Source organism: Mesoplodon densirostris, chromosome 3 (genome assembly GCF_025265405.1).
Source record: "Mesoplodon densirostris isolate mMesDen1 chromosome 3, mMesDen1 primary haplotype, whole genome shotgun sequence".
Classification (NCBI taxonomy): Eukaryota; Metazoa; Chordata; class Mammalia; order Artiodactyla; family Ziphiidae; genus Mesoplodon; species Mesoplodon densirostris.
Window position 1 is genome coordinate 72747041 of NC_082663.1, and position 72089 is coordinate 72819129.

Genomic DNA, 72089 nt, shown 5'->3' on the forward strand with positions numbered 1-72089 from the left:
TGAAAACAGTAATGCTGCTAGTTTTGAAACAATAAGATTCAACTTTTTTCCTCTTCTTCCTGGATCAAAGTCTCTATCTGCTGATCTCTTACTGTTTATTTTGCAGTAAGCCTATAGTTTTGTGCTGAAATTGAACTGAGTGAGTTTTAAAACATACTGGAGTGGCATGCATACATTTAGATGTAATTTGTGAGTTACCACAATTTATAAGTATTGTTGATTTGAAAACAGTAATGCTGCTAGTTTTGAAACAATAAGATTCAACTTTTTTCCTCTTCTTCCTGGGTCAAAGTCTCTATCTGCTGATTTCTTACTGTTTATTTTGCCTAGGTGCCATGTTTTAGTCTTTAAGTGTATATTCTGTAGTATGTCTTTCTCTAGTCCTTCATGGGAAAATCTGATCTATGTTGTAAATTTCTTGAGGAAAGAGACAATGACTGCCCTGTGTTGCTTGGATACCCTTTAATACTTGATATATTACAACACACATAGTAGACACTAGTTAAATGAATTAATTAAATTATTCCATAGTTCTAAGGCTTTACATATTTTTTAAAATTTAAGTATAGTTGATTTATAATGTTATATTAGTTTCAAATGTACAACATAGTGATTTGATATTTTTACAGCTTATAATCCATTTAAAGTTATTATAAAATATGAGTTATATTCCTTGTGCTATACATTGCATCCTTGTATCTTATTTATTTTATACCTAGTAGTTTGTACCCCTCAGTCCACTTCCCCTTTCTCCTCCTCCTACCCCTCTCCCAACTGGTATAAGGTTTTACATATTAATGACTGTGCACATAATTTTAGAATTTAGCTATTCTTGATATTAGAATTCTTACACATTCTAATATTACCATCTGTCTCTTTAGTGCATTATTACAGAAAAATACGTTGTCTGGAATGGTTGTGCTATGCATTATACTGTTTAATCAAGCATTCTGACTAATAATTATTTATTCTGAATATTATTCATGGATTAATAATTTTCAAGAAATTTTCCTGCTATGACATGTGTTTTTTTTCTTTTATTTTTTAGCATCTTTATTAGAGTATAATTGCTTTACAATGGTGTGTTAGTTTCTGCTGTATAACAAAGTGAATCAGCTATATGTATACATATATCCCCATATCGCCTCCCTCTTGCGTCTCCCTCCCACCCTCCCTATCCCACCCCTCTAGGTGGTCACAAAGCACGGAGCTGATCTCCCTGTGCTGTGCGGCTGCTTCCCACTAGCTATCTTACATTTGGTAGTGTATATATGTCCATGCCACTCTCTCACTTCGTCCTAGCTTACCCTTCCCCCTCCCTGTGTCCTCAAGTCCATTCTCTACATCTGCGTCTTTGTTCCTGTCCTACCTCTAGGTTCTTCAGAACCATTTTTTCTTTTTTTTTTTTTTTGGATTCCATATATATGTGTTAGCATACGGTATTTGTTTTTCTCTTTCTGACTTACTTCACTCTGTATGACAGACTCTAGGTCCATCCACCTCACTACAAATAACTCAATTTCCTTTTTTATGGCTGAGTAATATTCCATTGTATGTATGTGCCACATCTTCTTTATCCATGCATCTGTCGATGGACACTTAGGCTGCTTCTATGTATGACATGTATTTTAATGCTAAACCTAAATTAAACTAAGTAAAACCTTAGTGGTTCAAGAGATACGTCTTAGATCTAGGTCTACCAAACTAGAGAAAGCAAGAAATATCTGCTGATGGAAAGTTCTGGTTTGTAGAATAACAGGTAAATAAGCTTCTAATTGTATGACTTTATTAAAAAAGCTAAGATATCTAGAAGAGAAAACGTCTAAAGGAATATGGTCATATTTGTGTTTATAGATGAATTTATTCTGGAAAATATTCTCAAGGCCAAGAATCTCAAACTGATCATCATTTTATTTTTTATTTTTTATTTTTTTATTTTTTTAATTTTTTTTTTGCTGTACGCGGGCCTCTCACTGTTGTGGCCTCTCCCGTTGCGGAGCACAGGCTCCGGACACGCAGGCTCAGCGGCCATGGCTCACGGGCCTAGCCGCTCCGCGGCATGTGGGATCTTCCCGGAACGGGGCACGAACCCGTGTCCCCTGCATCGGCAGGCGGACTCTCAACCACTGCGCCACCAGGGAAGCCCACGATCATCATTTTAAATATTGTTCTAGAGTAAACAAGTAGCCAAAACAAAATCTAGGAGTTGCCGATCCTATTGTGGAAGATAAATCTTCATATATATTTTTTTTAGTTTCTCCTCATGTCTCCCTCTATTTTACACAGCACATCACTCACCTATAATGTCTGCTTCATGCTTAATTTAAGAAGAGAAGGCAAGGGGTGGAAAAATATCATCTAGTAACTTAGTTCCCAGGGACAGTCAGTAAGTCACTTTCTCCTCAAGTCTAGAAAGAGCCTTTCTCTGAATGTAGACATTCCCATTGAACCTGACCTTCTGTAAAATAGTTCAGCCTCTGGGAAAAGAGGCTCCTGGGTCCTCTGCACATTCACTCTCCATCCACATTCCAACTGTCCTGAGTCTCCTGACTGACAAGGGAGAAGCAAACTGACTTGAGAAGTTGTCCAAAAGGGATAAAAATTATCGTAAATATCTTTTCCTGACCATCCACCTTACTCCTATGGGAACCTTTTGTGAATGAAATTATCCCTGGAATTACTATCTCTGAAAGTGGATATAGCACGAGGGGTATTACAATGCAGACACACGCAGATTATTATCTATAACATTGGCAGGCTAAGTCAAGGTTTTCTTCCTTTAAAGCATAGAGGGGGGTGGATGTGTAATCTCATTCTGTCAAAAAGGCTGAAAATTTTCATGCATCACTGTGTTTCAAAATAAATTACGTGCATAGTAGTGCTACATTAAACCAACTTCCAGCACTGAAATGTTTCTTCACCGAGTTATGATGCTTTTTTATCTCTTGAAATAAGAAACATATTTAACTTGGTTTCTCTGATCATCCTGAAAATAATGCTCTCTTGTTTGGGAATAAAGTAGAAACATACATTTTAAATCAAGAAGTATGCTTTTCATTGAGAGAGGGGGAAGCCGGCACCTCGTGCTGACTTTAAAGCGGTTTTGTAGAGTTGCGGAGGGCGGACATGGCCCACTTCATCCACAGCTCAGCATGCTCACTACTGACAATCAGGGCTGGTTCAGACGAATATTATGGAGTGAGGTTTCACTCACTTCTGTCAAGCCTCCTCTCCCATCTCAGGATGAAAAAGAGAAGTGGCATTTCTTTTAAGCTTGGATGCCATATTCAGACTTATCCCACAGGCTTTATTTTTGACTTTTACCTCCTTCACTGCTAGTGGGAAATTGCCAAGAGTGTGTTGACTCTCTCTCCTACCCCATCAAATTTTCTTTTTTAGCTAAATATGTACAAAAAGTTTTGTTGAAATGTGCCACACCTCAGCTCGGTATTCCCTGATACTACACAAAGTGAGTTGCAATACATTCTACACTGAAAATCTGAAATTAGTTTATGCACCCATTTCTGTAGTTAAGTACCATGGAAGTCATAAGGGAATTTACAGTATGCTTTATAGGAGGTGGGGGACACCTCCTCTCAGTCTAATAAAATTTGGTAGTTCAGGGTTACTTCCTAATAGGTGCTATTTCCTCTATTTTAATAAAGGTATTTTAACACCTGAATTCTATGCCAGATACCATTGTCATTTTTTCCACTGACTGGCTCAACTAAATGCTGGTGGGGGCCAGACGCTCTTCAAACACTGCTGCTGAATGCCAAACACAACTAACATGCATATGGAAGAAGCCAGGGAAAGCAGCACCCCCCTAATTATAGCCAGAGGCGCGCAGTCCAGAAAGCTCACAGGAACTTCTGGGGTGGATGGGGGTCAGGAAGCTCCTCGACCACGGATCCCTGAATTGGCAGCTCTCCGTTCCCACCCCATCAACACACAGTCATTTTTTGCCTGCCAAATCCTCGTCCAACCCCAATTCAAATCTATTTATACTCGCCTTTCCTATTTCTGGGCTCAGATGCTAGCCCATACGGTGTGTTGACCGGCACTAAATGTTACTGTGAGGGACCAGCGTTTGCCAGCTTCCTTGGTTGCTGACAGCAGGGAGACAAAAGTTCTGAATATCCGAAGGGACCTTAATCTTCCTAGCATAATCCACGCCTCAAAGTGGTGGCAGTGAGGTTCAATTTAAAAGCACCGAGTCTCCTAAAATGGAAGAATTTAACAGGTTAAGATGCCAGCTGGACTTCTTCAGCAACAATGATAAATCCCCAGCAGTGGTTCTCAAACCGTAGTGTGTGCAGGTATCACCTGGGGAACGTGTCAGAGATGCGGGTTTGGGGCCCTGTGTACAAGGATTCTGATTTAGTTGGAGATGGAAGTGCCCAGGAATGTGTTTTCAGTAAACACCGCAGGTGATTGTGATGCAAATATTCTGAGGCCCCTACCTCTTTGAGAAGCAATATCAGGTCTACACTATTCTTCCCAAAACACTAGGCCTTGTTTCAAGAGTAAGGGATCAGCAACCTGATTTGAACACTTCAGTGTTGGAGTGCTGCTTTAAATCAGATTTATTTAAAGCTTTGGAACGCTGAACCTTGTTGTAGAAGCTTTATTTAAAATTCTGAAGTAGAATAACCTTCTTTTCTGAGTTCAATTTTAACAAGGAATGCTATTTGAAGATTGTGGTCCTCGGTTTGTGAGGTCTGAGCATAAAAAGAAAATAAAACCCTACAAGTTGGACCTTCTTATGTAAAACTAGACCTCATTCTTTTTAAGAGGTGTGACCTTGGATCATTAAAATTTTTCTGAAGAGAAGAAATCTGGGATAGATAGCTTTCCTGATAAAATGTGCAGTAGAAATTGTAAGCAGCTTATATGGTGCACTATCCTTTATGCTGTTTTAAGGGAGTACTTAAATGAAAAGGAATGTTTTAAAGTTAACTCAGCTGAATTCTATGTAGAACAAAGTAAGCAGTCCCCAAGGTGCATAGCTTTTGACATGTTCTCTTACTTCACTATTTATGGATAATTTAAGAAAACATTGCCACCTTCCTTTTTTGGGAGAGTGGGGTAGGTGGGCTAGACGATTCTGTGCTGTGCAGTCATGGGACAAAAGACACAGCACATTTAAATAAATATAAAGCAAGTTTTATTCATACAGCAGTGCCAAGGAAAGTGAGTTCAAGTTGTCAGTTTGTGGGTTTGGGTGCTCAGAGTAGAAAAACACAAAAATAAACACTTAAAAAAAAGGAGGTAAATGTTAATTGGATTGAGAGGAAGATGTGTGAGGGTGCAAGCAGGGCAGTAAATAACGAGATACTAAAGAAAATCCTGTGTTTGGATGAATAGTTAAACCTGATGGTTGCTTTAGGAACTTTTGTGATTGTGGAAGACTGAGTAGGATTAAGTAAAATTATTTCTTTCAGAGAAAATAAATGTCGCTATTAGTGGAGATATAAAGTTACATGATGTGAGTCTTCTTTTTCCAATATATGCAAAATGTTAGCTCTTATGCAATTGTGTATTACAGGAAAAAGCGTTTTCAGAATAAACAATACTCAAGTGTCTATACCAATCCTTAACTCTGTGCAATTCCCCCCCTTATTGTTTACAGACTCACTGAGTTTACAAAACAATGGAAAATACCAGTCTGTCAATACGTGTATTACCTTGTGTGATGAAATTTGGTCAGAGACCAAGGGGCATTTGGGTAAAGAAAGCTGTTGGATGAAACAATAATACATTTATTAGCCATAAAAATATTGTGTCTTAGTATGGTTATATCGACTGGAGTTATTAAACTGAGGACTTCTAAATATATTTATTGACAGAAATGCCACCTACTCTCCACCCTGGGGTGTGGAAATAAATGAAAATAAATGACCTCCAGACTTCTTAGTAGTTTCTAAGAAATATTTTTGGATGATATACTGTTATATGTGATAAAATCTTCTTATACTTGACTGTCTAAGAAGGCAATACCAAAGGCAATATACCTATAGCCGTTAACAGGGTTTGTCCACCAGTTTACAGGTGTCAATAAACTTTCCATTTTACAAAGGGAGTTTATGAAGTCGGCAGTTCCTGGTCATTGCTGTGATGTTGTGTGTGGCACCTCGTATGCCATGTGCTTGCAGTAATGAGCCCATTCTGCAACTTACTCTGACAGAACTCTGTTATGGGCTATCACAGATATATCAAATATTTAAAGACACCCATTTCTTCCTCCATTTAGTGTGTATTATAAGATAGTTGGATACTCTACTAAAAGCATATCTCTCTGCTTTCATAAAGAGTTCTGGAAAAAAAGCAAAAGACATTTAAAGCATCAAAGAGGCTGATGAATAGGGATGCCAGGATATTCAAATACATTTAGAGACAGTATTGTCAAGCTTGTTTTCTGAGCCATGATACTAAAGATAGTAGAAGCCAGCAAAGAAAAGAACTCTGTAGAAATGCAAATCTCTTCAATGTTGAATCTATTAATCCATTGCACACTTTCTTCCGAATCATACTTACTCAGATGTACAGGCAACAAAAAAGTATTTAGAATATTTGCATAATTTCAAACACCCAGTTCATAAATTATTTATTGGTTGTGGTCAAATGAATGTTAGCTATTTCATAATTATCTTTTGTGTAAAAGGTTGCATGGTTTACAGAAATATTTCAATGGCAATTGAATATCTGTAGCTTGCTTAAACAGTGCAAAAAATAAATGGTACTTAATTATGTAGCACTGATGTACGTTTTTCTCATGTTCAAAAACGCTAAGAAAAATTACACTTAATTTGTAGATTTATTTTAAATGAACATTGTATATTTACAGTAAAAAAAAAAAAATCATGTGTTACACTCTAGGATTAGGCCAAAGCATTAACAAATAACATGACAGTGTGTTTTATAAACCAAATAATCAGGCAACTGTATGTCCTAGGACTTAAGAGTTATAATGTCATAAAACCTTAAAACAAGAAATGGCTTCAGGAATCACTAGTTCAACATTTCACTTTGACAGTTGAGAAAATCATGGAAAATAGAATTTCATTGCTTTACCCAAGATTGAAGAGACAGGATTCTAACTATGGTGGCTGAGTTCCTAATGCAAACCATTTTCCCCTATACCACATCAGCTCTACCATTTGAACAATCATATTCCTTTTCTTAATAATGATTAAATTCTTAGGAAAATCTTGAAGGCTAAACAGCCGTATTTGAATCTACTAGGTAAATCGCAAAGACCAACATGCTGGAGGAAAAGGTTAGGTGGTAAGGTTTACAGAAAGGTAATGTAAAGTTAGGTTGTATCCCTAGAAGTTTGGTTCAGGAAAAGGCGACAGTTCAAAACCCAAATACAAATTTAAATGAGTCCTTTAAGGGATATAATTTTCATTATATGACTAGTGGGCAGGTACTTTTTCTTTGCATGAGGGATTTTGGAATCTTTTTTTTTTTTTTTTTTTTTTTTTTTTTTTGCTGTACGCGGGCCTCTCACTGCTGTGGCCTCTCCCGTTGCGGAGCACAGGCTCCGGACACACAGGCCCCGCGGCCATGGCTCGCGGGCCCAGCCGCTCCGCGGCATGTGGGATCCTCCGGGATCGGGGCACGAACCCGTGTCCCCTGCATCGGCAGGCGGACTCTCAACCACTGCGCCACCAGGGAGGCCCTGGAATCTTATAAATGTTACTTAAAGATAAGGTACACTTCATGCTGAGAGGAAAGATGGCAAGTTCTTATTTAACAAACTTTGTGTGTGTTAAGTGTCATGCTAGATTATGTGTATTAGTTGACTGGGATTGCCATAACAAAATACCATAGACTAGCTTATACGAAAGAAGTTGTTTTTTTTTTTTTTTTTTTTTTTTTTTTTTGCGGTACGCGGGCCTCTCACTGTTGTGGCCTCTCCCGTTGCGGAGCACAGGCTCCGGACGCGCAGGCTCAGCGGCCATGGCTCACGGGCCCAGCCGCTCTGCGGCATGTGGTATCCTCCCGGACCGGGGCAGGAACCCGTGTCCCCTGCATCGGCAGGTGGACTCTCAACCACTGCGCCACCAGGGAAGCCCCAAAAGAAGGGTTTTTTTTTTTTGGTTTTTTTTTTTTTTTTTTTTTTTTTTTTTTTTCGCAGTTCTAGATCTTGAGGCAAGAAGTTCTACATCAGATACGAGAAAATTCAGTTTCTGGTAAGACCTCTCTTCCTGACTTGCAGACAGCCACCTTCTTGTACCTTAAATTTTAATCCCTAGACAGCTTACTTGTCTTAGTATAGTCCTAGCCCTGGTCTGGAGCCAAAGCTGGAAAGTCAGTAGCTAACCTGTAAAATGTTCTTCTCGTGGCAAAAGTCAGAAGCTGTTATAGGGATGAATATAAATACAGGAGGCCCCTTAAAGCCTATGCTAGAACTAGCACTGTCATCTCTACACACATTAAGTTGGTCCAGCAAGACCATGGTAGACATAGAAATATAAAGATGCAAGACACAGGGCCAAGCTGAAGACTGATGAGGTGGGGAAGCATAGTTCTCTCATGGAGATGGTGCTTCAGTTATCCAGTGGTGTATAACAAACCATGGTGACTTATTGCTTACAATCCTGTGTTGACTGGGCTCACTTGGGTAGTTTTGCTGCTCCATGTTGTATAGCTGCAATCATGTATATGGCTACATTCAGCTGTGAGCTCACTAGGACTAAATCGTCTAAGATGGTCTCTCATCTTAACAGAACCTCTCACCACATGGTTCTCATATTTATGGTTCTCATAATTGAGCCTGAACTTCTTCCAAGAGGAAGTGTTCTAAAGTCACAAGCAGCGAAGTATAAGTGCCTATCAAATTTCTGCTTGCATCACACTTGGTAATGTCCCATTGGCCAAAGTAGGTCACATGGCCAAGATGAGGGTCAGTATGGTAGAGGATTTTACAGGTGCATGAAGAAACGGAGAAGAAATGCAGTTGTGGGACCACCAGTGTAATGGTGTACCACAGATTGCCCTCTGGCCCCTAATGATTCACATCCCTTCCACTTGTAAAACTCAATAACTTCTAAGACTCCTAAATCCTAATCCCATTTTGGCATCAAACTCAGGTTTGAACTTCTGAATTTCATTATTTAAATCAGGTACAGGTATAATGAGGTATCTTGCTATGGTTCCTCATATGTAGCTCCTTGGATATTATTCCTCAGGCATGGCTTCTTGGGTAGCAAAGACTTGTAAACTAAGACAGGCTATCTGTTCCACACACACCCAATATTCAACGGTGAAACAGGGACAGGATAAACACAATAGAGGCTCCTATTTAAAAGGGGGAGGAATTGAAAGCACATAATAATTACTGTCCATTTTGTAATCCTTCTGGGCACATGCCCTCAATTCCCCTTGTTCTGGGTTCAGGGATTTTTCCTTGACTAGGGTCCAATTATGCTTCTTGGGATGGGGTCTTCAATCCATGGCTCATATCTGCACACTCTTGACTCTTAGCTTTACCCATTCAGCTCTTGTCTTTGCTCTATGACTCATCCTTCTTTTTCCAAGAAATGGCATATGTTTGCAGCTGAGTAAATTTCCCAGCCTGTTTCCTGCCTACAATGGTGAGGGCCCAGGGACACCTTTTAATTTTGAACTGTTTTTGCCTCAAGTTGATTCAACTCCTTTAAAAAAAGTATGGGTTTTCTATATATCAAACTCTAATTTACTCCATTTAGAAAAAAAAACCACATTCATAAATCTCTTTAAGACCAATTCCTCTCTACTTGAGGCTGCCTGCTGTAGAACAATGCCCTGAGAATTCTTAGAAGTCATTTTTATCTAGCTGATAGGGTCTATAAAGCATTTCCTTAAATCTTTTAAGGTCTTAACAAAGGATATTACACGTTCATCTTTTATTTGATCTTGACCTCAAAGTCATGTTTTGTGGTAGCACTCTGGATTTTATCTTTGCCTTGAGATCATTTCTTACTTGAGAATTTTTTGCTATCTGGAGAGACTGAAACTAAGAAGGAGTTTCATTTTCCCACCCATCAAGTTTGGGGTTGGAAATATCCTTTCTAAATTCTGCTTGGAAATTGACCAATTCTATCTATAGTTCATCTCTCTCTTGCACTACTTTATCAGGAGAGTCAACTGACATGTTCAACATTCTATGAAGAAATAGCCTCAAGTTATTTAAGTACATTTTTTGTCTTCAAAGTTATCACAGGCAACAATTTCATTTACCTTTCCAACAATAAAAGGTACCCCTTTATCCAGCCTTCAATGGCAATTTTCTTAGTGCTTTTCAAGCTTCCACTAACGGTCTCTTTGCCATCCTTCAGGCCTCTGCTCACTTCCTATCCCCAAGGTCAATGCTATGTATTTTAGGTGTTTGTTATGTAGAATTCTGTGTCTGGCACCAATTTCTGTGTCTGGCACCAATTTCCGTGTCAGCTATATATTGATACAAAAAAACTACCTGAATTTAGTAGCTTAAACAACTATGCTTTATTATTTCTCATGATCTTATGGATAGTTCTACTTCACATGGTATAACTGAATTACTTAAATGTCTGTTTTAAGAGGAGACTTCAGTTAGTGCCAGAAAATCTAAGATAGCTTCTTTTCCTCCAGGGTTTTACATTTAGTAGTTTTGTCTGAATTTCTTTGTGGCATGGTGTATGGTGGCTGCCTTTCATGGGATAGAATTCTAAAAGAATATGCCCCAATGTGCAAATGTTTATCAAGCTTTTGCTTGAATCATGGTTGGTAATGTCCTTGGCCAAAGCAAGTTGCAGAGCCATTACACAGGAGTATTGAACATCTGAAAGTATGATTCATTACAGGCTACTGATATAACAGTCTACGATAGGTGTGGAGAGAGAAGGGAGTAATTGCCAATCAATAATCTCATCTGTCACAATTTACAAGCTATCTTGGATTTTTTTCTAATTTCTCTTTGCTGTGTACATTTTGACCATTTTACTGCCTATTATCATTTTCATTTGGGCTACTTTATCAAAGAAGACGAAATAGTTTCTAATAATTAAGACCACCAGTCTATACTCAGGGGCAAGAAGTCTTAGCTAATCCCTTCCTCTCCAACATAAATATAGTCATTGCTTAATATCATTGCTTAATCACTTTTTGATAGAAGACTGAACTTAAAATTTTAACAACAACAAAGCTTGTAAAAAAGTGTTTTTGAAAAATAACTTAATTCTTATTGCAGTGGCTATTTTTCGTCTCCCTTGTCACATGCCTCAGCTACCTGTGATTGAAGTTGCATTTGCATTGTGTGGTTCCTTGTGACTTCTCTCAGAATGGTGACATCTGCCTCAAGCACATGGTGTGCATCTTTCAGCTCTTATCCTCTGGGCTTTCACTGAGCTGTGGCCTGAAGTGAGCACTGCTGAGAAGTATGGGGTCTTTAAGGGTGGGGTGTGTGTTGCCCTTGGGGGCAACCCTTAAACAATGGGAACTAAGAGCTGTCAGTTCCTCTCCTTCGGGTAGATAGTGTTGGAAGGAATTCTGTATGCTTCCCAGAGGTCCCAGAAAAATTGAGTCATGACAGACGCAAACTCAATAATAAGCTCTTATATTTGCATTTTTTACTTCCCTGCCTCTCCCCACTCCCTCACTTCTGCTTATTGGGCTGACCTTCCAATTAAGCTACATGCTCTCACATCCTTGTCTGAGGCTCTGCTTTCAGTGGAACCAAATTAAGATACATATTTTCTCCAAATGCATAAAAAGATTCAAATTAGGTGTTTTTTAGGTTTAATTTTTAAAACAATGCTATCCTTAATTCTGTTGCTATCATTTTTATCATCACCAACAAATTTTTATCATTCATAGTAAAAGTGAATAAAATATATGAACATATTTAAGGATCACATGTAAAGAATTTCATAAAAGTCTACAAACATAAGACTTACGGGTTTAGCAAAGTTACCTTTTATTTGGAAGAGAAATGAAGGAACAATATTGGGACATGAGATTGAAGCTGATGTCTGATTCTGACTGGGAGAGATGAGGAAAAGGGAAACAATTATATAGAGACCATTTTCCCAATTAATTACTTTATCTTCTGATTATGCATAGTCTTCTAGTATTTTAGGAAAAAATGAGGGCAATTCTAAAAGGATACCTAGATACTCAGTATTTAAAGCTCACTGAGTTTCTGAATTATAGAATTCTCTCCCCTTATGTTGTGGCTAAATTTTTTCACCTAATTCTCACCCAGATAAATTACCAGATATACATCAAGATTTGGGCCTCTTTATAGTCTTTGCTTCTCCTGAGGCGAAAATAGCTCTGGAGTTGAAATCCTTTCTCTACTGTGGCCTATTGTTCGTCTAGGATATGTGATCATATATGAATATAATATTATAAACTAACAAAGATTCATTGTGATCTGCCTTCAGTGTTAGAGCCTGTGAATGAAAAGTACTGAGGTATAAATGGTTAATTTTGACTGATGTGCTTCACAATCAACCTTTGTGCTATAATGGAAGAATGTATGAGGTCTCAAGAATATTTTGTCAATAGATTTAATATTACATTTCTTTTGAACACCCCAAGTGCTTTCTCATGGTAAATAGCTACTTGAACAAATATAGTTTCTATTCCCCTTAAGGTATGAGTCATATCAAAATTGAATCAAGTAAGTGAAAGGTAAAAATGTCATTACACTTCTAAAGCTTGCTGTCAATATTTCACACCTGTATGGAAAGCAGATAGATGTCTAAGCAGCAGCTTGATAACATTCCAAACTGCAACCCCTAATTAACTCACCTTTTGAATTATCAGCTAGGCTCCATTTTGACCCATGCAGCCTATTGGCAGGGAGCCTGACAACAAAATGCATGTTTAAAATACCAAGTAGGGAGAGAAATGCTATATTATTTGGCACAAATACTACCATCCACCTGTGCAGAGGGAATACGCTTTTCCACTTCGCTCATTATAGATAATCTATTAGTTGTATGCTCTTGGCATCATCCCAATAAATTATATAGTAATCTCTTAGCCCAAGGAATAATAGTAAAGCTATATTGCAGTGGACTCAGTATAGTAAGTTAATTAAATTAGATTAAAAAATCAACAATATTTAAATGCTCTCAAGAGTCTGAGTCTGAAATTTGTATAGAAAAGTTGTATAGTTTGTATCATGAGGTTAAAACTGACTTGGACACATTTCAGACTTGGAACAGAGAAAGCTCATGCCATGTAAGACTTGAATAATGCAAGTATTTGAGAATTTAGTCTGTCTCTTTGTAAATGAATGAGGAGGCTTCGCTATAAATACAGAGTGAGAAAGCGGTGGTCATTAAAGTTTTATGAGGCTGATTATTTTAAACAGCTTGGAATGATAAAATCACTCACTTGAGGCTGTGAACATCATGTAAGTCATCATATAGTAATATTTTTTTCCCCCAAAAGTGACTAGAATTTATTTTTCTTTTTCTACCAGTACTTACTCTTATATTAATCAATCCATTAAAGGAAGTCTAACAGCATTTGTTGTATTGAGCAAATGTTTTCCATGAATATTGGAGATTCAGTCATTATATATCAAATACTCTAGTAACAAAATGCTGTACTAATGTAAATGAACGTGGTCAGAATGACACACTAGAGAACACTAGCAAGGTGTTGCTTTGATCAATTTTTCTGAGAGAAGGCAATGATGAAATATGATACATTTTGTAAGAAATGATGCAAACTAAAATTATATTTTTCTTCCGTTTTCCCCACCCCTCTTTCATTTTTTTTTCTTTATAACAATAATAACTACTTCTCTTATTATTTCTGTCTCCTGGCTTCAGAAAAAGAAGAGAAAGTCCCTTTTTAGTTACATAATCAAAACCAAAAATTAATGAATTGAGGGGAGGAGGGCAGGAGGATCATCATAAAATATTGTACTGTGAGACGTGATTTCAAAATTTCCTTTTAATGAAAACCTTTTTCCCCTAGCTCAATCATAAGCTTATATAGATACCTGTGGCATCTGCTCTAGAATAATCTCTTCAGAAATCTCCCTGATCAGTCAAATCTACAGATATGTGGTTTTAATCCACTGCTTTGGACTGGGGCTGCCTGGCTTGGCCCTTGAATCTCTTTGGGTTCTTTCAGTTGCTCTATCATTTTCTCTCCATGGACCCAACACATTTCATGTAGCCTGTATTTCACTATTTCTTTTTCCAGAGCGCTAGCAGATATCTGCCATTTCACACTGAAAAGATTGTCACAAATTCAAAAATGTCTGGTACGAACATGTCAGTTGAAAAACATGATTTATTTAACGATGTTTAAGAACATAGCATCTATTTTTATGGGCGAAAAAAGATTTTACTACCGGGTCTGTGTATTAATCTGGAATTTAAAAGCATTATACTTCATTGAGTTTTCCTCTTTTTCAGAAGAGAATTGACTGACTTTTCCCAAAGAGCCACATTGAGTTCTAAATCTTGTGCCTTTAAATGGCATTATACCCATGTTATGGTTTCTGAACCAAAGAATTTCTCTTTTCTGCTAACCTCTTGAGGTCACAGTGGTGGTTTGAAGTCTAAGCAGCAATTCTGTTCAAAGAGTCACTCACAGCAGGGTGTGTGCAGTAAGGATATTCGTGATTCCAGTCTTCTCATATATTCTACTTTACTTTTTAGAAAATTTGGTTCTGAGGCTACTACAAAGCAACACCCTTAAAACACGTCATTTTCTATATCTCCCTGAACCAAAAGCCTTATATAATGACATTGGAGATATATTACTAGAATTTTCATTGCACAGATGTCATTTTAAAAATACCCAGCAGAGTCCTTGATCCCTCATATGCTTTTTGCTCTAGAGTGCTCTCCATTCACCCTTGAGGAGGGGTTCAAGGGTTACCCTCTGGAGCAAGCCAGAAGATGTTGTGCCCTTCAAGCCAGGGATCATCCCTTCTACTTGGGCCTTCTTCTGAGTGATGGGGGGGAATATGTTTTTTGCTGAGTGGCATTAAGAGCATGGACTCTGGGTCCTGACTGCATGGGGTTGAATCCTGACTCTGCCACTTACTAGCTATGTGAATTAGGGCAGATTCCTTAAGCTCTTTGTCGCTCAGTTTCTTCTTTTGTAATGACATCACAGGTGTGTTGTGAGAATTAAATGAGTTAGTGTATATAAAGATCAGTGTTGGGCACATCATAAGTGCTATTTATGTATAACCATTATTATTGTCATCATCCAAATGTGTGTTTGCCTTTATTAGGATTTCCCAAATACTGGATGACAGATTTATTGCCATATCTGATTGGGTTCTTAGAAAGCTATGACAGGAATATATACAATTGGAAAGGGAGAGGAAGAATTACTTTGTTAAAGTTGCATTTACTGCTGAGGTACCAGGTCATCAAAAAAATTTATATAAGCCATAGATTTAAAAAACTTAAAAAGTTTAAAATTTGTTATTTTAACAAACATGTATTGTGTTCATTGTGTACAAGACAAGTGTTGTAGGAGAGGCACACTAAGGTGACATAGATAGAAATTGTTGTCAAGGACCTGGCAGAAAAGTAGGAGAGTATGATGTATAAAAGCAACAATAATATAAGGGGGGAATTATTGAATAGTTCAGAAAGGATTCTGTTTTACCTTGAACTTGCAAAGGAGAGAGGGGGAGGGAGGGAGGTTTTCTTCCTACTGAGGTGTGGGATTTCTTGGAGAAAATAGCATTCAAGATAGTCCATGAGGGCTGAGTATGTCTTTGACATATAGAGAATTGAAAAAAATAATTTTGGTCACTGAGAAGAGTTCTAGGATAATGGCTGGAAATCTGAACTTTGTACTTGAAACATTAGTTAAGTTTTGCTGGAGCCAAGAATCTATGATGAGAAATAAGTTTGAAGCAGTAAACTGGAATTAGATCATGGAAAACCTGAATGTTAGGCTAAACAAAATAATGTTATTTTGTTTTGTCACCAACATAAAGGTATTGATTTTTTAAAACAACCCAGTGCTGTGTAAGATATAGCTATGGAAATGATCATCTTTGCTTTCAAGAATCCTATAGTTAGGAGTCATATCAAAGATATTCACCAAATCATTCTCATGGGCACCACCCCTCCCAGTGTCAATTAAAGAGCAGCATCTCAGGGCAAAGCCAGATGTTTCCACAAGGCTGAAGAGAAAGATTTAGTTATAACAGCCCTGTCACTGAGGTTGGTTGCTCATCTCTTGCCCTCTGGTTGGCTATAGCCTATGAAGCCTCTATGGTTTCCTGTCTCTTTCTTTCAAGGTGTTGAACCCTTGGCATTATCCTGAATCTGGCATTTGTCTTGACTCTGCCTTATACCCTTAAAGTTCTACATTCTTTGTGTATGGCTTACTGCTTTTGGGCTGCATCAATAACACAGCTACCTCACAATTTGAATTGACTTAATGATGGCCAGCACCTCCAAATGGAGAAAGAAATTGGGCATATTTATTTGGTGGGAAATGATTTCCATGGGCTATTGGTTATTTGTTTCTTTTCCTCTTAAGATCTTTGTATGACTTCTTCAGGAAAATAATTCCAGAATCATAAGGAAAATGGATGAAGGGGAAGAGCCTAGAATAAGATAAACCAGTTAGAAGGTTCTTAAAGTCCCTTAGCCAGAGGAACTTACCTGGGGCTTGAACCAAAGTGTGAATGACAGAGGAGGAGGGATGATGGAGGAGGGGGAACAGATGCCAGAGATGCTGCAGATGAAAATGTGCCAGGATTCGCCAACCAATTGTGTATAAAAAGAGAGAAAGTGAAGAGTGAATGAGATTTTGAGTTGGTATAATCAGGATGGGAGTTTGTGTTATTTAACAGAATAAGGAAAATAAGACATGGTGTAGTTTACAGAAGTAAAAATAGTTCAGTTTTCAACATATTGAGGTATCTGGTGAATAATCAGATGGAGATCACTATTAAGACCTTGGAAAGGAGGATCTGTTATTTCAGAGATATATATTTGAGAATCATTAGTAGGTACTAGTTCAAGTTGATGTGAAATGAAATCATCAAGAAAAAGAGTTTTACAAGGAAGGAATTCTTTGGTGAATATCATGAATTTTGGAACTAGGACCACAGCCGGATAGCAGAGAGAGAGACAGAAACAGAGAGACAGAGATTGAATAACCCAATAACCCAGGAATTAGGAGAAGGACCAAGAAAGACATGTTCATTTGGTCATGAAAAAAAAGTTAGTTAACCCAATATATTAGTCAGAATTCTCCAGAGAAACAGAATCAATAGGATGTGTGTGTATATGAAAAAGAAAGAGATTTATTACAAGAAATTAGCTCACATAAATGTGGAGGCTGGCAAGTCCAAACTCTGCATAGTGGGCCAGTAGGCTGGAGACCCAGAAGAGCTAATGTTCCAGTTTGAGTCTGAGGGCCATTTGATCTATTGATAGAATCAGAAAGGGCCAGTGTTGCAGGTGAAGTCTGCTGGCAGTCTGTTGGCAAAGTGTCTCTCGCTTGCAGGAGTCTGGTCTTTTTGTTCTGTTCAGGCCTTCAACTGATTGGAAGAGGTCCACCCACATTATGGAGGACAGTCTGCTTTACTCAAAGTCCATCACTTTAAATGTTAATCTCATCCAAAAACACCCTCGCAGAAATACCCAGAATAATGTTTGATCAAATATCTGGGCATCCCACGGCCCAGCCAAGTTAACACATAAAATTAATCATCACAAGTACACCCATTGTTGACTTGGCGTCCATACACACCTCCTTAAACCATGCTTACCTCCAAATAAAGATGATAACAAAGTTATACTTCCACCAAACATGATACAACTGTCCTGCATACAACCTGAAATGCACTAACCCTTTCCTCAGAAGAGGATGCAAAGTCCTTGAATGATGTTTACTCTTCTCCTTGATATCCTATAACTTGAATACCATGATATAGAGTCCATACATCTTATGTTAAAGTATGTATATACTATACACACACACAAACATATAACAATTAAAGAAGAACTGCTCATGACAGTTACAGTATTCATTTCTGTAACTGCCTGTGTGGTTGTAACTGGTGTTTATAACTACCTTTTTTCTACCCATTTTGTATTCCCTTTGCCTTCAGCAAGCTCCTCAGCTGGTTATGGTACTTCACCTGGTGAGGTGGCCCAAACCTTCATTCCTGAAAGGTCTGGGCCGTTAGTTGTCCTGCCTGAATTGGGCTGTAGTTTACCACTGACATTAATCACAGGGCATATGATTAAAATTCACATGGCTAAAATTCCATTGAGGAAATTTTGAACACTGGGTCGTATAGGACTTGAGTATTAAACTTTATGTTAAATGTCCATATACTATAAAAACTAGGATGGAGCAACCTTTGGGCAGTGACAATTGAATCCTGCCTGTGTTTTTAGCCAGATGAAATCAGTGTAGATTTTGAAGAACTGCATTCATATAGGGCTTTGTTTAAGTAATATCATGCGTTTGAATAAGATATGCAACTGGTATATTTGCATATTTAAAATTTGAAAGGACTTAGTGATTTTTTGATCACTGGTGGCTTTTAGTTAAGTGGCATGAGATACAAAAATAATACTAATTTTTAAAAACACTAGAAAAAGCTACACTAAAACCTGCCAACTCCTTCTGTACCCTTTTAGATAATAATAAAACTGTAAATCATCTAGATCATAGTGGAAGATAAAGAAAATTTCCTGTTGCTTTTTTTATTTGTAAAGGAAAAAAAGCAAAAAAGGAGGAGGCCTGAGAATTCTTCTAAAGACGTAAATGTATACTGCATACCTCCTGTCACTACCACCATTGCCCTTCTGAAGCTGAATAGTCTGGAAAATGTTTTCAAGCAAAGAATTCTTTTCACTAGTCCTTTTCCCACACCATGTTCTGTTTCAGTTTTGGGGCTTGTTTGAGTCAGAGCTGGGAACAACTGTAATTAATTTGCATATCTTATAAAAGACAGCATAAGAAAATTAAAAATGACCCCACACAAAAGAATATTTCAATTATCTCTTCCTGGCGACCTTTAGAGAATTTTGGAGCATGAGTAGGGACCATTCTTCCTCCGTATCCCTCACCAGGATGTATGTGATCTCCCATCTTTCCCCCAGCTGGTCTTCATCATACGTTTTAGAGTGTCTTCCTAGAGTGACATCTTTAAACAAACTCCTAAAGGCTACTTAAGTACTGACAGTTTCAACAAATGTCAAAGCTAGATTTCAAGGAACTCTGCTCTAAGCTGTCCTAAAGCAAGTTGTGAATTTTACTGATACTTGTGTTCACGATTAAAAAAAATTAAATATGTCTATCAAGCGTACTCGTTTGTTTAAATCATCCCTAATGACAAACAGAAGCTGTTTTTTTTCTTGTTCCCAATCTCTCTGACTTTAAAAGCTAATAAAACTTCCTTCACAAAAAGGTTAACTAATCACTAGGTAAAAAATGGTACCAAAATGGGTAAAATGATCATAACAACCGTGATCCAAAGCTTCAGAAAAGTATTCATATTATTTAATATACTGTTTAAGGTATTAACATTACTTGTCCCTTTAGATATTTGCTTATCATTTCAGTGCACAAAAGTATTTGAAATAGAAACTATTTAAAATAATTTTGAAAATGTTGTATTGCTATTGACCAGCTAGATTATGTAATAATCTATTAGGTATTCACATATATTACTTAATTTAGCTTCTGAGGAAATGATTTGATTATGATGATGATAATGATGATAGTAAATCATTTGTATAGTGACTACTATATGCCAGACTCCATTTTGAATGCTTTATACGTACTGACCTGTTTCATCATCCCAAGACTTGTATTTTGGCCAATTTATAGATAAAGAGACTGAAGATTATGTAACTTTTCCAGGGTTACTGGTGAAACTGATATTCTAACTGAGGTAGTTAGTCTGATATAAAGTCTATGCTTTTATCTACTGTATTTTGCTGCCAGATTTTATAGATATGATCCTTACAGGCCCTCTTTGACTTTAGTGACTATGGTCTGCTTATAGTGATTTTTGAGAGTGGAAAAATAAGAAATCTGACCAACACAAAAAAAATTGGCTAAAGCCTAGGCATGCTCTGCCTCGTAAAGAAAACGTTGAAAAGTCTTGTACAAAGGTTGCATTTCTCCTCTCAAAGCAGGCATATTTTGGTGAATCATCCAAGCCACAAATGTCCACCTCTGAACCAGATGTAACACCTCCCTGGAGTGAAGATGTTACTGAGAACATCAGGCAAACTAGTTGTCACTCTCCACCCAACTAAATGGTTTTTCAAAGCTCTCCTTTCTGATTTCTCCTGTCAAAAAGAGGAATAGAAATTAGAGGAAGTAGCCAACATGTGTCCTATTTGTCATTTCTGACTAGGCAACACTTAGACCCATTTTCTTCTGTGCCTCAAGCAAACCTTAAGTTGGAGTCATGTCTTTAAAAAATTTGGGGGACATTGTTTTTCTGACCAAATGAGTGTCTCTAAGCAGTACAATGACTACCACAGTCTGAGAGAATGAAAGTCGGCAAAGGAGCTATAAGTAATAACTAAATCCTAATGTCTTGCAGGACTGTAGCAGGAAGTAAATGAAGACATTTCTGACTATTCTGTCATAACTTCTACTTTTCTGAAGATATACTTACTCTTCTGCCTTGAATGCCTGGCTGAAAATTACCTCTAACTCTGAAAAAATTTAAGGAATCCATACCTGTTAGGGACTTCTCTAATTGAGAACCTCTAATCAGAGGTAGGACTTAAACTCATGCAGCTGACCCTTTCTAGATCTGAACCAGGTTCTGATACATGGATTTTGAGAGAAATGGATTAACTCAAGGGTCAAACTTCCCTTGGCCATATATCTCAAAGTTCTAGGAAATGAAAAGTTCAAGTCCAATTCAAATTTAAATTATTTATACATTAAGTAATTAAATATGCAGTCTATAATGTGAAGTAGAAAGATGTTCATTCACATTGCTGTTTTATAAAATTCAACTTCTGAATAGAAATATAATTTCTTTTCCTATGTCTATGAAGAAGCATTACAACAAGTGGGTATGATGAATCATGTTTCTTAAATGAAGTGTGCTTACTGATTAGGATTTTATCTGCCGTTGTTTTATATTTTGATACAAATTTATTCTGGTCCATGTAATTTAAAAGTATTGTCTCATAGGACTCCTAAATCTTCATTCCTAAGAATTCAGTATCTTGCTATGTTCCTTTCACATAACTACAAACATCTTATTAAAAATGTGTACCAAATATTAAAAGATAGGCTGTCTTGGAATAATTTCATATCACACCGGATTGCAAACAAATGAGTCCTTGTACCAAGGTGCATTGGTAATTCCCGGATATGAATGACATTAAAATGAAAGTATTTATTGAGAAGGCAGACCCATTGAATTCTCAAGGCTGGATATACAGCTTGCTTCAGTGTTAATGGCACTTGTGTGTTCACACAGTTGGAGAAACAGACTTCGGTTCATTTGTTGCTTTCAGTGTGGAATACTTTATACCAGTAAATTTTAAAATGTTTTTTTTTTGCCTACTTTGACAAAATTCTTTAAATGGACACTCTTTTATTATCTAAAGCATATAGTTATTTTCTGACAAAAGAGAGCACAATTTACATGTTAAAAACTTTATGTTGATAAATTTAACATTATAGCAAGCACCACCAAAATAGAGCAGATTTTGCTTTTTGATTGCAATGATTTTGTATTTCTGAAAAGGAAAGCAACAGGGATGACAGTAATGTTTAATGTTTGGAGACTGCTGAAGCATTCATATATTTTCATTGTTTATGGTCTCGAAAAATGCATGTGCATGGGAAGTGATTCTTATCTTTACTTAGATTTGGAATATCTAAGTAATATATCTTTAGACAGCTTTAACTCCTACTAATGCTCAAAAGAAAGAAGTGCTTAATAAATATATATGCAGCACATAAGCCCATATGGTAGCTCAGAATAGTCATGTTATATTTCTTGGAGATGAAGTAGTTGAAATGAGAGGTTTTAGAGCCTTTCCAGCGTGAACAAGTTTTGCTAGTTTATTACTTGTCCTGAGCTTACATTTGTAAGATTCAGACTCTATTAATTCATGTGTATTGTCTTATTCCAAAAAGGTCTAAATTTGTTTTTGTGTTCAGTTCCTGTGTTATCGGTATTTTTCCGATAAAAATCTTAGATTTCTGTAAAGGAAAAAACAATATCTCGTGTAATATTATGAAACAGTCATTTGAAAGAAATTAATTCTCCCTGAGCATCATAAGAGATATATATACTGTTGTTGCCAGTGTCTCATGAAGAGTAGTTTTGCTTCTTTATTTCTTTGCCTATTCCCTATATTTTAAATATAATTTAAAAAATAATATTCAGAAATTATATCATGGATATTTCTAAATTTCATATTTTAAAATTTCAGAATATTTATAAAACCCATTAATACTAATGAAACATAGTTAAGTTTGAGTAATACATACTTCCAGTTTGTATCATAAGTTGATTTTGATCCAACAGTATTCAAATTTGTCTTATTAGACCACCTTTGTAACTTTTCTGGAATCGCATCACAATTAGGTTTTATTTCAACCTAGAAGGCTAGATGTTATGAGTTCTTGTAGAGTTTGCAAGGAGGTTAAATTCATCCTTCCTACAAGCAATTTTAACAGACATTATTAGGGGTAAAGAGAGTTCTTTTGCTGTAGCAAAAGACCTTGAAAGTTTAACTATATAAAAAACGGAACATTGGGCCTGAGAAAAAATTGATTGTTTTACAAAGGATTGATCAAGTAGACAGTGTGCTCTAATGGATTTTATTGAGATAGAGATTATTAAACACTATTTTCTGGCGATCTGGGGTTATACTCTCCATTGACAGTGATACAATTTGATGCATAAGTAAAACATATTTTGGAACTGAAATCAGTGTGTAATGGAATAGCGATAGAAAAAAATTAGTTGTCATGTGCCCTATGTAATCAAGCCTCAGATGAGGCCATGTTGTTTAAAAAATATTTTTAAACTTTTCCTGAACACATAACCTGTAAACATATATTGATCATAATAAAATTTTTATTTAATATGTCATAAATAATTTTGGCAAAAAAATTAAAAAATATTTACAAAAAAATATAAAATCCATTGGTGCAAAAATTATTGATAAGTCCTGTTAAGTAATTGTTATTAAAGAGTTAGTGACCTTTGAGACATTAGCAAGTGATTTTTCTAAAATAGTAGCTATTCTGCTTGTTTTTATTATACTTTCCAAATTCTTACAACCAATTGGTAGAAATAGATAAAAAGATTTGCAATGCAGTGCAATCAACTATTATTTATTTAGAGAATGGTGTCCAATTTGTGAATTATTTACCCACCACTCTCTGGTTTGCCACCTTGTTGACATTTTACCCACCACAGAGAAAGTGAAGAAATAAAATCAGCCACGAATGGCTTAGTTTAGTTAATATTTAGTTGCTTTAAGAAAATGTTTGATTTGGAAAGATAGAGACTGAGATTTGGGAATTACTTCTGGATTTTAATTATCTCATACTCTTATTGCTGTTATGGGGATAGTATAAGAAATTATTCATGGATTTTGTTGGTGTGTGTGTAACCCAAAACAGTGCCAAACAAATAAAGCTAAAATAGGAAAAATAATAGAGCATGAACAGGTACTCCTCTCATAATTAACACATTAAAACTGATCAGCAACTGTAGTGATGGAAAGAGGCAGTCAGTCTTCTCTATGACTTACAAGGAAAAAGAACCAAGATGGATTTATTGTCAAATTTAAAACACATTTTAAGATGGCAAGATCTTTTGAGTTTCTTTTCCTATCAGGTTAGCCTTGAGTAATAGGCTTGGCCTAGGGACTCAACTGTTATAGTCCCCATCTTTGTGTTGGAATTGTTTGGAACCTTTGAGAGGACCTTAGAAGAGAAGATCTGCAAAGTACACGTGTGTCCTTTGCAGCAGCGGTCCGCAGTCTTTTTGGCACCAGGGACTGGTGGAAGACAGTTTTTCCAGGGACGGGGCAGGGGGCGGGGGATGGTTCAGGCGGTAACGCGAGTGATGGGGAGCGGCCGATGAAGCTTCACTCGCTCACCTGCCGCTCACCTCCTGCTCTGCGGCCTGGTTCCTAATAGGCCGCGGACCGGTAGCGGTCTGCAGCCCAGTAGCGGTCCGCAGGCCCGGGGGTTCAGCTCAACAGTGAATCATTAAGGTTTCACTGTTTCACCTCTTCGTTATCACTCTTTTGATTTGAACATCGAGAGTAATTTGTTCTCCTAAATGAATTATTCAAGTTTATTTTAAAAAATCTGTATATTCTTCTTTTACTGATTCTCCTAAGATAGCTATAAAAGAAGAATCACAAAATACTTTAATTTTCTTGAATTGTTTGGACCTGAGTTATGCAACTTAGTTTACAAGAATGTCTGTAGGTTTTCAAAAGGATTCATGGTTTGTCTTTTTTACCTTCTAATAAAACTTTCAGCGTGACATTTGGCTCCGTAAAGACATTGAACTAACAGTTTTAAATTGATCAGTATGTACATAGCTACCTCTGATTCATTGTGGGAAAAAGGAAAGAGTATAATCTTTGGCTTCAAAATCATGGCATATGAAATGATACTTTTAGACTTGATATAAAAGAGGCAAATGTTCTTAGACCCAAACTTTTCTAAAGTGCTTGGACTAAATATATACATATTTTTAAATTGAAAAAAATACAAATTTTAAAATCTGTATAGTGGGTATGAAGAATAAGGCATTGTAGCAAAATTATTCATTAATTTTTTTTTCTTTCCTGGAAAATTCTTTGTTTGGCAGAAACTACCAAAAAACAAAATTTGAGGTAAAATGAAAGAGGAAAAGAATTAATTTGATTTAGCTCACATCTGGGCACAGTTGTGTGTTCCTGTTGTAGGGACACAGCTCTTGTAAGATATATTTGTCTTGGCTAATTTCTCAATATTTTAATTGTGTTATTCATATTAGTTATATAAATGGAAAAATAATCTACCTCTTCTAGAAAAACTATTCTTCACAGCAAAATATTATAATACCATTATTCAACTTTTATAAAACAGTATTATGCTGTACAACTGTTTGTTTCAGTTAATGTCTAATTTATAAATCTCTTTGAAATATTTATGTTGCTTAATGAATAGATTACAGAAAGGTTTACTAAAACACCTTCCACTGATTTTTAACTTATTTCATATTTTGTTTTGGATGATCTCCAAGTACAAATTCATTTGTAAGTTATGTTTTATAAAAGAATTTAATCGTGGCATTTAACTTAATTCAGAGTTCAGTTAAGCTTATTCTATAATATGTGAAGGACAAAGCACATTGACATGACAGCTACAACTTTTGCAGAAGATTTGAAGGATCTATCCTTAGAATAAATTCTAAATCTTTATAGGTGTAGAAAATGAGAGCTGGTAAGAAATTCCTCTGGATCTTAAAAAACCAAAACACCTTCCTCTACTTATGACTGTTTTGTATAAAATTTAGTATAGCATTTAGAAGAGTAGGAAATCTAGTACAGCATTTGGAAGAGAAATGGAGTAACAGAAAATTGATCTAATTTTCAGTCTCTTAATAGTAAAGAAAGCAGAATTACAAACACACATAGCTGTACAACACCAGGAAAAGAAAATAAGTTTTCTTCTCTGTTATGCATTTACATATTCACCCAGTTTTATATGACTCAAGAAAAAAAAAAGAAAAAGAAAGTAAAGCCTCATGGTAATTTGAGTTGCTGATCATAGTTTTAACTGCAGAGTGGTGGAAGGGTGTGGGGCCTGGGGGTGGATGGCATCTTGTGGTTGCCTTTACCACAGTCAGCTTTGGGGGCAGGGCAGGATGGTACATAGACTCTGGAAGCTAGCCAGTCATGGCCATTAATTAACTTGAATGACTACGTTTCAGAATTTGTGAGGGACAAAGTACTTCAAGCCTCTGAGAAAATGAAGACTTCAAGTGAAAATCTTCTGTAGTTTTCCAATCAGCTCTTCAAGTATTCACATTTATAGGCATTTCAACCCTGTCCTTGAAAGGGGGGTATTTTCTAAAAATTGCAAAGTGGTTTGGTGTTAGTGAAACTGTAATACATAGTAAAGACCACATATGCATACTTTAAAATGACCGAAAAGAGAAATGAAAAAATTCAACCTCTGACTCTAACCAGATTGAGTGGATATTATCTTATAAGAATGGAAATGAATTTGCATATGACATTGAAACACACTGGATTATAGAGTGTCTGACAAATCTCTTATGCAGGTAAATGAGGTAAAGGGAGTGATTACAGTGACTGATATTTCTGTTTATCATTGAAGGAAGTTCTTCCTGAGTCGAAAATAAAATCCTCTGGCAGAAGAGGGTAATGGTCTTGCTTTGAGACAACAGAATTCAATGTGGTGTTGCTATTTTAAAATGTAGAATGGACCTAATACCTCAAATGGAATGAATTGCACGGTATTAATTATCTTTGTATGTATTATATTAGAGCCTATGAGTAGAAATGGTCTCTTTAGACAGGCTGATTGGAATATGAAAAGAGAAGAAATCTAAAGTGATTAGGCTGCTGATTAATTGATATGACTCCTGATATATGAAGTAAGTAAAACTGTCAAAGTCAAAGCCACTTTGGCTGCCTCTCCAGCTGTAAAAGTCATCAAAACAAAATCAACTCAAGACCAGATTACTACATGGGTGTTTTCTAATGGTTATTGTTTTGTTTAATTGGCTTATTGTAGTTAAAAGCTTGCCAAATAGCTCTTTTAAAAAGTGTCTTGACATTTTCCTTACACTTGGGTGATTCTATAATAGAGGTTCTTTGTAGATAGATGCTTATCTACAAATGACCATTCTCTAGTTTATAGATCAATACCAATGGGGAGAAAAAGGTTCTATTTCTAATTTGTTTAGAAGGAAATTTTAAATACCAGTGAGAAATAGCAAATACTTGATTAACATGCAGTTTACATCGTTATAGAGAAAGAAATCTGAGGGCAAAATAAAGGAAACTGGAAAATATTTCAGGACCTTGAGAATAGTATTCAGCTAGGAAAGCTTGGTGCTGGTGGAACATACTTCCAGGGGCCATGTTTTAGGAAAGGTGGAGAGACAGTTGGGGTGAGAGAGGTGAAGAGGGTGAGAATTTCAAAGATTAGTTTTCTTATGTACAAAAACATCATAATTCTTAAAAATGGATTTTATTTTCTATTTATTCCAAAATTTTTAACTTAACATTTACTACGTACCAGAGATTCATAAGCAGTATAATCCAAAGGTGATTTAGACAGCTGTTGTAACTTTGAAGAACTCTTCCTCTTGAGGGGGAATAAACAGTTATATGCAATTCAATAAATATAATAGTAGGTGTATGAATAAAGTAATAATTGATCAAATAAAGCAGTTTGAGGGAGGTGGGTGCATTTCAGACAATGGATAAAACAGATGAGTGTGTAGTACACCTCTAGAAAGGGAAGAGAAAGGGTGAGGGGAGGGGCAGTGGGAGAGGAGTCTCACTAGATGTGGATCTGAAAAGATGTAAAGGCTGGATTGCTAAGGATGATGTTTCTAAGGAGATTCAATTTCTGAAGAGATTCAGTTGGCCCTATAGGCAATTGGAAACCATCAGAAAATTTTAACTTTGGGTGACATGATTAGAATTCTGTTTCAATAAAACCCATCACATAGCAGTATACAATACGGGTAGAGGCTGGAACAAGGAATTCTGTTAGGAGTCTTTGCCAGGCCTGATGGAGAAGCATTGGAAAGAAATGAAAAGTTAAGAGTGAAATTATGGTGATAGACCTAAAAATTTAACTATTGCTTATAGGGTAGGGTTGAGAGTAGAGATAAAAGAGGGTCCCAAGGTTTTTAGCAAGGGAATTGGATGGGTAATGGTGACTAACTTTTTGCATGTACAAATAAAAAACTCTCTTCAGGTATGTATACCCCCTTTGTTTCCTCTAGCCTGGATTATATCTCAAAGATATTCTAGAGCAGTATGTATTCTTGGGGAGATTTACTCTGATATATGTTTGAAAGTTGTCAAAATAAAAAAAGAAACTGCAGGCAAGTTATTGCAGATATACTGTAGTTTATCAACTTTCTCCAATCTGCAGATCAACTCTCTCTCTCTCTCTCGCTCTCTCTGTCATTTTCTTTCACTCTCTGGGAAATATAACAATGAGTACTTAATGGCACTATGCCTTTTGTGTCAGGGAAAAATACATTTTCCTTGTTAAGGATTTTAGATGCCTTATGTGTCCTTAAGATGCTTTTTGGGAGAATGAAGCTGTGTAAACCTTATTATATTATTCCATTACAAATTATGAGTCAACAGAGCAGAATGTATTCTACAATTTATGGCTTCCTGTGAACATTAGAACAAATCTCCCAGGTCAGGGTTTGGTGGTAGAGTGTGGGAATTTTCCTTGCCTTTTAGCATTGATGTCAATGACTTTTAGACCAAGCTATCAGTTCAAAATGAATAGAGGCCATTTGCTATTCATTCTGCGAAGTGTGGACAGTGGTTTGATAAATGAACAAGGCTTTGGATAATTTGAGCAAAATCCTTTTCTAGGTAACACCTTGTGCACTACAGAGACTAAAGAGAATGACATTTTAGATAAAGGAAAAATGTGCACTTGAAGCCTATTGATGGAAATTCTTTCCTATATGTTCTGGATCTAAATCTCTAATCATGATCAGTTTAGGAAAGGAAGGAAGGAATCTGTAATCATGTAGGTCTAGGAAAAGGGGAAAGAAATGAAAGATGAGAAAGCCATGATGAATGCTATAGGCAGGATAGCAATTAGTGTACTGATCATAGATCTTTACAGAAAAGCAAGATGTTCCAATGAAAGTTATAAATACAACTATAGAAAAGAGAAAGAATATACACACACACACACAAACACACACGTCCCCACTATATCCCCTAAAGTCACTAAATATTGAAGAGGAAAATAGAAAGCTGGACTAAAACTTACTATTCTTTGCATGGGAAATATTTTATTTTAAAAACTAAAAGAAAATATGTCCAAAGACTCACCATTCCAGAAAACACTTATAGAATGGACATGTTTAGAGATCTTCATTAGAGTTTAATGTACATAGATGTTTTGGGGAACACTAGGACTCTGAGTGTGTCCCTAGGATTTTATTTGCACAAATGAAGAGAAATATGAATATAGACTTTTCTCAAGTCTCTTAAATTCTGGATTTCAGACTGTATCTGGAAAACACACTCTGGGAGAACATCAACATAGAATGTGAGATTTTACCCATAGTCAAGGGAGAGACAGGACTGAACTCTGACTTGGGGAATGGGAAAAGAGTGCTTGTTTCTCCAATGCAGCCATAAAGGATTTGGCCAAGTTCAGCTTGCTGGCAGAACCGTTACCCTGTAAAGAATTAGGTGGGTTCGATGGAGCCATGACTCTGAACAACCTTTAGGGCAAAATATCCCAAACTTACTTGACTGCTGAAACATGTTAAGTTATAATATAATATATGAATAGAATACCAATAGGAAGTTGTAAGATATATTGTATACCTTGATCCAAGAAGGCCTCAGAAATGGTCTCATATCTGATTTAAAAGCTGCAAAAATGACCAAAACTAATTCATATGTGTGCTTTAACTTTGTAGTATCACAAAGAAATTAGATAATTTATTTTATTTCATTAATACCAAGACACCCAACCATTTCAAGCTAAAGTAAAATATGAAAACGTATATTTTAAGATCATAGGGCAAGTGAAATGAACACCACGAACCACACCAAAGGCTGGGCTTCATCCAAAGAAGGTGATATTGTGTATATGGTGGGACTGAGAGTCCTCTATTATGAGCTCCTTCTGGAAAACGAAACAATTAATTCCAACAAGCACTGCTCCCAGTTAGACCAACTGAAAATAGCACTCAACGAAAAGCATCCAGAATTAGTCTACAGAAAATGCATAATCTTCCATCGGGATAATGCAAGACCACATGTTTCTTTGATGACCAGGCAAAAACTGTTACAGCTTGGCTGGGAAGTTCTGCTTCATCTGCCGTATTCACCAGACATTGCACTTTTGGATTTCCATTTATTTTGGTCTTTACAAAATTCTCTTAATGGAAAAAATTTCAATTCTCTGGAAGACTATGAAAGGTACCTGGAACAGTTCTTTACTCAAAAAGATAAAAAGTTTTGGGAAGATGGAGTTATGAAGTTGCCTGGAAAATGGGAGAAGGTTGTGGAACAAAAGGGTGAATACGTTGTTCAATAAAGTTCTTGGTGAAAATGAAAAATGTGTCTTTTATTGTTACTTTAAAACCGAAGGAACTTTTTGGCCAACCCAGTATATAAGATTAAATGAAGAGGCAGCAATACTGCTGGCAGTGTGTGTGTGTGTGTGTGTGTGTGTGTGTGTGTGTGTGTGTGTGTGTGTGCGTGCGCGCACGCATGCATGTGTTAACCCTGAGGAAGAGTTTGGGAATCCGTGCTAGTAGTCATTGTAGAGAGCAGTATAAAACTGTCCCTTATCCAATCAATTAAAGAAGGATTCAAGAATGCTATAAAGTAAGAATCAGATAGATTCTTTGGGAATAGACACTAGAAGTTGCTACTGTTTCCTGAAGGCCCACCTGTTGGTGCTGCCTGTTCAAGGGTTGCTGCTGAAAGCCATCATAGGGATAGAAGCAGCCACCATGGAGGGGGATAGTTCTTGGGCATTTCACACTAAGTGCAACCTTTGGGGGCATAAGATAAAATTGTGGAGCATCTCTGTCTTCTTTCTTGAATCATGACAACTCCCTTAGGAGAGGTGCACTTAATATTTGGATGGTATGGGGACATCAGGAGAGGGAGCAGTGAGATGATGATTATGTTGATGGTGACGATGATGATGTGATAATGATTTTATTGCTCCTTACTGAGGTGAAAGAATAAATATTTCACATTAAGAGATCCAGTGTGGGTAAAGACAAGATAACTCTATGTAAAAATTTAATTTCTTTATAGCAACAATAACCCTGCCCTTAGATTCCTGCTAGAGTAGTACATGAAAAAAAGAAGTTAATATTCACATAAACCAATAATGAATTTAATAGCAAGATATAGGTTGACTCAATGAGTCTTCCAAGATTAGAATGTGGAAGTGGAATTAGTAATTTGAGTAGAAGCTAAGAACAACCATAGGTTTAGAGGCAAAATTAGCCTGTAGGTTTTAGTCATTCTTTTCCTGTCTCTTTAAGACTGGGAAGCCCACCTAGGCAAAAGTCCTGCTGGTTGTCAAGAACAGCTACTAATACAAATAACATTCTAGGCACTCCTACTTTCCTCACCTCATTCAATGGCTCCCAGATCCAATAGTCACTTTCTCATCAAACTGACCTCTGAGTGCCTTACTTCTGGTCTCTGATGTCATTGTTTAAAAAACCTTTTGAACTTTTCTTCTAGCTTTTTTTTTTTTTTTTTTACCTTACCTTTCCTATATGGCTTTTGGCTCTTTCCTCTTTCCTGATTCAGTGTGGAGTACAGCTTCTCAGAAGCTATAACCCTGGTCCCTGGCCACCTAGTGAGCATCCAGATGGTTCGTCTTCAGCCCTAGTAGGCAGTGAGTGAGAAACTCATACAATATATTATTTGGGATAGCCTAAAGTCATCTGAGTGGTAGAAACCAAACACATGAAAATTCAGCCATTTGTGAGAATCCCTGTAAAAGGGCTAAATGATACATGTGATCAATATGAAAATCTGAGAGATTACTGTAGAGACTCTGCTCATTGTATCACATAATTGCTGTATATTGAAACAAGCTATACACAGACCATATTTAATTTTTGACCAGTAATGTTGCATTATATTGTTTAATCCTAAGAACCTAATTTTTTTAAGGTGTTTTGGTTAAGAAAAAAATATTAGAAGGGAGTGAAATTAACAGCTTTAGCTAAATGGCTTAGGAAGACAGTATCCTCTGGTAGGAACAGGAGATACTTATTGTGGCTGTTTAAACTCAAAGGTTAGATGACTGATAACAGGGCATTGTGTGGAGACTTTTGCAGTTCAGGTTCATGCTATCAAACTCTCTAAATGACACCAATATGCAGCTGATAAGGAACCTTAATGGACCTTTCATATCTGTATGGTAACTAGGACATACACCATGTATGGTTATGAGATTATTACCTATAAGACTTCATTCTGATAACTTAACTTCCTGTCAAGTGATGTATTGCAGAAACTGCTTTCAGCTTCTCATCTCTTTTACTACAAGATTTTCCATGAAAAATATCACAGTTTAAAAAGTTCACAATTTAAAACCTTCAGGGTTGTTTTAATGGAGGTTACAGATCACTATATTGATTATTTTTATCCTATAGATTGTATGTACGCACATATACATATCTGCAATGATCTTATATATTATATATATATATATATATATATATATATATATATATATATATGCCTAATTACGTTTATCCAATACTGGGGCTTCTCAGAAAAGTTACGATATAGATTGTAGAGAATGCAGGGACTCACATATGAAACAAGAATTACTTTTAGAACAGATAGCTAGTATATCTTGAATGCGTTTGTAGTGCTCTTTTTCAAATGTGTACACAAGCATTTGTGGTTACAAAACATACATTTTTTTAAGGCAAATTAGATTCTATTTTTTTATGATCCTCTTGCTCTAAATAATGGTCTCGTCAGTTTGAGGCCAAATAAAAGGACATGCACAGACTTGTAGGTGATTGACTAAGTGTTTGGTTTGGCAAAGACATTTCCAGAAGGCATAAAGATCTAGTAGCAATGTGATACAATCTCAAGAATTCTTGTATATCCTTTGATTAAATAGATTTTTGGGGCCAAATTCTTCTTATATTTCTTTTGAATTTTAACTTGAGATTGAAAAAATCATTTAATGAAAAATACGGCGAAACATAGTTGAAGTCTCCCTGTGCGTCCTTCAGTAGACCTCTCTAAGTGCCAGCTCTCTAACCTTGGGAGTCATCTGTGACTCCTTTACCTCATACCCTACATCCAGTTCATCAGCAAATTCTGTTGGAAATACCGCATATCCAGTGCATCTATGTCATTTTCCTTCCTCATTTGACTACATCAGTAGCCTCCTACCAGTTTCCCTGCTTCCATCCTTGCCCTGCTATGGTTTATTCTGTATATAGCAGCCAGGGTGATTTTTTAACAACTTGCCTCACATATTCCAAAAACATATATTCTGTTAAAACTATTACTGGATTAATTATATTTTCTTCCCATTGTACTTTTTTCTAATCAACGAATAATGTACCATAAAGGTCTGTTATCTTGTGGGCGGAGATGCTTGAATATTTTTGCCATTAAAATGGAGTCCTAGTACTTGAAACACTTGGGAACAACAGCTGCACTACTCAGAAATTTGAAAGCAACCAGTCTTTAGTATTGGAAAAAAAATTATGAGCTATTTACGTATAACAGATTGATAAATCTGCTATTTTTTTAATGAAAAGACTATCAAGAAAGCATTTACTTTCATAATGGTATATATGTCCCATGACCTCTAAAGGCAAGCTGAAATAATTCATTTCTCAAAAAAAAAAAATCTTACAAAGTAAATATACAAATAAAAGAAAAAATGCAATTAAAATCTCAGCCTCTATTGAATTACTTTAGAAATAAATGTTGGCCAAGAAACTGGTGCATTATAAGAAGCCGCTTGGTCTGCACATGCAAAGGAAAAATTATTGTATTAAAAGTTACAGTTTCTAACATTTGTTTCTCATCTGGCATCAAATAAAGTTTAATTGCAAGTTGTTTTATGTCATTTTCTCTTGGGGATATGTTTTCAAAAAGATACACAGGAGGTTCATATGTACACACATCTCATTATTTCTCAGTAGGATTCATGTTTGTGCCACCTACTCATGATTGGAAGCACATACTCTAATGTCTCTGATTTAGGCTTGTACTGGGCTTTTATAACAATATAATTCTTATTTTGCTACATGGTTCTGTAGGCTGTTTCAAAATGAGATTCCAAATTGCCAAAAAAACAAACCACCCAACCCAAAACCCTAATGACTCTCAACAGTTTCTTTGACATATTTAAGCAAAATATTCTGTTCCCTTCAACAAAAAGGCACAGAATTTTGGGTTTGGGTTCGAATTACATTTGGCCAGCAGCTGTTTATAAAATTGAGCAGCAGACAGTGCAATAAAAACAGATTATGTGTGGATTCTGTTTCTTTCCTGGACAGGCTGTCTTGTAAATATTTGCTTTTACCATCAGCATACGAGAGGAAAGCATTAGCCTCTCTCCACAACTTAGAAATGGCTTAAGAGAAATTGTAAAATAATCATGCAGGGACCCACACAAAGTGCCCCTTTTGGTTTCTCTGGTTATTGTTATGAAAAAAAATATTGAAAAATTCACTACATTTGGTGTTTAAAATAATCTTGTTTAGACCCTTTCTTAATGTGCTGAACAGAAGGCGAAATGAGCTCTGCTTCAGGTCCACTGAGCTGCAGGTCTCTGTTGAATTTTCTTTAATTGAGGTCGAAACTTGAATTAGAGCAAAGAGTATCTGAAGATATGTATGATGCCATGTTTCCTGTAAAAAAAAAAAAAAACGGGGGCGTTTTTATTTTTATTTAAAAAAAATTTTTTTTTAAGGAACTCCTTTATTTATTTATTTATTTTTGGCTGTGTTGGGTCTTCGTTTCTGTGCGAGGGCTTTCTCTAGTTGTGGCAAGCGGGGGCCACTCTTCATCGCGGTTCACGGGCCTCTCTGTCACTATCGCGGCCTCTCTTGGTGCAGAGCACAGGCTCCAGACGCGAGGCTCAGTAGTTGTGGCTTACGGGCCTAGTTGCTCCGCGGCATGTGGGATCCTCCCAGACCAGGGCTCGAACCCGTGTTCCCTGCATTGGCAGGCAGATTCTCAACCACTGCGCCACCAAGGAAGCCCAAGAGGGGCGTTTTTGCAGTGTAGACAAAGGCGGCAACACGGAATCCTATTTCCTGAGACTTTCCGATGAGTTGAAATGTATCAGTGGCTTTCTATTGCTCTTTGGAGTTTCATCCTTAACAGAGCTTACAAAGCTGGGAAGCTCTGCTCCCTTCCCAGCTCTCCTCACCCACTTCCTGGGGGTACCCTGCCTGCTTCTCACCCTCTACCTGGGCAGGCTTTGGCAGGCTTCCTTCTGGTTAGTCTTCCTGCCAGAGCTGCTTTTCAACGTAGGACTAGTGCACAGGCCATGTCCTCTACTTGGAAGGCCTCCTCAACCGCCTCCTCTTCTCCTCAGCCTCCTCCTTCCTCACTTAGGCCTTCTCCTACCTTCCTATCTTAGTCAGTCCCCCACATTACTCCCCTCTTATCATCGTGCACCTCTTTTGTAGCACTTACCACAATTGTAATACTTGGTCACCATATTTCTTTTCCAATATACTGGAAGTTCATGAAGCTAGGAACTTTGTTATTGTTCACCATGGTAATATACCAACAGCATGCCTGGCACATGTTAGGCGCCCAGATATTTGCTGAATGAATGAAAGGACTCCCACTGTACCACTTTTTATTCCAGACCCCAGGAAATTTTTTTTTAATTTGTTTATTTATTTTTTTGCCTGCATTGGGTCTTCATTGCTGTACGTGGTCTTTCTCTAGTTGTGGCGAGTGGGGGCTACTCTTTGTTGCGGTGTGCAGGCTTCTCATTGTGGTGGCTTCTCTTGTTGTGGAGCACGGGCTCTAGGCGCACAGGCTTCAGTAGTTGTGGCACACGGGCTCAGTAGTTGTGGCGCACGGGCTTAGTTGCTCCGCGGCATGTGGGATCCTCCCAGACCAGGGCTCAAACCCGTGTCCCCCGCGTTGGCAGGTGGATTCTTAATCACTGTGCCACCAGGGAAGTTCCAACCCCAGGAAATTTAACAAAAACAAATCTCACTTTCTGATCAACATTTCCCTTCCTTGCAACTCAGACTACATCAAGTTATTCTTGGATGTGTACTAGCCATTGTATTTGTCTACCCAGGACATACAAGAACAATATATTACTGATTTATAATGTCCTGTAAAGGTGCCTAACAAAGTTGGTATACAAAAATCAAATATTTTCTATTCTACTTCAATATTCCATTTTGTATAAAATAATCATAAATAGTCCCCTCTGAAGGTCATTTTTCCTCAAGGTGATTTGGCAAACAACGAGTCAGTAGCAACAGGAAAGCCCTGCCTCAGTTTTTTTAGGCACCTTCCCTTCATTTCTCCAAGTAGCTATGTTGTCCTAAATTCTTGGTGCCTCAAGGGGCCCTCTGCCAGCTAGAAACCAGTGATTACAACCCGATACTGTGCAAATGCTATCAGAAAAGTTCTGTCAATCCACTTCTCCTAAGTACTTACCTTGGTTGCTTAGTAAAGGCCATCTATTTAAAATAAATAAATAAAGTGAAATGAAGCATGAATGCAATGATCTAATCTAGTTGAGAGATTACCTAAGTAATCATTATTTTGGAAAGGGCTCATTTTGTTCTGGCTTAGAATGGACTTGCATTTCCACCTGTCACTCTATCAGCCTTCCTCATTATTGCCACTGCAGTTATCAGTGTGGTCCAAGCATTTCTATCTTATCTTTTACCTCCCCCTCCCTGTCCTTATCCATTTGGAACCACTACCTAGAAGCTCTGGCCCTAGAGTGGACTGAGTCCCTGCTTTTCTGAAACCAGCTGGATACAATCAAGAGAACAGAACAGGAGCCCTTTGCGTTTCTCACTTTGGAGAAGGCTCTTGGAAACTTCCCAAGTCCCAATTCTCAGGTTATTGTAAATTCCTTGTGTTGTCAAAGGGGCCAGTCCCAAACACAGAGACAAAATTGTCTGTTAAGGTATTTGCAAAAATAAACATGGGCTGCTAGCTTTTATTGCTAAGTAAACTGTAACATCTTTAATTTCATAGTCTAAGCAACAGAACCCTCCCGACTTAACAGGTATAAATGAGGTCAAATGGACTGTCATTAAATCACATTGAACTTCAGAGATGAATAATTCTTTTATTGTTTGATTTTGTTTTCACATTGCTCTGTGCTTGCAGAAAATGGAAACAAAGCTGTTGGTATGTTTAGAAAATTTCAAGATGGCTACTGTCATCTAAATTAGAATTTTGGCGTGTTTCCAGTTCATGTAGAGCCCTGGCCCTTTCTATAATAACAATAATAACAAATGCAAACCTAAAACAGTTTTGGTCCTGAGTTTGCATTCCATCCATCTTCTTTGAAATGTTAAAACATCTGGTTTTAAGGGGAAAAAATCAACTTCAACATGTTTGGAGAGAGAAAGGCAGCCCACAAAATAAATCAGGGTCAAGTGTTGTTATTTCATGGGTAATTATAAAGCAGTCCAATTTATTAGTAAACTTTGCATCATGCTTACTTATAGCCACAACCATTGAAATTGTTCTTAGATTCTCATTGGAAAGTGTCTAAATTACAGGTTTTAAGAATATATGGGGCCAACTATCATGGCAAAGAATGACATGTGGTCTTGTCATACCTTGCTTCCCTAAGTTTTCCATCTTGCAAGTGAAATTGTCTTTGTTTAGTTCATTTTCCCAATTAATTCATGAATTTTTACCAACAGTTACTTGGAAACAAAAAAGACGCCCACGATAAATTATTGAAAAGAAAATGCTTGCTAGTCTAATTGAAGAGCAGATGGGTTGGCTCAAAGGGTCTTCTTACTGTGTTTCAATAGCACAGCAAGGAAGAGGGGGACAGGTTGCAGTGGCCCTGTTATGCTAACACAAACAACTTGGAGGAGGGTGAGGCTCAGCATTTTGAGAAAGCCAACTACTTGAGACTTTAATTACAGTTCAAGAAGACTCTGCAGCCTCTCTTTACGAGCAAAAGGTCTAACAAGGTATCTTTAAGCAAGTCTTCAAGAGAACATAGACCCAGGGTCAAAAACATGGAGTCCAAAGGTTTTAGACCAGGCAATACCAAGACTTAAAGCAAAACCCGCTTCATGTTTTCTCTGACATCATTACAAACTAATAGTAGTCTTACACTGATTGCTGAATCTTTGTCTGCTTCTCCAAAGAACCAGAAATCTGTTTTTATGGATTATGAAACAGGTCGATCTCCTAGTGCTCTAAGTTACTTTCTTCTCCTGTTTTTACCAGGTCACCCAGATTAAGGTTGAAGACTGATACCCAGATAAAACAGAATTGGCTTAATTGTGAAATTTAGCAATTAGATTAGGAAAGCACATTTAATGGTTTTCTCTTTGGGAAATTTGTGTGTGTATGTGTGTGTGTGTATACGTATATGTATATTTTAACCTTTTTTCTCTCTGTCAGATACATTAAACTCAGCCTCAAATACTATTTAGTCCCACTCTAATTTTTTAAAAAAAGGAATTTAGGCAGTGATGCCAAATATCTGGATGGGAATTAGAGTATTTGGTAAAATACAAAAACCAAACCAAACCTGGGTGCATTGTCCAACTCCAAACTTCTGATTATGTTAGAACAAATTATCTGACATTTATCTGGATAATTGCCAAAAAATCTACAGGTGAGTAAAATCTGGATAGATACTACAAAATCCTTAAATAAAAAATGCGTATAGTTTTACTCATGGGTGTGGTCTCTGATCATCAACCAGAGCCTACATATTCCTCTTTCACTTAGAATTCTAACAGACTTGGCTAACTTGGTTCCTACATTGCAGTAATTTATACATTGTGATTAGAAAGGAAAAAAAAACTACTTGAGACAGGAATGTCAGTAGCAAAAAGAAGTGATAGTTGATAACAAGGAAAATGGCAGAAGAGCTCTTAAAGAACTCAAGAGACATTGTAAACTAGATCTATTTAATGTGAGATCAAAGACTACAAACCCTAAGGCTATTTATTGTTTCTCAAACATCCCTGGTAATAAGAATCACCAGGGAGGCTTGTTGAAACACTCAGCTTTTCCACTTCTTCTCTTGGAGATTCTGATTCAGTGTGTCTGGGATAAGACCCAGGAATCCATACTTAACAAATAATACAAACAGTTTTCAACAATGTTTGGCAAACACTGCTTCAGAAGTATCAGAGCTTATACAAGTGATAGCCCTAAGACATTAAGAAGAGGCTTAATCATATGCTTCATCCTCTGTTTAAATGGTTAGAGGATAGTTTAACCATATTATTTAAATATTTCTATTAACAATGGGATATTTAAAGGGGTAAGTTCTATTAGGTGTAAGATTGGCTTCTCTGTTACTGATCATTGACAGATTGCTTGTTGAGACAAAGAAGTGTGTAGAGAGCCATCCTCAGTGAAGAGCCTGTGGGGATTGTGAATGATAGGATTTGGATTCAGCTTGAGCTCCTCATGAATAGCATTCTACATGTTATCATCATCAAGTAGGAAACAAGTATCTGTAGAAAACGTATTATTTCATTATTTTCGTTGGAATTTCAGTTGAAATGGTGTTTATTTGTGTAATTGTGGAATTACTGAAAACATCTTTCAGGATTTTATTTCCTCTTTCAATAAAGATTTTAGCACTGACTTCTCGCAATCTCAAATACTGCTATCCTTCTAGGGGACTTCAGTATCCATTTGGATGACCTTCCTAACAACCTAAACTTTCAGTCCCTTGTCCTCAATGTCAGTATGATGTTTGTCTCTAAGGCACTTTAGCTGTCCTATTCCATTGCTGTACACCAGATTTTGTTATAAGCCCAATCTTCTTCCAAAGCATAGAGTTCAACCATCCTGCTCCATAGTGTTTGAGTTTTATGCATTCTGTTCTTACATTTACTTTTTTCTACCACACAGTTTCTGGGAAGTGTGGGAACTTCTGACCCCCTGTCTCTTCTTCCTGTCCCTCTAAACAAGTCTGCTTTTATCTTCACATCTTTCCCAACTCAACTTGGATATGCTGTCAATATCCTTAACTGTCTTGCCCACCTTGTCCTTCTATCATAACTTTTCAGAAGTCCCAATGCTGGATAAATCTAATGGGACCAATCTTAGATCGGTGCAGTTCCACAGCTTATGGAAATCAAACAAACTTGAAGATAGATGCCACTGTATATATACTACATGACCTCCAAAATCAATGTCCCTCAACAGGGCTCAGCTACACTTCTACGTATCCTTAGTTGGCTCCCTCCATTGTATTCCATGGTGGTACTTTCAACACTTCTCTGTGTTCCTTGAACCTTTTATCTTTCCTTCTTCTCCCTTGCTCTCAACAAATAATCTTGTCTCTAGCTTCAAAGAGAGAACGTGAGCCATCATAAAGAAACTCTGTCAACAATGTGCCATCTTTCAACTGTGACAGTACTTTCTTTTGTCTGTGATTAATGCTGCTACCCATGGCCTGGAACATTCTTATCTCTCTTTTCACTTTATTCTGTCCTTACTGATCAGTTTTCACAGTTCAAATATTTCTCAGTAAAAAAAAAAAAAAAGCCTATGTACAAACCTTCTTTCTCCCTTGGAGCCCCTCTACCTTGACATGTATCTCTTCTGCGATTCATGGTTAAAGTTATTTACTGAGTTGTATACTCAACTGCCTTTATGTCTCACCTTTACTTACACTTTAACCTAAATAACTTGGCTTCTCCTTCTAGGACTCTGATGAATTTGTTCTTGCCAAGTTTACAGATCTATGCCTTTATTATTAAGTCCAAAGAACCGTTCTTAATCCATACTTGACTTGATTTTTAAGAAACATTGGATACTGTAGACCATAAACTTTTTGAAATATTCTCTTTTTTTGGCTTTTGAAACCTCATATCCTTCTTGCTTTCCTATTACTTCTCTTTACCTCTTTTGCAACATCTTTTAACTACCCATTAAGTTTGGTTTTCCTATGGTCCAAATTATTGGTCCTTTACTTTTCTCACTTGGTATACTAATTTGTGCTATAGTTTCTGTAGCATCTATGTTTCGGTGACTCTCAACTCACATCTTCAAACCCTATCCCTCTGTTAAGATTTCTGAGTTGATTAAACCAGGCTGCATATCACTTCTAGGCTATTTTATATGGTTTATTCTTGGCCTGGGGTATTTTGATGACCCCAACTCCATTCCCCCCGCCCCCAACTCTTTAGGCCTTAGCCTGGGTGTCTCTTTCTCCAGAAAGCCTTCCTGATCACTCAAGTTGGGCTAGAGGGCTGTGCTCTGTGCTCCCGTAGCAACTTATAGTTCCCCTCTTTTATTCATCATCCTATTTGTACTCCCCATTAAACCAGCCTCTCCTTGGGAAGAGGGTCTGTGTATCTTGGTCACCACTGGGGCAGAGCTCCTAGGACAAAATATGTGCTCACTTAAGAATAAGTTAGTGAATGAGTATATGTCCCGATATAGGAAACTTCTTTATGCAAGATTGGAGTAAGACATGAGAAGTAAAATCTTTTTAAGATGAGATAGTAACAGATACAGTCTTTGTCAAAAAGGAAAGTACTGTTTCTTTCCTGGACTTCCTGAGAATTTTTCACAGGGCTTGTAAGCATAGCTGCATTTTACTAATATCGAGATAAAATAGTATCAAAATATTGAGTTCATTAAGCAGTTATTTTTTATTGGTCTCTGATGACACCATTCTCTAGTTCCCTTTTCTATAACTACCCTAAATTACAACATTTCTCCAACTTTAAACACCTTGATCATACCTCTCTCCATACCTTTCAATTCTTCCTCCCAAGGGGGAGGGTGGAACATGTGTTTGAAAGAATTTTATCCCTAACACAATCCATGTGACCTCCATGTCTTCTAAAATGATTTCTGGTGGGAATGCTAGTGATTGTGAGGATCACATGTAATTTCCTGCTGAGCTGTTTAGCATGTGCAAATTACCATTTGACCTCCATAGTGACATATTTGTCATAGCAATTTTCACTTCTAGTGAAACGAGTTAAACTGCCTCAGTAAAAGTGATTTTAAGCAATAATTCTTCATACAAAACTTTCACATGGATCTGCCACTATGTGTTTTACAGATTGATACCTGGGCTTCAGATATTTCTTTTCATGTTGTTTTTAATAAGAAGCACAATATTTCCATAACTCATATTTGGAATGGTTCCTGGTTTTGAAAGCAGATTATTAAAACTGAGCATATGGAGGTCTTAAAGTAGAACCTTATGGAGGAAAAACAGTTGATCAAGTCTATTTTGCAGCATTGGAAAATTAAATGCTTGCAAAATCTTGGTAAAGCAAGGTTTATTCTTTGTAACTTTTATAAATCTTGAATTAGTGAACTATCTGTGTTAGGTAAGTTAATAACCACATTGAAAACTCTTTTGTCCTGCTTATTTTTAAACAATCAGATTGTTCCTTTGCCTACATTTTTTCTCCAGATGATTGTATTGCTTGGAAGCAGTCAATGAACTTTTAAGAGAGAATCTTGAAAAGGAAGTTGAATTTCCAGTGATAGACTTTGCAGATGAAATATTAGAGAATAAGGTGAGGTTAACCCCAAGTAAATAGAGCGATAAAATGAAAATCTAATTGAAAGAACTTGTTCCTTGCATGCCAAAAATACAGTACCATAGCAAACTTTGTTCTTGATTCAAATTCAGTACATACATACATTCACCTCTCTCCTCCATGGACTTGCTATTTTCTCAAAGGAATATAATCAGAATTTTATATTATCCAAATGTACATAGTGATTGCCTTTATTTCTTCACCAAAATTTCCTAAGTATCAAATGTCCACACTCTGCTATGCACTTGATATGCAAAGACAAATAAGATACAATGCCTTAAACAACTTTAGCAGGAAAAAAAAAGGAAAATTGCCGTGGTATATGAGACATGTACACCTGGAAGTGTATTTAAGGGGCAGTGGGAATACTGAACCAATTAGGTGTACATTAGATGGACACAGGTAGGAAGAAGTAAGTGCATTTGCAAAAACAGGGAGCCATTAAGAATGTATGTGTTAAAAGAATTGTGCTTAGTTTAGTAGGGTTAGATTTCAGGATGCAAGTGAGGGAGTAGCAAATGATGGCTCTGCAAAGACAAGCAGAGCATATTTTTATGGCCAGTAGGAAGCTGATCACAGTTTTAAGCAGAGATGTACAACAGTTTTAGGCAGATTTGCTCTTGGAAAGATGTTTCTGGCATGGAACATGGATTGAAGGATGGTCAAATTGTATTGAGACCTCTTAGAAGACTGTTGCATCCAAAGATGATGAGGCTTTGAACGCCAACCATGCATTGAGAAAAGAAAGGTGGGGCATATTTGATAGATTTTGAAGGAAGGCATAACTGATGGGATTTAATGAGCTTTTGAATGTGGGAAAAGAGAAATCATAGATGGCTCTTGAGCTTCTGAGTGGGGTGGATGGGCTTATCTTGGTGCTGTTAACCAAGAGAGGATTTTAAGGGAGTGATCAGCTTGGGAAGAGAAGAAACTGGAATTCAGTTTTGGATTTGTTGATTTAAAGGAACTGGTAAGACATCTATGTAGACATGTCTAGTAAACTTTTAAAAATATAAGCCTAAAGATCAAAGACAGAGGAAGTCTGAGGAATAGATTGTAAATCGTCATCATTCAGAGATGATGTTTAGTAAGATTAGATTACATTTTGACTTGATTAGTTTGATGTTTCCGTTTTTTACTCATGGGATACTTGGATGAAACCATTTTGTTGTATCCACTTGGTATTCAGGAGGATTAGAATTAGTATTTTTTAAAAAGCTAACTAACATTTAATAGCTGTTTTCGAGGAATTAGTAAAAATATTAATGACATCAAAACCACAGAGTTGAGGAAGCTGCGTCAAAGGACGTCTCCAAAACATGTCCATCAGAATATCTTGCCCCTCAGAGAGTGCATGGAATGAGAAGAGGATCAAATTTTGAGAAATTCCAGCATTTAGGAGGCAGGCAAAGGAGAAGTAGAAAAAAACAGAAGGAAAATAGAGACTTAGAGGAAGAGTTAGAAGAATGTACTAGTCTAATGAATGTTAAGGGATGGAGAATTTGTGAGGAAGAAGAAAGAGAGCTGCTGCGGATTGGCCAGCTAGGAGGCTATTGCTAACCTTGGTGATACCAGGAGGTGTCAAATTGTGGGGCAAAAGTCTAAGGATAATGGGCTGAGGAAATGGAAGCAAGAAAGATGTCAAAAAATCTGTTGCAGAAATTTTATCATGAAAATAAGAAGGGAAATGCAGTAGTGGTGTGAAAAAGATTTAGGATCAACATGAGGGTCTTTTGTGCTTTGTCTTGTTTTATTTTGTTGGTTTGTTTGTTTGCAGGGGTGTAGGGGTGAAGGATGGGGTATCTGAGAGTATTTGAAATGGGAGGAAAGGAGCTAGTAGAGAGGGAGGGCTTGAGCATACAGGAAAAGATGATGATTCTTTGTAAGGTAGAAGGAAAAGTAATTACTGCTGTAGGAGAGGGGAGGGAACCACATCTTCCCCTCTGAGACCACGAAAAGTTTAGTAAAATACAGGTACCAAAATAGGTAAGTTTATTTGTGTGTATGTTTATGGGGGAACACGTTGAGGAAACAACTTCATTTCATACGGCTGCCATTTCTTCTTTGAAGTCTGAGCTACTGACTGAGCTATTAATTGAGGTGAAGGGGGTAATGGTGAGCAGAGAGGGTAAAGGATGTGGGTAAATGTTTAAAAGAACTGCTCTAATGAGTATAAGCTTATTAGAGGAAAGTAAACATATATGCAGACATGCTAAGGGACAGTGCAATATTTTATGAGGAGCCAATCTGAGATTTGAAGAAAGGAAAGAAGGAAGGGAGAGAGAAGGAGAGAGTACCAGCGTAGATAACTTTACAGATGTGTGTTTCAGATAGGAGGGGGCTGTGAAGAGAAGGGAGATACTGAGTAGAGGGAGTTTAGCCTTAAGAGCCTCTAATTTCTGGGTTTAGCTGGAGGCAGGCAATTGAAGGGTGGAGTGAGAGGCCATTGATATGGGTGAGTTTGATAATGGTTTTGAGTGGCTGCTTTAAGGGTTGGAAAGGGATTTGATTAGCAGCATGTAAAATGATTGTAGAATTAGGATGCTAAAAATGCCTCAGATTGGAAAGTGTAAATGTATAATGCCGTCAGTCTGCCTGGGATGTGTGTATGTGTGTGTGTGTGTGTGTGTGTGTGTGTGTGTGTGTTTAAAAATGATAAGCACATCTTTGTGGAGGAGTGGAGAAGGGTTGGGGATTTTTAGGGGGGCCATGAGAAGGACAGAGGGGTAAGAAATGTGAAGGCTCTGGTGAGGAAGCAAAGAAGTAAAGATGAGTTTAAAAATTTAATCTATTAAAACCAAAAGGATGAAAGTAACTAAATATTCTCCATAAATCTTAACTTTTGATTGTCCATTCAATTTACTGTAATTTGGAGGAAACTTTATTTCTTCTATTAATGACTGCTTTGTAGTTCAGTTATACTTGAGAGCAGAGGTCATGTGTTTTGGTTTCTAGTAAAGTGCCTAGAATAGTCACATGCAAGTAGCAGATGCTAGCCAATGTTTTTAGACAGGTGTTATCCAAAAGCGATTCCTGTTGTCTAATTAAATTCTAGGAAGAAACAATGAAAATAATGTTGTATATTTGATTATTTTACATTTTAATTTCTTAATTTTTCACAGAAGTATAGTTGATGAGGATGGGTTTATAGAGAACTCATGATATTGCTGGACAGTTTTAGATAAAAAGTTTATCTAGTATATAGTATTGTCTATAAAGGCAAGGAAGGGAGAAGGAGAACCAAAAGCTTAAACATAGCTGGAATTAAAGGCTTTGGATGCAAGAAGACACTAAATAAGAAGCCAGGCTAATGTAAACTCTTCTACAGCAATATAAATAATTTTATTTTATATTAAAAACAATGAGTTGGAAATATGAAGATGAGGAGACAAGGAATGAGGGATATCAAGTTAAAGAAGGTAATTTAGTATTTGCAGTACTTTTAAAATAATCAAAAGACTAAATTCTCCTGAATGAACATGAACCAACATTCAGTTCTTCAGACCAAGACGAGCTTTACAGTTACAAGCAGGACACTCAGCCTTAGATCTTTCTTAGAATTCTGTAATTATATGACCATATCCTCTTTGCTCGTGGGACAAAATAAGAAACAGAAGATCCAAAGTAAGAAATTATTTTATTGCTTATTTCCTCTCACTTGATATTTAATAAGGCCCACTAAACTAGAAAAGCATTTGTATCTTATAAATATTTGTTTCTGTGAACAAAAAATAAGATCTTTTATGTTGTTTCCTTGAAGGAATTTTAGTTAATGCCCTGTGGTACCCCCTTAGATTTTCTGGACCCTCCAGAGCCTCGTCTCCACTAATGTTATCTCCATCCTGCCCAAAGGAGCAGGGCTAACTTTGCTATAGTGCTTAACAGGATGAGGGAAGTGGCAGTGGAGAAACTGAACAATGCATTGACTCTAATTAAGGCTGCTTTTAAACATGTGCTATAAAGGTAAAGACATATGGTATGTTATAAGAGATTATGTCTCTGATTCATGGGTAAGCCTTTTTTAAAAAATAAATTTAAATAAAAATAGAATTTGATGTGCAGGATTTGTCATCATTAAGCTGTATACCTATAACCATGCGTTTCCTGTGATAAAATCCTTGTAGCGTGTTTCAGAATTACACGGTCAATTAAGCTCTTAAGTATCTAAAGCTTGGTCAAATTTTATTTTATTTTTTTATTTAATTTTATTTTCTTTTTAAAAAAAGGGGCTTGTGGTTAGAAGAGGGGGGAAAAAAAGCAAGACTAATAATAGTAAAGAGGAGATTTATACTATGGAGCAAAATAAGACCAGAAATAAAATATTTGACTAGAGCACAGTATCAAGAACAAACTTTTACATAATTAGGCCCTTAATAGTATGTATTAAATAAGGACTGACTGACTGAATGAATGAATGACTTTTCTTTCAATTTGCATGTTCTAAAGATATACCCTGACAAACTTGAGAGACAAAATCTCTCTGCCCCTTACTGACTGTCTGACTAGAAAAACAATGAGGAGGATAGAATTGAGAAGAGAGGGGTTATAATGGGGAAAAAAATCACATAAAGAGAACAAGAAGATATCCTCAGGAGGAAAGAAAAATTTTTTAAATTACTATGATATTTTTGGAATGTTTTCTTCAGGTCAGTGTATTACTTCCACTTATTATAATGCTGTACTTTAAGCACAACAAAGCTTAAAGCTTTAGCTCAACAAAGGTGAAATGTTTGACAGAGTATATTTTTACTTATATAAAGGTATACTTTATTATTATTCCCATCTTTTACTTTTGTTATTTTGATTATATCAAGAAAACTAATGTGTGATATCCTATTGTTTTTAAAAAAGTAGTTATTATGTTAGCCACTACTGATCTCTAGATATTTCTCCTAATTGAGTAACCTAACAGGCTTAAACTGTCTATTGGTAGGTCTCTCACACATTTAAATGATCTATCTTTACCTGGTATTGGCACTTCTTAACTTTTTAATCATAAATGGTTTTATAATGCAGTTTCCAATCTCCATTTGTTATGTTCAGCAACTTGATTCCTGTCTCTGGAAATATTCACAATATGCATACATCAATCATCAATAAAATAGTCTAAAAAACAGCACATATTATTATGACAATTATCTTTAAAGTTTTGTAGTAAAATATGCATATCAAATTCACCATTTTAACCATTTTTAGAAGTATACAGTTCTGTGGCATTAAGTACATTCATATTGTTATGCAACTATCACCACTCTCCATCTCCAGAATTTTTCATCTTCTCCTCTAAAACTCTATACCCATTAAAAATTAACTCCCCATTACCCCCTACCCCCAGCCCTTGGCAACCACTATTCTACTATCAGATATATGATTCACAAATATTTTCTCATCTCTCCCTATATATTTGGCTACTCTAGGTATCCCATATAAGTGGAATCATACAGTATTTGTACTATTGTGACTTGCTTATTTCACTTAGCATAATGTCTTCAAGGTTCATCCATGTTGTAGCAAGTGTCAGAATTTTAAGGCTGAATAATATTCCATTTAATGTATATACCATATTTTGTTTATCCATATTCTCACCAATATTTGTTATTTTCTGTTTGTTTTTTGTTTGTTTTTGATAACTGCCATCCTGTTTCATGTGTAGTGGTATGTCATTATAGTTTTGGTTGATACTTCCATAACGATTAATGACTTGAGCATCTTTTCATATGCTTATTGGCCATTTGTCTATCTTCTTTGGAGAAATGTCTATTTAAGTCCTTGCCTATTTTTAAATTGGGTTATTTGTTGTTGTTGTTGAGTTGTAGGAGTTCTTTATATATTCTGGATATCAACCCCTTATCAGATATATGATTCACAAATATTTTTGCTCATTCTGTAGATTGCCTTTCCATTCTGTTGATATTGTTCTTTGATGCAAAAACATATTTTAATTTTAATGAAGTCCAACTTATCTATTTTTTCTTTTGTTGCCTGTCTTTTGGTGTAATATCCAAAAATCATTGCCAAATCCACTGTCATGAGACTTTTCCCCTATGTTTTCTTCTAAGTGTTTTATAGTTTTAGCTCTTATGTTTAGGTCTTTGATCCATTTTGAATTAATTATTGTATATGATGTAAGGTCAGGGTCCAAATTCATTCTTTTGCAGGTGGATATCAGTTTTCCTAACATCATTTGTTGAAATGATGTCCTTTCCCCATTGAATGGTCTTGACACCCTTTTTGAAAATTGTTTGACCATATACAAATGTTTATTTCTGGGCTCTCTTTCTGAAAGTTTTTCTGCAAGTGAACAATACTCTTCTTTTTTTAAAAATAAATTTATTTATTTTTGGCTGCGTTGGGTCTTCGTTGCTGTGTGTGGGCCTTCTCCAGTTGTGGCAAGTGGGGACCACTCTTCGTTGTGGTGCATGGGCCTCTCATTGCGGTGGCTTCTCTTGTTGCGGAGCACGGGTTCTAGGTGTGTGGGCTTCAGTAGTCATGACACGTGGGCTCAGGAGCTGTGGCTCACAGGCTCTAGAGTGCAGGCTCCGTAGCTGTGGCGCATGGGCTCTGTTGCTCCGTGGCATGTGGGATCCTCCCAGACCAGGGCTCGAACCTGTGTCCCCTGCATTGGCAGGCAGATTCCCAGCCACTGTGCCACCAGGGAAATCCCTACTCTTTTTTTTTTAATTAAAACTTAATTTTTTTAGAACAGTTTAAATTTCACAGCAAAATTGAGAGTGAGGTACAGAAGTTTTCCATGTACCCCTTGCCCCAATTGCAAGTTATTTTTTAAAGAACTTTTTGTTTGGGAATATTTCAGATTTACAGAAAAGTAAGAAAGATAGCGCAGAGAGTTTCTATATACCCCTCACGTAGTTTTCCCCATTATTAACATCTTATATCACTATGCTACCTTTCTTGAAATGAAGAAACCTACTAACTAAACTCCAAACTACTCAAATATCACCAAATTTTCTGTTAATGTTCCAGGATCTAATGCAGAATAACACATTGTATCTATTTGCCATATTTCCTCAGTCTCTTCTGATCTTTGATAGTTTCTCAGTCTTTCCTTGTTGTTCATGACCTTGAATGCTTTGAGGAGTACTAGCCATGCCTTCTATTGAATATCCCCCGATCTGGGTTTGTCTGATGTTTTTATCATCATTATACTGGAATTATGAGTTTTCTAAAGAATATTACACAGGTGAAGTACCCTTCTCATCTACTACATCAGAGGGCACATTATACCCATGTGACATCACTGATGATATTAATCTTTATTGCTTATTAAAATAGTGTTTTCAGGGTTTCTCCATTGTAAGCTTACAATTTTTCCTATTCCATACTCTATTCATTAGGAGTGATCACTAATTCCAGACTATACTCAAGAGGAGGGGAATTAAGCTCCATCTCCAGGAGGGGAGAATCTATAGATATAGTTAGAATTCTTTAAGGGTTTGTCTCTTCTTCCCATAAGCAAATGATAAATAAATATATTCATTTATTTATATTAGTGTGGACACATGGATATTTATTTTATACTTTGGGCTGTAACCCAGTACTCCATTATTTATTTTGTTGATCAAATTGTTCCAGCTTTGGCTTTTGGGGGGCTCTTTTAGGTTGACTTCTGTGTCCTTTGGGCACATGCTCCAATGCTTTATTTCTTGTGCTAGTACTACAAGATGCTCCCTCCAGTCTTATCAGTCTTATCTTGTATTTTCCTTACCTCAGCTCTAGAATCAGCCATATTTTCATTTCTCCAGTCATTTGGTTCCTTTTTTTTCTTTTTTTTTTTGAGAATGGTATTTAAAAACCAAGAACTGACACAAATTAATTTTTCAATGCTATATATTGCTTTTTGTTTCAAGATGAGTTGTACTGGCTTTCTGTTTAGTTAATTAAAATTTGAAATGTATTTAATATAAAAGGAATTATTTATATCAATTTCCATATACAAAGGTGATACTACCAATGTGGAATTAACATGGAATGTGCTTTGTATTACTTTTCCAGTAGTGGTAATGAATTGTTAGTGATTCATCCATATCCTTTGGCTGGAGAAATAGAAGTGGAAACCTTGAATTCATCACACCATCTTCTCAACAAAACCAAAGCCATGCAAACAGTGTGATAAACATATATGTCCAGTGGTTTTCTTAAACAAAGAGTTTACTTTATGATTCATCCACATTATAGAAACTGTCTTATTTAAAGTTATGTATAATTCTTGGAAAATTCACCACCAAGGGAGTTCCAAATTTTCCAGAAGAACTTGCCATGAGGACAGATCCATAGAGAATAATTGCCCATTGGAGACTTTTTTACTTCTTTTGGTTGGAAAACATTGAATCAAGTATTCTTTACTTTGTAAAAGATGGCAACTTAAGGGAAATTTAAAAAAAATCTTTTCCATTGGTATTTGAGAAGTCTTGAAATACAGAAAGCAGTAAGTGTTCATATCCTTTAGCTTTAGGAACATTAACCAGGGATTTTTATTCAACTTTAATTCCATGTCTTCAAAAAGAAACACAATTATTTTTATTTTAAATGAAAATGGTAATGTACTGTTTAGCAGATTTAGTAGTCTTTATTTTTATTTTATTATTTTTTTTGTGGTACACGGGCCCCTCACTGCTGTGGCCTCTCCCACTGCGGAGCACAGGCTCCAGACGCACAGGCTCAGCGGCCATGGCTCACTGGCCCAGCCGCTCCGCGGCATATGGGATCCTCCCGGACTGGGGCACGAACCCGTCCCCTGCATCGGCAGGCGGACTCTCAACCACTGTGCCACCAGGGAAGCCCAGTAATCTTTATTAATAAAAAATTGAGAGAAAGAAAATAAAAGGATCTTATGATACATGTGAATCTTTTCATCTAAAATATAGTACTTATTGCTGTTAGTACATATCCATTCTGTGTATCTGTGAAACTCCACTTTTAATGATTTTTAAATTTTTTAAAAAAGAAACAAAAAAGAAATGTACTTACTTTTAGGATTACTGAAAATAGTACTGAGCACAGTAGGTGAGAAGTTATATTCTTCTTAGGTGCTATACGAGGTCCAAATCCCTTACTTTCTCTGTATGAAGAATGAATGAAGACTTAGACTATTTATATCTTCCTAATTATCAGTGATTTATGTACACTATGTATTCTTATAGCCCTGACTATAGAGTAGGATTTTTTTATAGTTGGAGTCTTAAATCTAAAAAAAAATTCTAGCCAAATGATTTTGATTGAGATTATCTAAAAATAAAAATCTGCCACGGTTACCATGGGTTTATCATTCCTCCTGTGGACCATATTCAGCCCTCTTTTTGTGCATAGAATTCTCATTATTGTCCCTCAGTCTGCACTGCTTTTTGCATTGGACTTTTAAATACATACAATTGCTTTCAACTGCGAGATTAAAGATTTATAGTAAAGATGATTACATGGCATGTATATATCCATTGTGATTGCTACAGGTTTATTTATATTTTTGTAACACAAAGGTGGCCTTGAGGATTGAATACCATATGTGCAAAACTAAACTAGTTTTCATACACTCCTTATGTGCTTATCGATTCATTATATAAATAAATTTCCTGCCCTACAGGTACTTAAAAATTTGCATTAAGGATATCTTAGGAATGTTCTGTACATTCTAAGCTCAGTTCTAAGCTCTAAGCAGTGCACAACTAAATTTTGCCTTGACTAAGTGAAACAAAACAGAACAAAAAACTCTGCCTCATTTAAGGTAGTGATTAACGTGGGTACGGCTTATGTAACCAGCTGTACTTGTATTTCTAGGTGCTTCTTGATATCAGGATCAACAGATGACCTCATTGGCCCTATTATAAATCTGTTTTAGTAGAAATAAGCATATTTGTAAGCAAAGTTTTACTCGCAGCCTGTTTTTTTTTTTTATCCTGTAAGATAGCTGTCTGAAATACCCCATCTGATGTGCAGTCAAGGGTAACCTGAGAAATGAATTGAGATTACATTTGTTTGAAACTCCCTTGTGAGCTGTTAATTTTATTACTTTATGTAGTTGTCAGCTGTGGTGTTCTTTTGATCTCTAGTTGTGGTCAAAACATCAGCCAACAAAGCTGTGAAAAGCTTGGACAATAACTCAGGTAATTTTCCAATTAAAAAGAATATAATCCTCAAATCCCACTTTAACTGAGAACCTGGTAGGGTAAATAAAATCATCCCCCTTGTCCCATCAAAAACCCAGGGTAAATGGAAAATAGTAATGAGTTGTTAGCAAGAGGAATGTTTGTGTAAAAACCATAAAACTAGGTGAAACAGATAAATGTAGAAATGTATTGTCCGTATTATGCTGTACTTAATCTAAACCGGTAATATGAGGATTCAGTAGTAATACTAAGGCAACTAACTCCATAGAATAAGAGATCCATTATGGTCAGTTTGACAGATAAGGCAGCTGTAGGTATGTATACTCTCAATTTTGGTTCTGTTAGTCTATGTAGACTATATACTATGTAATGGAAAGTTTCCTATTGTATTTGTACTAAAAAGTAACAACAACAATTTCAGTGCTCGTTTTAACATGATTGTATTGTAATCAGCGGGGTTTTAAAAATTGACTCAAAGGTTAATCTTGGTGATCATCACATTATACTCACTCTTATTCTTATCAGTTATATTTAGTGGCAGATTACAAGCTTTCCTTATTATCTTGTTAAATCGAGAGGTGAAAGCCTTTCAGTGCTTCTCTTTTTAAACATCTTTTATTAATGCTAATATGCCAGATGGGAGAAATTAAAATGGTTCTGTTCTTTATGCTGCCGCTACCCACAATTTTACCACATCATTTGCTGGTTGAGGAAGCATATGAAAATGGTAGGTAAAGCACACAGTTGTAAAAGTTCAGAAATGATGGAATTCCTTGTCTAAGAGAAACCTTTATTTAAAAAAATTTTTCTTTTATGTTGGGGGTAGGAGTTTATTAATTAATTTATTTTTGCTGTGTTGGGTCTTCATTTCTGTGTGAGGGCTTTCTCTAGTTGTGGCAAGCGGGGGCCACTCTTCATCGCGGTGTGTGGGCTCTCACTATCACGGCCTCTCTTGGTGTGGAACACAGGCTCCAGATGCGCAGGCTCAGTAGTTGTGGCTCACGGGCCCAGTTGTTCCACAGCATGTGGGGTCTTCCCAGACCAGGGCTCGAACCCGTGTCCCCTGCAGTAGCAGGCAGATTCTCAACCACTGCACCACCAGAGAAACCTTTATTTTTATTTGACTGGAAAAAAATGCCATCACCCTCTGAACATTGACAAAGCAAGAATTAATATACTTGGGACTCATATACAGTGTAATATTTCCCTGTTATTTATGTTTACTTTACTCTTAAATTCCAGACAATAGTTGGCAAGATAATTATTTAAAAATAATCCCCTTTGATCCATTGGGTTAGTTGTCCAGAGCAACAAAGTTCATTTAAATGTTGCTTCTTTCCCGTTTTCTCATCCTTAGGGAAATCAGTGGCTCAGGTGGATGCCTACTTACTTTTTTTTTTTTTTTTACAGATCTTTGGAAATAGGTATAAAATATTTGATCAGGTTAGACCTATCTGTCTAGGAGAGTATTTTTAAGACTTAAACTTTTCCATAGGTTCACCCAGATAAGGTTTGGATCCTAAGCAATTCACAGAGTCTCAACGGTTATTCCACCCCATCTTTAAGTTTTGAGAAGCAATATTGAGACGCACATAACATATGCTTTTATTATAGGGATAAGCTTGAATTGACTATAACTTTTGCTTAAGTTAGATCATTTGAAGCTTACGTTTATAATATTTAATACTAATTGAAAACACTTTGAAAAAGGTTACTTTCTACCCATCCCTTAACAGATCAGGTCTTTCTGGTTGAGAACTCTGGGTTCAGGAAAGGTCCAAAGCTTTTCTGTTCTTTAAGGGGGAAAACCAAGATTACTAATGGTATCATTGCTTTTAGTGGAATCCCAGTATGAATTGAAGATGAGTCCAGTATTCTTTGATTCTGCTCTTAAATCAGGAAGTGCTCTCTGTTTTCTTCTCTTCTGATTTTGATTTGACTGCACTACTCTCTATGCATCTCTTCCCCAGTATGTCTCCCACAGTCCAGATTTGTCCAGAGATCAAAAAGCAAATGCTATAAATTAATGACCATATATTAGTTTATAAACTTGAAAATTGCATTAGACTTAACTTGCCCAGGATATCTTAGATCTACAGCAGAAGAGAAGAGTAGATGAAAGTCACTGTCAGTTGTTGGAAGGAGAATAATGGGAAGTCAAAAGCACAATGAAACTAGAGGAAAACTACCTGTGTTCAAGACCAGGATCTTAGAATTTATTAATGTGCCATCTTTAGTGAGTCAGTTTCTCTGAACTTTAATTCTTTACTGGCAGTCATTCAGTCATATAGCATTGCATCCATTCACTAAAACATGTATTTTTTTGAGGACACATGATATGTCTGAAGCTTTATTTTCTTTACAAGATTGTTGATGTGGGAAACACATGAAATATAAAATATGTCATAAATTATGATCACTTTGTTTCTATGGCTTACTTTGCAAAGACACACATAAAGATTTTTAATATCTCTTATGGGTATAGTTTTCCCTTTGTATTGACTTTACTACATTTAATTCAATTTTTAGATTATTTAAAGTATCAATGGTATGTTTATATAATTATACATCTGGAAAGATAACCAAAAAGTTATTTCAGTCTGTAAAGAAGACATATGTTTGGAATTGAGTTTTCCATCTAGTTCTGCTGCACATTCATGTCAAATGAAAAAACAAAAACAAAAACAAAAATTACCTCCCCGTTACCACCAATGTGGACAACACTACCACCACCAAGGACACAACATAACACTGTCAGTTTCTTGCCAGCAGCTAGGAAGGTTTATCCATTTTTCCTAATGTATAGGTCCTCCAGACTACGTATGGAATCTAATGAAAATGGAAATCCCTCACCATTACTATAATTGAATGTTAAAGTAATAATGAACTATATACATAACTGCCAAAATTTAAGATTACAGTGTTAGGACTTCTCTGTTTTAAGATATATTTGCATTTTACAAATTGTTCTCAGCAATTTGTATTTTCATAAAAACAACATACAGTGTTGTTCAACTTGTGCCCCTGTAATTTTCAGGCTGTTTTCCCATTGCCGCAGTCTGCTAAACCTCTATTCCTTTTTAACAATTTCTGAGTAAGAAATATACATAACTGATAGAACTGTAATAAGACAGAGCTCTGTAAAGCAGAGACTAATGGTGAGAGATACACCATAATGGCAGGGTAGCTGACTTCATTTTTAAGTAGGAAAAGGACAGCTTTCAGACACCAGACCAAATCAGGAGCACATGGTCAGTAAGAGCAGAGTGGCAGGCCCTGGAACTGAGAATAAGGTGGGAAAGTCCCAGATGTCAGAGAGCTCTATCTTTTGGTCCACTTGTCTTTTCTAAATCCATTAGAGTTACAAAAATTGCCTAAAAAGGGAATTATATTTCAGTTTCTGTAATTCATTTTCAAAAACAACAAAAGAATATATTTGCTCCATAAAAATTGTATTAGTTGGCATTCGCTAGTGCCAACTCTGGTCTGCTAGCTATCCCAACCATCTTCCATGGCTTGCTATGTTTTTATTTTAGGAGAATTCCAAAATCTGCTTGAAGGAAATGTACTCAAAGATTTATCTCACAAACAATTTTTTTTATGCTGTCATAAATAAGGAGACTAAAGATACATAAAATACAACTACATGTTTGAACTGGTTAGAGATGTTATTAAAGCAGGTGTCTGGTAGTGCCGACATATATAGACAAGTTGACTTCTAAGAGGAAAATTTGGCCCATAATAGCTGATTGTATTGCAAAGTCTGGCTTGGTATGAGGCTGCAGGACATTAATGTAAAACCTTCCTTATTTATTAGGACACAGTCAAAGAAGTTGGGTTAAAAAATAACTTGGAGGAAATTGACTGATAGATTGTCTTCCAATGAGAACCTTGACCAAAAGGACTTTAATCTTGCCCATAGAGAAGGTTCATTCAACCATTGTTTTGAAGGCCTGCCAGGCACTATCCAAAGGGAGGTGTTTTTATACTGCTCTTATTTTGGCCAAGTGCATTCATCTTCTGTACTCTTTGGCAACAAGGAATTTATCAATGTCAAGGAAAGTACTCAGTATGAGTCTGTGCAGTATGACTTTGTTTAGATCTGGGAGCATCCAAGTCAGTGCAGATAACCTAACACCCGATCAGAAAGCTTGTTAAAAACACTTACCTTGTTTGATTTTTAAAACGTTTTCCATAATAAAGAATGAATTTTAAAGATTATGGAAATGTAATAACAAGCATATATGGGACATTCTACACATAGCTCCTTAGATATTTTCACTGCAGTCAGTTAAGTTATACCAGCATGTGCATTTTTATCCCTGTGTGCTAACAAAGAAACTGAGGGTTCCGAGACCCTCAGAGACAGGAAATGAGTTTCCCAAGATTGCACAAGTAGTAAATGATGGATCTAGGACTCAAAGCTGGGAGTTCTGGTTCAAAATTCTGTGCTCGCTATTTCCCATACTGCTGCCTTTCCTTCTCTACACAGTAAAGCAAAGAAACAATGCACAACTCTTCTTAAGATTAGCTTATTTTATCAAGAAGCAGAAAGTATAGTACAGATCTTAGAAGACTCTGACTAGATATTCAAGATTTAAAAATTGAACGGCCTAGACTCACTTCAGTATATCTGCATATATTCTGAGTCTCCTTTGGAAATGATGTTTTGATTGTGAGGGCAGGGGATATTTTGTTTCAAAAATTCTTAAGTGGTTTATGATAAATTTTGTGCCACAAGCACATTAAATTGTCAGACAGATGATCAATGTGGTTCATATTACACCAAATTAAAGGTGACTATCGCTTAAAAGTAAATATGATGTCAAAAATAAGTAGATTGTTTTTATATATTTATATCAACTATTCACTGATTGTTTTCACTTAAAAGGTCCATTTTATAACTGAAGAAACTGATATTAATGAAGTCATTGATTTGCTTAATGGAAGTCTTTCGTAGATCTGGGTTTAAAACTGCAATTGCCCATTCTTGAGTTGCCTAAGGAGCCACTTTAGCTGTGCAGTACATGTTCTTCCAAAACAAACGGTGAAACTGAAGGTCAGTACAGTCTCCTTGTTAAAGAAGGACAAGGCAGACTGTTTCCTGTATAGACTCCATTAGTTTTTCTGAGTGACCTTGTCCCAGTGCAAAATAAAAGACTGTAGTACACACTAGATAGAATCAAAACTTCTCTCAATTTCCTGCTTCTGTTTCAAATATTAAATATATGGCTAATTCCAAATGAGGCACCATGTACATTTATATTTTCAAATGCCCTCACTACAGAGGGCATATATGTTAAGGACCTACCCAGTCAAACAAAGGGAGTTCAGAGTTTAGAGTTCTGACTATGACAATACATGTAATTTAGCTTGCTGCAAGTTAAAAAAAGACAAGTCTTAATTAAGATAAAAATAATAAATTGCCTAAATATTGAACACATGTATGAGAATATATTAAATCAATGACTGATACATGGTTTTGAAATCTGGATAAATGTTTAAAATGTTTCTTCAATTAAATCCTGCAAAAGATATAACCTAAGAATATAACTGTTGGAACTGGCTTTATTTTTGTTACTATGAATATGATGTATTTGATGTGCTGCTAATAGTTTATTCTGCCAACTACATTCACTTGGTAAACCATATCCAGATTTTCAAATGGTGGACAGTACGTTAGATGCTGCTCACCCCACTGCTTGGTGGGGAGGGGTGGTGCAGAGTAGGAAGGAGGCTGGCTTGTTTTTCCTCCTCTTCTTCCCTCACTTTCTCCTTTCCTTCCTCCTGTGTTCTCTTCCTTACCTTCTTTACTTTTTCTTTCAAAAATCATTTATTGAGCTCTTTGCATGATTTAAGTACTTTGCCAGAACCTGGGGATAAAATGGTGGGTAAGATATCCATATAATGCCCTTTTAGAACTTTCAGACAACAAAAAAATCAAACTGGTAAACTGGCAATTACAGTTCAATGTAATAGATTCTCTATTGGGAATTGAGTAATACTATGGGGTTCCCTAACCAATACGGTGAGGGAAGGAGACCTCAGCCTCCTGGAGGAGATCACATCTAAACAGAGGACTAATTCATCATTTATTCCTCTTCTTTAAGAGCTTCTCAGGCTTCCCTGGTGGTCCAGTGGTTAAGACTTCACGCTTCAAATGTGATCGGGGAAGTTCCACATGCTGCGTGGCCAAAAAAAAAGAAAAAAAAAAAAAGGAAAGAATTTCTCATTTTCTGCAAAATTAAGATGTTGCTCAAATATTCCCCATCTTCAGCTTTACTTTTCATTTATCCTTGCACATGTCTTGGACTTTGGCCCATCTTCACTAATCAGTCTCCATCTCTGATCTTAATTCTCATCCTCCAGTTCTATTTATTTCACCCTATTTTGTATTCTAGTTTATTGTTTCCATGCATTTCTCCAGCCTAGAAGTCAAGAATTGATTCTCATTTTCCTTCTTAGTCCTCCACTTACAGATGCTATGCCCTGTAATAACCTAGAGTGTATCATTGTGTCTAGAAGAGAGGTCTCTGATGGAATTAAAATGATTTATGCACTTTTAAAATTCATTTACTCAAAGAATTGATTAATTATTTACCATGTGCAGGAAAAAGAGAACAAAAGTAAACATCTGTCACGAATAAACATATCTAGTAGTACAGATCAGACATATTCCCAAATAGGTTCGGTTAAAAGAATTAGCTTATGGCATCAATTCTTCTGTTCAGCAAGTGTTTATTGAATGCCTACTATGTGCCAATCCCCATTGTCATAGAGCTTACATTCTAATTGGGAGATATTGACAAGTAAACAAATAAGTGAATATGATGATTTCAGATAATGATAAAAGTGCTGATAAAAAATAAAATCAAGTAATGTAGTAGAAGGCATATGAAATGGTTGTGACAGATTGAGGCATTGTGGAAGGCCTCTGTGAATAGGTGTCATTTGAAGTGAGATCAGAACAGTTAACAAAGAGCCGGTTATGGGATGATCAGAGAGAAGGGAGTTCCTGGTGGAGGTGACAGCAAGTGCAAGGAATGCTTCTGACTTATTTGAGGAAAGTAAAGAAGTATAGTTAGGCTGATGACCAGCATCTAGGGAAGGAGTGGTTTGAAAGTTAAATTGGAGAGGAAGGAATGGGTCAGATCATTATCACATCTCGAAGGGCATTGTAAGGAGTCTCAGTTTTATTTTAAATGTACTGAGTGTATGGCTGTGGTCTCCTTTTCCGTCACATCCCAGGGATCCATCATTTGCTTCAAAAAGGTGACCAGGTCGGGCTTAGAGACAACAAGAGCCATGGAATCTAGGTTCCTATAGTTCTCTAAAATCACATCCAAGCTATTATGTATATAGAATGGATGAGCAACAAGGACCTACTGTATAGCACAGGGAACTATATTCAATGTCCTGTGATAAACCATAATGGAAAAGAATATGAAAAAGAATGTATATATATGTATAACTGAATCACTTTGCTGTGCAGCAGAAATTAACACATTGTAAATCAACTATACTTCAATAAAAAAAATTGTCACAAAGACAAACAACAAAATAAATAAATGTAATGAGAAATCCCTAAAGAACCTTAAACAGGTAAGCAACAAGATGTGATCAACACATCAAAGAGAAAACTCCAAATTCTCTGTGGGAAGAATGTATTTTAAGGGGAGGAAAATGAAGGCATGGAGCCCTGGTTGGCAGCTGTTACTGTGGCCCATGAAAACAATAATAGTGCCTTGAACAGGGAAGGTGGGAGAGAAATGGAAAAATTGGAGATGTTCTAGGGAGGTAGATTCAGCAGGATTTCCTGATGGATTAAGTGACAAAAAGAGGGTAATCGATGAATTCATCAATGGCTCTTCATGTCATTAGTATTCAAAGTGGGAGGGAGTTATGGACACTGGGGTGTGGAGGCAAAACTGGGTTCCCTAACATAATAGTTCATGATATGAATCCTTAGAGATCCTAGGGTGAGCCTTTTCATTGTTTCAGTACACCTGGGAGGAAGTATATATTAACCCTTGTAAGGCTATGGAGAATAATTAGGGTCTTTGTTTTTGCCTGGAATTATATCAACTCAATGCTCTAAGACAACTCATATTAATTAAAAACTTATTTAGTGTAATTTGTGCCACGAACTAGATCTCTCAAAATATAGGTCCCTTGATGGAGAATATTTAAATATTGATATCCTTTGTGGCAAAATGTTTAGAACACTTCTACTTAGATTTTTGGATATGTATGTAATTGAATTAGCTGAGCCACCTTTCTTTCCTTCTCATCTGATTTGCTTACCAGTAGCTCTTCACTCTGTTAGCCTTTGTCTAAATTAGCAAGGAATTCCAGTGAGTCTAAATTAGTCATATGTGGGGTTTTTTTGGAAGTCCAAAACAAATAGCTTTTATAAAATAATATTTTATCATCCACGTTCCAATTTTCAACATTAAATCTAAAAGTTTCTTTTAAAAATGACCCTTTAATGGAGAATCAATATGATTCCATGGACTATAATTGAAATATGTGTTTTCTCACATCAAAATTAGTGTACCACCTTTAAAGTCTCATATATACATATATTTAATATGAATATATTTTTTATATAAATATATATATTTTCAGCGGTGTAAGAATTACTAGGGGAGCGAATAGTACAACACAGTGGTCTGAAGTGGTAATAAAGATTCTGATGCTGAATTCTAGTGCATTGGCAACTCTGTCATGAATTTACTATTTGATCCTATTCAAGTCATTTGAATTCTCTTTCTTTAATTTCACACCTGCAGGATGGTGCAGCAAAGAAGTACTGATGAAATAAGACAAATATTAGGTCACACAAAACAGATAAAAAGGAAAGTGAATAACTTGAAATACTAAATTAGGACTTTATATTAAAGATTAAGCAATGAAACTGGAGACAGTCTTGTATTTTCTTTGAACATATTTCTCAGTCACTATATTGATTTTTAATCATTTGTTTTACATTTGTTGGCTACTTTTTGTGTGGCAGGAATTGGTGGTATGAAAATTATTTTACTAAATTTTCTTTTTATGTAAAGAATGCTCAGTTTTGCTGAGGGAATTTTCTTTATTACTGAACAAGATAATTTTATCCACGTCCATTGACTTTTTATTTTGTCTTGTTGGTCTTCTGTTACTATGATATTTTATATACTATTTGAGTGATCCAGAAACTGATAGATCCTGGTCAATAGCTTTTGGAATTTTTACCTAGCTAAAAAAAATAATTTTTATCATTCTTAAAAAAAAAACCCAAAAATCATTATTAACGTATATGCAGTGTTAGAATATAGGCAGCTGTGCTGCCTTTGAAGTAGATTTCTTTTTGTACATAAAGAAAAAAAAAGACTATTTTTCTAGTGTTTGCTGGAAATGTGGATTTTTTCTTGATTGTTTGAAAATAGTTTGTGTTTGTGCAAACTGTCCTTAAAATGCAGTGATCTTGTGGATGCATTGGGGAACCTTATTTAGAAAGTCTACAACTTGATAATCATTTTTATTTTGCTTGCATTCCTTTTAACACACACTTCCACCACAGAATGCACTTCATTCAATGAGAGATAAGAAACATAAACTAAAAGACTAGGAATTTTTTCATGAGGAAACCAGGGCCTAGTAGATTATGGCCTTGGTCGTAGCACTGAATTCAGAGAGAAATGTGGATCCCATCAATTCAGAGCACAATGCCCTTCAATAGGAAATGACTACCTCACAGAGGGATTTGCATCTTTAGACTGACTCCTGTTGTCAATACTGATGCAAAATCATACAAAACACCTTACATTTATGTGGTGCTTTACTTTTTAAAAGCAATATTTCACTTCACAAACATGTATTGTGATCCTACAGTAATTGGAATATAAAGAAAAAAGGCACAGTACCTACATTAGAAGAATGTATAATGTAGTGAGAAATAAAACATATATAAATAGGTTAAAATACAGTAACCCATTATGAATTCTAATAAATAATTCTGAATAGGAAAGATGCTAGTGTTATGTTATTTGAGTCCTCTTGTAATTCCTTGAGATCAGTAAGAAAAGCCGTCTGCATCTGATGAGTGAGGAAACAGCTTAACTTCTCTGTTGGGTGAAGGGCTTTGCCTGAGGTCACAAAGCTACTTGTTGGTATAGTTGGAGTCCTCTTATTCCTCAGCTGGTGCTCCTTGTACAACCTAGTATTCTGGCATAAAATTGCTCTGCTTCCTTCACTAATACATGGATGGTGCAAAGAAGATGTTAGCTGACAAAAGTTGGCCTGTTAGGAGCTTTCTCTGATGTGAATTCAAATCATATTTTGGAAGGCACTTTTCAGGCAGTCTCCAAACAAGGCATCCTTGGGTTTTTGCCTTTTTATTAGAAAGGGACTCTGGTTTTCTGTACGGAAATTTAATGAGGTTTTATTCATATTTAAATATTTGAATAATTATATTTGCTTATATGGTAAAAGCAAATTTGAGGCATGTGGCTTTTTGGCCAAAAAACAGAACAATAAAAAATCCTGGTTCAATCAAACTAATAGTTGGATTCAGTAAAGAAGATAACTGGCAAGTCTAGTTTCTGCTTTTCTAGAAAGAAACAGCAGATTTTGATCATTTTCTAATTTTTGTAATAGTTCTTGTTGCAAAAAGAAAGAAAGTTGGAAATGTGTTTTCTCATTTAGTATTCTTAAAAGAGCATTTAGGATTAGGTTCCTACCTCCTGAAACAGCAGAATGAGTAAAACTGAACTTAAATTACACAATGATAACTATTGTATGGACCATGTTGGAAACCTTCTGGGTACTGGCAGCCCATGCAACCTAAATTATGGAGAATAAAGATTTATTTCTAAGCTACTCTCTGACAAACTTAGAGAATGTGAAAAGGAAGCTAATTGTTTTAGTCTTTTCTGTATTGATTATGTTCGAAGTCTAATTGAATCAGATAGACATAATATGTACATAAGGTGCTGAACCACCGGGATCATGCAGTTGGACTTGTTGCAAACACTGGCACAATTAAGGATTTGTTAACACTTGTATAATAAACCGCTATTATCAAGGACTTTTAACTAAGTATTAAAAATTCACTCTCAGCTGCAACTTGCCATTCATGGTCTCAGCAAGGAAGCAATTTCCTTTTTACAAATTTTCTTTAAAAAAAAGTCTTCCTCTGTAAAGCTTTGTAACTAATTTTCCTTTGATAAAAGTTTCAAGCATGAGTCTCCCTTCTGAAATGGAAAATTCCTGATACATGAGAAGTAAAAGAGGAAACAGTTCATTTCTACATTTAATGTCCTTTCTCATCAGGTAGAAGACTCCTTTGTTAAAAGAGGAACTCATCCTTGTTTTAGGAGGTTAAATAATAGGTTATAAGGAAAACAAAAAACCTGCCCCCTTCTTTCTTAATCTCACCTAAATGGTATCTACTTTTGTTGTATATTCTCCTACACATTTCCGTGTATTTGTACAAACACATACATCTTTTTTTTCCACCACATTTTTAGAAGTCAGATTTGTAGTTACTTCTTCTAAATCGCATCCCAGTAGTGGAGTCGGATTTTTTTTCTGTCAAGACCAATAGATGGGCCAAGCAGTGCTCATTCTTCTAACCTTTCCTTTGAGAAATTACTTACATGCATATACATCATGAATTTAGAGTTAAGTAATAAAAATAATGGCCTGCCATCTTGAATTATTTACCCTCAAATAACTTCTATCAAATCCATTCACACTCACACCAGCTTCTTCGAGTCCTGGCAGAGGAGATCCTGAAGGCTGTGTGGGGCCCGTGATGGATGCACAGCAACCCTACCAGCAAGGAACTGATTCTGAATGCTCCATTCTCTTGCAGAGGAAAACAGCTGAGACTCACTCCATTTTAACTTCAGTGGTTTCTCCTGAATTCCTCCACATCCCCAGAATAACAATCATTGAATGTTTTGATGACTAGATAGAAATCTTCTTCTAGATTCTCCTCCCTACTCTTTGTAGGAAGAAATAGGTGTCACAAAATCCAGTTGAGCACAGGTAGAGAAAAGTTTTGTTGAAGAAGACACATGTTTGATGAGCCCATCATTTCAAATTTTTCAGTATTTAATTTAGTGATGCTGGAATAAACAGCAAGAGAAATAATAATACTGACCTCAACAAATAAATGGTAATCACTTTGATGATCTTTATGATTCATTCCTTTTATGGTTAATTTTTTATTAATTTTCTCTTGCTGCATGACAAACATTTTCTTCTCATTCCTATACATGAACATTGAAAGACTTGGAAATAGTTTCATATATTCATGATTCCCACAGTGAAATATGTTCAGTAATACATCAAAATTCTTAAGCTTAGGAAAAACAAATTCGGAATTAGGATATTGGGTAGCACATTAAAACCCCAATGGATCAATTCCTTTCTTACCTTTTTGATAGTTATTTCACTTCTAGTTAACTTAGAATAGATAGAAAAACCTAGAAGAGGAAATTGTGTGGGAGCAATCTGGCTGAAACAGTCACCAAATGATCATCAAGTTTTATTGAAGTAGTTTATTTAGCTAGGGGAATCCAGCTTTCTTTATCCCACCTTTGTTCCTCATTTGTTTCTGACATTCAAATATGTATTGAATAGCTGAAACCTCTATTTCACCCTAGTTGAATCATCTCAGAAATTTTCAACTTTACTAATGATCTGAGCTAGGCTTTGGCCTAAACAACTTGGCTATATTTAGACATATTTGGAATAAGCACTAATAATTTAATCAGTAGATGACTAGGAAATATCTATTTCTGTGACCAATAAAGAACCTTCCAACATACTCAATGTGCAACTGAGCTGATTACTTAACAGAGCCTTTTCAAGCTGTGGGGTGGGGGGATGGGTAAAGTAAGGGAAGGGGATTAAGAGGTACAAACTTCTAGTTATAAAATATAAATATGCAGGGCTTCCCTGGTGGCGCAGTGGTTGAGAGTCCGCCTGCCGATGCAGGGGACACAGGTTCGTGCTCCGGTCCGGGAAGATCCCACATGCCGCGGAGCGGCTGGGCCCGTGAGCCATGGCCGCTGAGCCTGCGCGTCCGGAGCCTGTGCTCCACAACGGGAGAGGCCACAACAGTGAGAGGCCCGCGTACCTCAAAAAAAAAAAAAAAAAAAAATATATATATATATATATAAATATGCAGTGTAGGGAATATAGTCAATAATATTCTAATAACTTTGTATGGTGACAGATGTTAACTAGACTTTTCATGATGATCATTTCATAATGTATAAAAACACCGGGGAATTCCCTGGAGGTCCAGTGGTTAGGACTCAGCGCTTTCACTGCCAAGGGCATGGGTTCAGTCCCTGGTCAGGGAACTAAGATCTTGCAAGCCACACAGTGGGAAAAAAAAAAAAAAAAAAAAAAAAAAAAAAACCACCAACACCAAATCACTATGTTGTGCACCTGAAGCTAATATAATATTGTAAGTCAATTATACATCAATAATTTTTTTCAAAAGATTCAGTGGTTTGGGGAATTACCTAGGATGGGTCTTTCTTTATGCTTAGTATTGATGAACATAAATTTTCCAGACATGTCTACCTACGTGCTACATATCAACTAAAATCTCTTCAGTCTTTTATTAGATACTCTACTAAAAAACTTCATTTAAATAGATTTGATGTTTCTAATATTGTTGGTTGAGCTACTTAGAAAAGTGGGAGCCTGAGCAGTTCATAGGTTTAAGTAAAACTTCTGTGTGGTCAAATGTTAATTTAATGTAGGTCCAAATGATGAAGATGGTATGGTAATGGACATGGGAGGAAAGAATTCTACATGGGATCACCATGTTCTTTCTCTTTGAAATATATGATGCTCTAAATAGACACTTCCCAAATCCTTCAACATGTTCAGATTTGAGTATAGATTAACCTTATATTAACAAATTTTTTTTTTTTTTCTTTTTGCGGTATGCGGGCCTCTCACTGTTGTGGCCTCTCCCGTTGCGGAGCACAGGCTCCGGATGCGCAGGCCCAGCGGCCATGGCTCACGGGCCCAGCCGCTCCGCGGCATATGGGATCCTCCCAGACTGGGGCACGAACCCGTATCCCCTGCAACGGCAGGCGGACTCTCAACCACTGCGCCACCAGGGAGGCCCATATTAACAAATTTTAACAATAAGTTGAAAATAATCAGATTATATGCATCTTTTCTTTCCTTACTTTGTAGATAAGGACATACTGAAAGAATGTTATCAAGACATTGCTTTTCACATACATTCATTAGTAATTCAAAGATTTAGTAGCTGATGGTGATGTTAGCGTAATTAGCAGGGAAAAAAAATGGAAGAAATGCATGTTGCTATAGCAATATGTTCATCATGAATGATCTACAGCATAAACACCCAGATTAATTTACAAGATGCCAGGTAGAAAGCTGTGTGGCCGACTAGGCTACTCTCAGATGCCACAGTATTTGTTTTTATTAAGTATAAACATTGCAGTGGAGCTTTCAAGGTATGTGTGCTTGTCACTGTCAATCACACAGGGGTTGCATTCCCAGAGTTTTCAATTCACTTTAAATTTTTAACAGATGAAGAGAAACATTTTTTTCCAGAGAATTAAAAAAATATATACCAGCACAGATGACATTTTGACACTGAAACAAGCTAACAATCTCCTTGTTCATGGGCAGAGTGTGTTTCTGTTTCATCTGCATGCTTGCTTTTGATACCAGAAGTATGGGGGTTTTAATGTGCAAGCGGATTTAAAAATACCGAAATTGGAAGCCATGGTGTCAGGAAACCTCTTAAGAAAGCACTTGTGGATATGACCATAATCTGGATGACATTTTCGTCCCCCATAGTTTAGGTTATTACTAGAAACTCAGGACAAAAAAGGCATCCTTACCTCATTGGGCAGGGAAATGTGATATGTGGGTGTATATATAGGTGTGTGTTTATGAGTAAGTCTGAAAGATATAGTCGCCAACTGGATGCTTGTTGCTGATGGTATTTCGGGGCCTGGAGCCAGACACATGGGATGGTACTAGGCACTCACATTCCTCAGCTTGGCCAGTGGGGTGGTCCTGCAGCTTTGGCACAAACATAGATCATGTTCACGATCTGACTTTCTCATTCTCTATTGCCTGAAGAGGCCGACTTCAGAGTTGCAAAAGTGAGAAGGGGTTAGAATGGGGTGGAAGGTATGAGAAAGGCTCAGGAATTTTAGAGATAGTGAAGCTTAGATGATCCCATCTTCATTCTCTTACCATTGACACTTATGGCTCACAGGGTAATCTAGAGGTTTATATGACCTGTGTGGAGTGTGTGTAATTGACAAGATTTTCATTAATTTATTCAGCATGTAAAAATAGCAGTAAAAGCTGTGGTGAAGTTGGCCATTGTATTTTACTCAAAATACTGAATGATAAGACTCAAGAAATGGAGATGGCATGTTCTGGTGGGGACACTGTGTAGTGTTGTAGTATCCACTTGGGACAAAAGTCAAGTTACCATATGCTTCTAGGTCGCTTAATGTAAGTAAGGCAAACTCATTGTCCCTGGGCAGCATACAACTTATAAGGATGCCCAGTACTGAATTTTTGATAGAATGCCAACATGTTGAGGGCAAGACCTTCAAGGACATCAGGAAGAGTAGGAGAGTTGTGGCTGTGTTTTTTATCTAGTCTAGAGAAGGATTGGTTCTCTGGGACTAATTCCCAACATCTGGTTAAACCATATATGTTATGAGATTTGGCCAAGGGAATTTTAAAATTTTAAGCTAGGCCTGGCATTCACTAGTACTATCCCTATGGGATTTAGCCTGGAGGCTAGAGGTTGCCAAACCCAAGTTTGGACCCTGCATTACTTAGGCTGGATAGAGAGCCGCTATGTCGAGGAAATGAACAATAAACATTATGTCCTTTGGGGTTCCACAAAGGAAAACAATAAACCTGCATCAGTCATGGTTCCAATAAAGGATGCATTGCTTCAGGCTACTGCCCAAGGCTGTTGTAGGCAGTCAGCCCCAGAAAAGAACAAGTAACTTTCTTTTCTTGCCCCACCCTGTTAGGGAGCCAGTTGCTGGCCACCAGCAAAGCTGGTGCTAATCTAATCAGGATGTTTTGCTTTAATTTCTGGTGTGGCTTTTTGTCTGAGTTGAGGAGGAAAAAAGGATTTTTTAAAATGCTACATTTCGAAGTTGTTTGTATTGGTTTAAGTCTCTGTTATTTTCCCAGTACAAATTTTGCATCAGTAAAACTGGTTAGGCATTTTGACTTTTAATCATATTACTTAAGGTATATAGTACAGTGCTGTTTTGCTTGGTTCAGCCTAATTTTCTTAAAACAAACAAAAAATCCCACTCACAATAGGAATGGGGCAGGAGTGGAACCAGGTGTTTTTTGCAATTAGTGGCTTTTAAAAAATTGCTACCCACTCTGGTCTTTAGATCTCACTTAACTCTGCTCTACTTTTTTTTTCTATATGAATTTTTACCATTATTGTTTACTGTCTGTATTCCCTCAAGAGCATATATGCCCCCCGCTGATTTTTTCCAAGTGCCTAGAATTGTACCCAACACGTAGCAGACTTTCAATACTTAGTGAATATGTGAATGGAGACTATTTGGATATTTTGTTTGTTGGGTCATTTCCTTAGGCCAAATTCTGAACTTTTTTTTCTTATTTGGCTTTATTTAGCTAGAAGTCATGAAAAAGAAAATAGTTTTTAAAATAAATTTTAAATTCTTAAAAGAAGTTTTACTTCAATAAGACTTATATTTTGAATAATACCACATCTTATTTTATCTGAAAAGAGCAAAGATAGAATAGGTATTAGATGTTGGAGATTGTTATAGATTATAATATTCAGAGGTTTTCTGGTTTCGTTCTAGTATACACTAACTGTAAGAGTTAATGAATATTAATAAGAGAACTGCATATTTGTGTGTACCAATGAGAATATATTATCTTCAGTCAGATGCTATCAACTAAAAAGAATTATTTAATGGTCATCCATGGTTTGTTTGAGAATTGTAAAATGAAAATATTACTAAAGAGAAATACATCTAAGTTTAAACCATAAGATAGTTCATACTTAGAAATTACAGGATTTTTTTTAAATTTAAAGACCTTAAATATTTTATTTTATTTGGTACACATGGGTATGAGTTCTACATAAACAAAATTAGAAAATTATCAACTGAGGCATGAGCATGAATTTTTTGATTAAAAAAGAAACATGTATACTATAATTTTGATGATGTGTGACTGAAACTGTGTTTGTGCCATGCAGTGTTCTTAAATGCAAGTACTGCAAATCCTCAGTGAAGATGCAACCAAAAAAAAAAAAATCAACTTTTTTTCAGGTATTGAAATAGGCAACTTACCTATCTGTTAATATTCTCAAGGAGGTTAAAAGTAGAGTCAAAGTCACTTGTGTAGTAAGAAAAAACAAAAAAACAAAAACGGGATATGTGTGAAGTCGAAGTATGTTTACATCTCAAACTCTAAGCTCTTTTCCCTAGAATGTCGCTTTTTACCTACTTTAGGGGGTTTTTATGATGGAGTAAAAAAAATGCCCTAGATATTATAAGGGTCATAGAAAACTGAATCTGTCGAACAATAGGGAAATGCATGACTAGATATTATTATATATGTTCCTAAGATGTCATAACAATGTAGTAATAAAGTACAGTCTTTGGGTGTGGTCTCTTTGGGTGGGCAAATAAATTGAAAGATTCTGATATAAGAAGAAACTTGGATGAACCTGATTATCTGTTTGACTGAACCGTATTACAAGCTCATCTAGAGTACAGTCTATGCTGACACTTACTTTCCATTTTTTCTATTGTATCAAGTATCTTGCCTGAACATATCTTAAAATGTAGTTGTTGGTAGATAGGTGTTAATGAAGGGCAAAAGGTGTGATACAAGGGTCTGCGGAACAGCAATATTTAAGTTCTGCAATGAGGAAAAAGAGGCAATTAAAGCGAACAAAAGCATCCAGGGAATTGGGAAGAAAATCATAAAAACACACAAGAACGGTGTCACGGAAACCAAGGAAAGGGTGCATCAAGAAGAAAGGTGTGGTCAAGAATGCTGCAGAAGCCCTCGGAGCAAATACTCTTTCTGCAGTTGTCGCAGCTGCCATTTCATCTTGACAAGTTGATGTTTAGACAGTGGTATCACTGGGGACATTCTGAAAATGCAGCAGAGACTGAAATCTCTGTAGTTTTGTAGAAGTGAAATGCTCTGCAGATAAGTTTAACAAGGTAGATGCTAGACTAGTGATGATGGGAAAGCCTAGAAAATGAACATTTCTGTGGTCTGTAACTAATCTCTATGTCTTCATCTAAATCTGCACAGTTTGGTGCAGTAAAGACAAACAAGATTTTAGAGAAAAGCAGGATTAAAACCATGACTCAATTACACTCACACATATGTGGGTGTATTTATGTGTATATGTATGTATGTATTTCCCTTAATTCGCTGGGAACCAATATTTTAAAATAAAATTCTTTAAAAAATATTTTGACGGGGCCTTCAAATAGAGAAAACTTTGTGGGTTTTGCTGTGTCAAGATGACAAACATCAATCTGCACCTATATTTAGACACTGTTGTAATTGATCAAGTTGATTATCCCTCAATAATGCATTCACTAAACATTGATAACATTTTTGGTGATTTTTATAATTGATACACATTCAATGCAATACACAATATATGGTGAAATAGTTTTTTTTTTCCATAATGGCATCCGAGTTCATGATATTCAGCTTGCTTTAAGAAAATGTATTGCTTAATTAAGAAGGTGCTTGAAAGGATTCCAGTGAAAACAAAGCAGGTGCTGTTAAATTCCAAAATAAAATTACATCACATTTTAAACTACATTCCATCCTTTACACAATCCAAAATGTGTAGTCTTCCTCAGATAGCAAAGGAAATATTAAAATTTACTTAAGCAAGACTTTTGCTACTTGCTTTGGTTGAAAAGTTTAATATTTTGAAAAGATAACATGTTTTCAATTTCTAAGGCAATGCATTTAATTTCAAACAAATTCATAGTTTCCTTATAATAAGCAACAGTACGATTAACCTGATTCTGAAAATCAAATGAGAATCTTCTTAAGGCTTTATTCATAGGAACTGTGGAGACGGGAGCTTAGCTGTTATTTCTGTTTATTATATGTGAAAATGAGAGAAAGTCTGACCTGTGAAACTACAGTAGACATTGACATAGAGTCAGCAGGGAGCTTTCGGTGATCATTCTATCTAAAACACTGCCCACTGACTCCACCCCTTGCCAGATCACTCTCTCAGCCTTTACCCTATCTTCTTTTTTGTTTGTTTGTTTTGAGGATCTTATTAGAATGTATTTTTTTTGTGGTTTTCTTTTTTTTTAAATTGGAGTATAATTGCTTTACAATGTTGTGTTAGTTTCTGCTGTACAATGAAGTGAATCAGCTGTATGTATACATATATCCCCTCCTTT